Source organism: Camelus ferus, chromosome 10 (assembly GCF_009834535.1).
Source record: "Camelus ferus isolate YT-003-E chromosome 10, BCGSAC_Cfer_1.0, whole genome shotgun sequence".
Classification (NCBI taxonomy): Eukaryota; Metazoa; Chordata; class Mammalia; order Artiodactyla; family Camelidae; genus Camelus; species Camelus ferus.
In genome coordinates, this window is record NC_045705.1 from 3,224,334 (window position 1) to 3,296,422 (window position 72,089).

At 42.0% G+C, this 72,089-nt stretch overlaps 1 protein-coding gene, 1 long non-coding RNA gene and 1 other non-coding gene across 3 annotated transcripts; 2 read left to right on the forward strand and 1 right to left on the reverse strand.

The window, feature by feature from the left end:
* The first annotated feature begins 974 nt into the window (after positions 1-974).
* On the forward strand, positions 975-1,046 carry TRNAV-AAC. The gene has a single exon. It is a non-coding gene; the product is annotated as a tRNA-Val (tRNA).
* Positions 1,047-5,856: 4,810 nt separating this feature from the next.
* MMP20 (matrix metallopeptidase 20) lies at positions 5,857-51,706 on the forward strand. The gene is made up of 10 exons (XM_006186197.2): positions 5,857-5,983; positions 13,071-13,318; positions 17,909-18,057; positions 20,199-20,324; positions 21,119-21,280; positions 23,484-23,625; positions 34,821-34,957; positions 36,124-36,280; positions 49,077-49,180; positions 50,183-51,706. The coding sequence occupies exons 1-10, from the start codon at positions 5,858-5,860 to the stop codon at positions 50,281-50,283; spliced, it is 1,452 nt and encodes a 483-aa protein (XP_006186259.1). The 5' UTR covers position 5,857; the 3' UTR covers positions 50,284-51,706.
* LOC116666291 lies at positions 38,562-49,536 on the reverse strand. Its single transcript, XR_004323053.1, has 3 exons — positions 49,458-49,536; positions 47,465-47,536; positions 38,562-38,867 (listed from the first exon to the last, which is right to left on the reverse strand). It is a non-coding gene; the product is annotated as an uncharacterized LOC116666291 (long non-coding RNA).
* Positions 51,707-72,089: the final 20,383 nt, after the last annotated feature.

Genomic DNA, 72,089 nt, shown 5'->3' on the forward strand with positions numbered 1-72,089 from the left:
ATAATATGTCCAAAAAAGTAGGAACCCTTTTATGGTTCTGTGGTATGTAGTGCTTTGTAGAAGGATTCTACCAGTTTGCAATGTAAAGGCACTTTTTTTTTTTTATCACAAAGATTCAGTCCATTTCTAACTAAGATCTTACTCCAAGTTCTCAGTCTTGCTACAGGAGTAAATTTGGAGCTCCTGGCATGTAAATATAATGTCTCATATCTTTGTACTTTCAGTGCCTAACAAGTAATTGATGCTCAATGAATATTTATTGAGTGTATGAATGAGTGATGTAAGTGTATATGAGCACCTACCTCGTTCATTCACATATTCAATAAATATATATATACACATATATGCCTTCCCTTTCCCTTCCTCTCCTCTCCTCTCTTTTCCTGTTCTTGGTAAAGAGAAGCAAGTCAGCGTCTGGACAGGACCTTGCAGGTCCTCTCTGAGCATCTTCTTCTCACAAGTGATGTCAGATCATTCGCTCACTTTCTGAATAGGTTTCTGAGGGTTGTCTTTGGTTTCAAATACACTTTTTCTTTTTCCTATTTTTATTCTAGCTGATTCTAAAATATTTGTGTACCTAGAAATTCAGAATATCAGTTAATGTGATTCTCTATTCTTAATAAAAACTTCTAAACTTAAAATATATATATATATATATATATCATTGCAAAATAGAGTATGATATGATTTAAGACTTAAAGGAAAGAACATTTTCACAAATCAAGCATTCTAAGTGGAGTATATTTACTGGAGAAGTCTGAAAGGAAGACTGTGGTAAGGCGGGCTGTGGTCTGGAAGGCTCCTTAGTGGCTGGCTGCTAAGGGCCTGCCTCTCTGGTAAGCATCCTTCCAGACTGTGGCTGAACTCCTGGGAAATCCAGAAATTCACTCATTTATGAAAAGTAAATTCATTAGAGACGAGATGTAGAAATGAAAGTAACAGTTGAATCGTTTGCAGTGAGAAATGTCATGGAGGTGGGTATAGCTCAGTGGTAGAGTGCCTGCTTAACATGCACGAGGTCCTGGGTTCAATCCCCAGTGCCTCCGTTAAAATTAAAGAAATAAACAAACCTAATTACTTATGTCGCCCAAAAGATCCTCAATCAGGGCATTGGGGCAGCTTGGTTGGCCCATGTCCTGTGTAGGCAAGACTGGCAGGTGTGCTGGGGAGCTGCCTGGCTGCCGACTCAGCCAAGTGGTCTGCCCACCAGCCCACTCCGGGTCCAGCGTTCCCAGGGCACTGCTTGGCAGAGGCGCCAATGCATGCATGCTTCCTGTAACTGTCAGGAACAGATCTTGAGCGCTAACAGATTTGTGTTAAAATTGTGGAGCCATCACTATCTATCTGCACGTCAACGAATGATTTAACATCCCTAATCCCAAGTCTCTTCATTTGAAAAACAGGGTGTTCTACACTTTTGTGGAAAATGTACATAAGGTGCTTGGCTCAACGTCTGGTATCTAATAAGGATTTAGTAAAAGTTTCAATACTTCAGGGCAATGCTACACACCTTTCATCACATGGGCTAATTAAAAATGTGACCCTCTAGGACAGTCTTGTTCTCCTTGTTCCTGGCTTTAGTCATTCAGTTACTCATTACTCATTCATGCATTCATCTATTCAACAACTGTTTATCGAATACCTGTTTTATGCCAGGCACTGTTTTCTGTACTAGGGATATTACTGCAGACGAAATACGGAGCCCGTATCCTTATGGAGCTTAGTTTCTAGTAATGAAGATAGATCAAAAAAAATAAAATAAACAAACCACTGAGACAATATATGGCATTGCGATATACACATTTAATAGTGTCATGCTCTTTTCCCCCACAACTGTTATTTTAATCAAGGTCATTTCAATCAACAATGGTATCTTAGGAGTAAAATAAATGCCATATATTCATTTTTCATTAACCCACCGGAATATTTCTGGGGAATTTTTGCAAATCACGGCAAAAAACGCAATTCTGAAGTCTCCTATTTGTGAACTGGACTGAGCACTGAGCATCCATAAGCCATTTCAGTCCTCTCAACATCCCACTGAGATAGATGTTAACCACCCCTACCCCAACTCCCGGCCATTTCACAGCACAGTAGATAGTTTAGGAGATTTTGCAGATTGTGGTTGACATTCTCTGGGTTTGGTTTTGACTTGTTCTTTGGCTGCCCAGCACCGATTTCCTCTCTGCGGGACAGTCCCATTTTATACACACACACACACACACACACACACACACACACACACACACATTATTGATGGTCTCTGGGGAAGGTGTTCTGCCTCTTAGGGTGGAGGCCAAGCTAAGAAGATCCTCCTGCTTCTTGCTTCTGGTCGGCAGAGTGAGGGCTCGTGACCCAGGTCCAGCCAACGGACTCTCCCACTGAAGATCTGAATGCTGAGGGAGTGAGACAAAGGCAGTCAGAGCCCAGCTGCAGTGGCCTTGGCTGTCCAGCTGGAGCACTGTCAGTGGTAAGAGGCAGGGGTCCCAGCAACAGATCACTCCTTGGCTTCCGTTTCTACTTCCTGTGGTCCTGGTGCTCCAGCCTTCCTGGCAATTCTCTGAGCTGCCGGATATCCTTTAAAAAAGAGAAGTCTTCTCTTAAATTATCCGGAACTGGTTTTCATAGCTTGAAACTTAATAACACTGACTGGTAATACACCTAGAAAGTGACCGAGCCAATATTTAATTCTAGGTCTGCCTAAATACAAGACCCTTTATTTAAGTCAGTCAACTGGGCAATCAGTAACTTATTCAACAATTATTCATCACTCATTCATTATACATGCACAGCAGGAGCCATCTCAGAAACCTAAAATGTTGAGGACTTACTAAAACCTCTACAGAACTGAATTCAGCTAGGATCTAATAAGAAGGAGTTCTGTGCAGTGAATTTGGTTCTATAATTTAACACCCTTTCCCCTTATATTAGTGGCACATGGAAACTTGGCTTCTGTTTAAAGTTTCTGCGAAGTCTACGGGATCCCCAAAACATCAAACCTGCCCAGAGGTTACCAACCTCCTGTTTCACGTACAGTTATTTTTATCATCCAATTTTTCTACAGATATTATGCTTTCCATGTTTCTCTGTGATATGGTCTCTCATTTCATACCCTTCTGGTCACTGACTTGCTTTGATATGATCTTTTTAGGTTGGAATGATTTGGGCTTAATGTAGATTTGATACAAGAATGATAGACAGAAATTGCCCCCCTGTGACAAGAGAAAATCAGAACAAGAAAACTGCAAGTGAGAAATTACCAGCTTGCGATTGTCATTCTCTTGGGAAGGGTCAAGGGTGTTGCTTAGCACTGCTCGATGTAATATTTATTCACACTCATGTGTAAATGACTTATCAGAACATAAATTGCTACTCCTCCTCCATTTTGGCACTTAACAACCGAAGTGTCAGATTTGGGGATACCAGGATTGATTGCGTTCATTCATTGGAAGAGTGGATGCTGGAATCTAGAAATTTCTAGATCATACTTCATAGGTAGTTATTCCCTCAATCTGCTTCCAAACAAATGGAATTTAGCATACTCTTTAGGATTCTAGAGGTAAGAATATTTTCTCTCTATTGGCCGCAGAACTTCTCGCTGTCTCTCCTCCACTCCAACATTGCCCTCTCTGTCTACACTGGGGCCATCGCAATGAGTTGAAACAGTGGTTTGGGGAGAAAACAAGGGAATTAGATGATCAAATGGAGGCAAGTTTCAAGGACTCCTTTCTTGTTCTTCAAGTTTGGCAGCTGCTAAGACGTGTGGTAGCAGCCCCGCAGAGGGCAGGAGAACAGACAACCGCACATTTGGGAAAATAACTGTAATAGTCCTTTCCTTTCTCAGACCAAAAACTGATCATGAGTATACGTTTGTACCTTCATTCATTCATTTATAAAACAAACTTAAGTGACGCTTGTTATCATTCAGTCTTCAAGGAATGTATAATTTAGTTCGTTGAATTAGTCCACTCGGTCGAAGGTTTTCCTTCTTTTTTCTTCCAAAGACCATATTTTATGTGTCTCACAGCTTATGACAGAAATGTTGTTCACATGTGGGACAAACTCTCATCGAACACCTGGAGTTATTCACCTCATCCATGGCCTGTCACTCCATTTTTTCTCTTCCAGGTGGGAAAGTGTATCACATTGCAAGGGGCGGGGGGGGGGGAAGGAAGAGAGAGAGAGAGAGAGATCCTATAGGAATAACCTTGGATCTAATCTAAGTGTGAAAGTAAGACATTCTCATATTTTTAATATAATAAATACTAATATTAATTTATTTGTAACAGACTCCACAAATGACTATAAAAAGCAGGAGTGTCACCACTGAAACACACTGCTATGGAGAGCAAGGGCGGTGCAGAACGCTTTCTGTGCCTGGGATGGTCTTGTCACTTTGTATACAGTTTTTTTTTCCATTCCATCCCATACTTCATAATCCTGTTTGCTCAACTACTGCAGTGAATTTCCACCTTTAGCATGTGCATCAGAAACACCTGGGGGGCTTGTTAACCTCAGTCCTCTGGGCCCCATTCCCACAGTTTCTGAGTCAGTAGGTCTGGGTGGGGCTTGAGAATCTGCATTTCCAATAAGTTCGCCAGTAATAGTAACGCTGCTGGTCCGGGAATCACATTTTGAGGATCACTGATTGAGTCATCCTCTCATCCATTTATAAAAAAATTAATTAAAAGCCTCCCTGGTGCCTGGTACCAAAGTAAAAAGATAAATTGAACATGATTTGGTAAGAGGTAAGAGCTAACATCTCCTGAGCGCTCTTCTGAGGGCTTGGTTATGACCTGATTTACTCCTTTAAGACAATTCTTCAAAGTGGGTCTTTTTCCCCCTATTTTACAGACAAGAATACAACAGCTAAACGAGAGTGGGTAATATGCTCAAAATTATACGACAAGGGTCAGAACCAGGACTTGAACTCTCAGGTCTGCTGGACACAAGTGACACCTGCAGACGCCATGCGAGTTACCTCTGTGACACACAGTGTCACTGTCAGTCTTTTGCAGATGAAAAGAACCTAACATTCAGAGAGGTTAAATAACTTGCCCAAGGTCACACAGCTAGGAAGTATCTTAAACAGACTTTAATCTCAGTTTGTCTGATGCCAAAGTGCTTTTGCAGCATTTCTCCCCGTTATCTCTACATCAGGAGCCATGGCGCCACTCAGCCGGACCGCACAGAGAACGGGGCGTTCTGTGCGATGCTTTGCTTAACCGAGAACATCTCTCTTGTGTTGACTTCAAAAGCTTTCTAACAGTTCTCAGTGCACTTTCCACCCTAAGTCAGCACGGAATAATGGAATGTTTCCTTGATGATTCAGGATCTTACGTGTCCCAGAACCATCATTATAAGCAGCATTCGTTTCTGAGAAATGTCGAAGTGGCTGCAGAAGATACAGGTGATGGGACTGAATGTGTGAGGAGCCCAGAATGACGGGGGACAAATTCAATGGTCTTCCACTCATTTACCTTTTCTGCAAGCGGAATGGAAGAGGCCCCGAACTGAGACCAATCAAACGCTTCCGCTGAGTTGGGTCCAAAGGAATCAAGTTCACTCCAATTTGTGTAAGTCGCCGACCCATGGCATTAAAAGTGACCCTGTTTTTAGTTCTTCTGCGACTGGGGAAATCGCAAAGGATGAAGCTTTCCCTGACTCCTGCGTACCGTTGCGTTACCCCGTCATCAGGGGAGAAGGGAGCTGTATAATTAGCTTTTGAGACATGATTCATCCTTGCTCTGAGGGCCCAGACCTGCTCAACTCTATAAAAGCAGCTCAAGGTCGAAGTGCCAACCTGCACGGTCTGTCGTCCCCCAGGCTGATATAATTACCAAGCTACCCTGAGGAGATGAAGGTGCTCCCTGCATCTGGTCTCGCTGTCCTCCTCGTCACGGCTCTGAAGTTTTCCTCTGCAGCCCCCTCCCTATTTGCAGCCACCCCCAGGACCTCAAGGAACAACTACCATCTCGCACAGGTTTGTGAATCTTTGCACAATTCCCTCTTCCCTCCTCCTACCCCCCAAGAAACCTAAAGGGGATCATGAGAAAATAAGGAAAATCTGTTAAGGTTTTGAAATCATCTTCTAAGTCCACTGAAGTCTAATGGATACCGTCTCCTGTGCAGCTAAGGCTGGTGTCTGGGGCCGGCTGGGCACCAGTGCTGCGTGATTGCATAAATCAATGAAGAAGGATCTATCCAGGTATCTCACTGCACACAGAATTTGAGGTGGCTTGCAAAAAATACATGCATAACAAAAAGACAGATTTGCACAGTAGAGATGGCTGGGAAATTTAGGGCTAAGCTTCCCAACAATCACAACAGAAAAATTTCCTGTATTCATTTATTTGAAAAATGGTTCTGTACTCAGGACAAACTTTATTAAAATTCGGAGCGAACCAAGTTTTTCCTGGGTGCCTACCTACTTCTCACGTGAGGGTCCTTCCTCTCTAAAGCATATGGCCCAAGTACCTAATTTACTTACACTTTCTGTATGTTCCTCTTTTCAAATCTCTCCCGGTTGACTGCTGGAGAGGTTCTGATACAAAGAATTCATACTAGAATTTCTGCAAAAATGAAGTGTGACTCAAAGTGATTCAAAGTATATTTGCTTACAAGTGTTTTTCTGGCACTTAAAGGAAGGTGGCGATCTTAAACCTGAAGAAACGAGTCTCCAGTGATGGCGTTTCCAACATTCATGACAGGCGTGTAGATAAGATATTTTTTACAGGAGGGTCTCTTTTTTAAGTGTCAATCAAAACCATAGCATGTCGGCGGTTGCCTCAGGGTTGCTTTCCGCCTGCCAGGCTTCACCTGTGTGGAGAGCAGTGTAGAGCTGATTTTGTCCCAACCACACCGGGGTGCCCCTCCTGACTGTTCACACAATTTGTCCACTCTAAATTGGCCAGTCCCCCTGCCTCCCCAGTTGTTAAACAGTTTGAGTATCAGCCCTGCATATAAGCAGCATAGTGGCTGCCAAGTACAGACCTGTTAAATTGAACTTCCTTTGATGGGAGCCTGCTTTCAGATGAACTAAATTCCAAATAGCGTATCTCAGGACACGGTGTGGTGGGGGGTGGGGGCCTATTTCAAACTGTATTTTCCTGGTGCCACCAAGCTTTGCACCCCTTCTCCCCAGATATAATTTGTGACCTCCAGAAGGAGAGCCATGCTGGGGCCAGAACTGATCAGGGCTGGCTGAAGACTGGGATTTTGTCCAGGCTCAGGTCACCTATGGTCATCAGACCCAAACTGGCCTCACTTGTTCATTTACATATCATCTGTTACCGCTTTTGTACCATAAGGGCGGAAACCACATAATGAAACCAAAAATATTAACTATCGACCTTTAGAGAAAACAATTAGCTGACCACCACCCGCCCTCCGCCACCCCCAGTGGTCTCTGCAGGAATAAGGCCAGCTAGTCCTGGGAAAAGCCATCCTTGCTCTGGGTATTTGGAAAGAATTAAGTGTTCTTAAAATGTTGGGGGTCTTTAATGACCACTTACATCTTCCTCTCCAAAACAAGTCAGCCCACCTCAGTTTCCCTTATGACACACTCTCTGCAAGACCTTCGACCAAGCAGCAAGGAAGCTTGTCAACACCTTCCACCTGCAGACAGACCTTCTCCTGCCTGCAGTGGCCCCAGGCATCAGCCCTGGGCAGGAGCAAGTATCGCGCCACAGCAGGCTGGAGTGAGCTGGGCAAATCTCCAAAGTGGATCCCAGAGACTAGAAAGGAACCTTAGCGTTTATGGAAGTATCCAACTGAGGCAGGCTTACAATACAGCAAATGGAACGACACGAAGATAGATTTAGTTCACAAAATAGCTTAAGTTCATTCATGCAGCAGCTATGGACTGAACGCTTACTGCATGCTCTGGGCCAGGGTCGGTTCTAAGCACTGGAGAAATCTCAGTGAACAAAACAAGCCAAGTCCCTGCCCTTTCAGCATGTACATCGGGATGATGGAGGAGGCGGGAAGATGCTGGGAAGAGATAAACAAGTCAATAACAAGGGCCCAAGATTATTTCAGAAAGTGCTAAGTGATAGTGGAAAATAAATTAACCAGGATAATAGAGAGTTATTGGGACCAGGGAGCAGGGGGTGGGTGACGGGAGGCCTTTTCACCTGAGTAGTCCAGGAAGGCTTCTCGGAGGAAGTGACACTTGAGATGACCCTGAATGTCACAGTCATGTGAAGGTCTGGAGACAGAGCAGTCCAGGCAGAGGAAAGAGCCAGTGCAGCAGCCCGGGAGGCGCAGGGGCTTGTGCTGATGTTGGGCTAGCGCGGCAAGAGGGTGCTGGCTGAGTCCCAGCGTCCCAGCGTCAGGCCAGGCCTGGGAGCCCAGGGCAGGCTAAGCACCCCCTGCACTGCACTGCACTGCTTTCTTCTTTCTAGATCGCTCGCTGTGAGAGAACAGTTTCTTGTGCCTGGAAACTCCAGGCAGGCAACGTTTCCAAATACTACAATGCTTCTTCCTGAACCCATGAACACGATAAGATAATCTATGCTTAAAAAGATAAACAGGTTTTTAGCTGATTTATTTAATGCCCCCTGAATCCTTTAAATTTCGACTTGGTTAGTTAGCATAAAGTCTTCAAAAATGATGCAGTGATGAAATGCTTTGTCCCATAATCCAAGGTTTTATTCTTTTTTGTTTGCTTTTTAAAAAAATTAGTAATATCAATACAACATTAAAACAGGCTGTTAAATTGTCCTTAAAAATAATACAAATTTTCATTATTACATTATTATGAACTCATAATTTTAAGAGAATAAAAATGAAAATAAGGGGGAAGGTATAGCTCAGTGATAGAGTGTGTGCTTAGCATGTATGAGGTCCTGGGTTCAATCCCCAGGACCTCCACTTAAACAAATAAATAAATGCTAATAAATAAATAAATAAACCTAAATTCCCCTTAAGTATAAATATAAATAAAAATTTTTAAATAATAATAATAATAAAATAAAACCTTCCAAATACAAACTGTTAAATCCAGGTGCTTTAACTACCATTTTACTTTCTGTGCATAAAGATATTTTTCAATTATTATATTCAAAATTTGGTTCTTACCTTTCTGATCATTATGTCATAGCAAAATTTTGATTTTTATACATTTTTAATAAATATCATTTTAAAGAGTTACAAATATTCCAGAATATAAGTGAGTTATAATTCATTTAACCATGTCTTTTGTTGGACACATAGATTATTTCCAAATGAATAATGTTTCTATGAACATCTTTGTACAGACTAATTTAAAGGATTTTTTTTCAAGATGGATTTCCAGAAGTGGAATTAATGAGTAAAAGGGTATATGCACTTTAAATATATCAAAATACATTTAAAAGCATCTTCACACTGGTTCCTCCCACTGGGGTGGTCAGTAAGGAAGATACCAGTCCCACTTTTTAGATAAGAAAGTTGATACCAAAAGAAATGAAAGGAATTGCCCAAGCTTGTTAGAACCTAAGGTTTATCACACAGCAAAAAAATTCTCACTACTCCATTTCTGTGACTTAGCCCAAACTGAAAGAAATGTTGAAGAAACCATATCCTGAACTTCACCTCATCCTTGCACACTTAAATCTGAGAGTTAAGCTCTTAACTCAGGAAGAACGCTAGGAAAGTGCCCTGAAAGAGATTTGCAGACACTGACTGGTGCATATAAAATAGATAAACAAGTTTATACTGTATAGCACCAGAGAAATATATTCAATATCTTGCAGTAGCTCACGGTGAAAAAGAATATGCAAATGAATATATCTATGTTCACGTATGAATGAAGAATTGTGCTGTATGCCAGAAATTGACACAGCATTGTAAACTGACTATACCTCAATTAAAAAAAAAAAAAAAAAAAAGAGGAGTTGGAGGGAGACCGGGGCCCCTGGCTTCTGGGACTGACCCTCTCGGCCTCTGGTATTCCTGTCTATCAACCACTGGTAGAGAAGTGAAGGAGGACCACCGCGATTGCCAACCCCAGACTCCTGTGCTTTTACCGATGGAGGAGTGTGGAAGGCAGGCAGCTGAAATGATTCTTGGGGGTCCTGAAATCTTTGACCCAGGCCCATAATCAGGTCTGTGCACATCCGTGTGGCTAACTGAACATTTGGACTCTGAAAAGTACACTAAAATCTTGTCAGTAACTTTGGCAAGAAAGTGCCCAGAATAATTTGGGTTCTCAGCACCTCAGAAGATCAGATAATTCTTCAAAGAAACATATTTTCATATTTGGTCTAATGAATAAGTTCTTGAATAGTGACTGAACACCTACTATGCGCCGAGAACGGTGTCAGGCCAGGGTCTGTATCTGTGAAGGAGTCACGATGCCCAGCAGGAAGGAGCTTGAGCCCCGGCAGGTGAGTGTGACGCCACGGCAGTGGATGATGGCACCACGTGACAGGTGCAAGTACCACATCCCGTGGGCACACCCGGTAGGGGCAGCTCACCAGTATCACCGCCGTAACCAATCCTTGTTCTCCTTTTAGGTAGAAATGGTTTCTCATTTTACCTTCATTTCACTAAGGGTAGTTTTAGTCCTAACTAACTGGCCTCAAACCTTTTGAACCGCAGGTCAACTATCTTATGCATATTCTCATGAAAAAAAAATTTTATTGTAAAAATTATTTATGTTCACAGCCAAAAAAAACTATTAAACATATAGAACTAAAAAAAGCATTATTCTCAGTTCCATCACTAAAATACAAGCACTGTTAATCCTTTAGTGTACATTTCTCAAAATGCTTTCTATAACTCAGGCTGGGACTAGGGCAAGGGAGTGACACTGGCTTGGACTCTTTATTTAAAATTTTGATATTTTGCCCATCATAGATTTTCTGCATTAATTTTAATTTTTTTCCAAAAATATCACATTAAATATTTTTCTTGATAATTGAGCTTTTGGCAGCCCCTCCCACTTCCTCCCCCAGTCCAAGTTTATCACTGTATTTACCTATATCTGTACCCATATGACACACTTTTATTTACAAACATGGCTTAGACTATAATCATAGTTGTAAACCCCTTTTCCCTTAATATACCATAGGCATCTTCTTATGTGACCATATTTTGTGAAATCAAAATTAGAATTTAGAGTGTCAGTGTAACTCATAAGCTAACAAGGCAACAAAATATTTGAAATCAAAATGGTCTCAGAAAACACGGAGCATCTGGTCTTCTGCACAGAGCTTACCTCTGAAGAGTGTGATTCAGACCGACCATAAGGGTCGCATTCCCCCAGCATCACCTTGAGCAAGCAGAATGGCTCAGAGAATCAACATCTTGCCAAAAAGATCAGAAACATAAAATGCTTACTTAAGTAAGACGGCCTAACCCAGAGTTGGAAATGGAAGAGCAGATAGTCACACCTTCCGTTCAGGGCCCCTCCTCTGGGCTTCAGGTGCCTCGACCTTTTCCTCCTCTCGGGATCTCATCTCACTAAGATTTTTACAAGAAACGACTGCCAGGGAGTGAAGTCATCTCACAAGCAGGGCAAGGAGTAAGGCTCGGCTGCCCCACAGGACGGACACAGAGCATCTCGTCTAAAGAAGGGAGCGAGTCTCACTCCTTTTCCTTTTTTCCCCTAACAGTTGCAGTCCAGGTTCATAGCAGAAAACTTTGGGGTAAAGGAAAGGAGAAAGAATGAGTTGTCACCCATAATTTTACAACCCTGAGGCAAACAAGATTAATCTTCAGACATAGTTCCTTCCATTACTTATGTTAATTCATGTTCATTATAAATTATATATATTAATTATCGATATCTTGATTAATGCCTTAATTTTAAATGTTAATATACATGTTATCATTATTATATTAATATACAGATATAATGAACATAAGCATAATATGTATATATTATATGGTTTGTTTTATTAATGAAATTATGATTATAATCTGTATAAAGATTTCAGTTCTGCTTTTCTCAGTATATTGTCATTATACTGAGTGCATTATTTCATGCCATTAAATAGTTTTCAAAAACATGATATTAGTAGAGGCCTAGAATTACTTCACAGTGATATTAATAATATATATAACAAATTTCTTACTGTTAGATGTTAAGGTTGCTTCCACTGTTTTATTATTTATATGTGTAAATATACATATAAAACATATAAATGAATAATATGCATAATTTATATAGAATATAATAAAATATATAACATGAATATGAAGTTAATAGGATAGATAAATAATATATTTATTTACAATAAACACATACCTTTAGTAATATAAAAATATAAGAGTTTATATTTAATAAAATAGAGATATAAATCTTTAACTGCTTTTTGTTTTCCTGAAACAAGCTGGCAAAATTCCTGGGCCAACAGCAGGCTGCGACGCTGAATTTATTTACATGACCCTGTCTCACTCACTTCACCCGAGAAGTCATAGAAAGTGTTTTGAGTGATATATTAGGGGTTTTAAGCCTTTCGGTGCAAATGAAAGCTTTTTAATTTGTGGTTAATCTTATCTGAGCCTAGCCAGCCCTAGGAAACCTGCCCTTTGAAAATAAGTTGCACCCCACATTTTGAACACATCGGAATGCATTAAAAGCCTCAGCTGGGAAACAGATTGACCCTGCGCCTTTGTAGAGGATGAGAGGCTTCAATAAAAGGCCTTGGAGAGTTAAAGACACGCGGACTTTGCATAATGTGTAATGAACGTATGACACCAGAAGTGGGATACTCTTCATTATGCAAAGTGGTAAAGACTTCACTGACAACTAAATGGTCTGTGAGGGAAATGTTCATACTATTTTCCTCCCATGATTCTTCCCTCTTAAAATAACTATTCATTGTAGGAAAAAAAAAAAAAAGACAAAATGCACACAAATTAAAAAAAAAATCTAAGATCTCCCCACCCAAAGATAATCATCATTAATAATTTGGCATCTACCTATTTAAGCTTTATCTATGCAAATCTATCTAGTTTTTTCGAACATGGGGCTACGCCCTGCACACTGCCTTCAGCACATCCAGAAGCACATCCACTCACCCCAGCGCGGCGTTGCCCAGAGCTCATGCTGCGGGTGTCAGCCTGCCTCTCCGTTCCAGGCCTACCTCGACAAGTATTACACGAAGAAAGGAGGGCACCCGCTTGGCGAGATGGCTGCGAGAGGCGGCAACTCCATGGTGAAGAAGATTAAGGAGCTGCAGCAGTTCTTTGGCCTCCGAGTCACGGGCAAGTTGGACCGGGCCACGATGGATGTGATTAAGAGGCCTCGCTGCGGAGTTCCCGACGTGGCTAACTACCGCCTCTTCCCAGGTGAACCCAAATGGAAAAAAAATACTTTAACCTACAGGTAATGAGATCGAGTCTTTCCAAATTCGGAGAGAAACAGCCTCTCTCTCACTCCCTCTCTTTTCTTTTCTTCTATCTTCCTTGTGATCTGTATAAAAATCACGATTCAGCCCCACTTCCTTTTTTCCTCTAAAAACGTGTTTTTCCGCCCTTGCTGGGTGGGGCCTTGCACGGGGCTCACTCAGGTTGCAGACCCCGAGTTGCAATTCTCTGCTGATCCTGAATAAACTCATTTTTGCTGGAGGAAAACAAAAATCATGATTCATCACAATCATGAGAAAGAATAAGAACTATTTAGGTCAAATCTCTAGACAACAATAATGGAGAATTCGCTAGAAAATGTGACCTCATAATCGCTGGCCATTTTAGGCATTACAAACAATTATAGCAACTAGCGACAACACATTTATCTTTAAAGAAAAACTATCTAGTCTAGAATTAATAAACTGACAGTACCAACCCGTTCTCTTAAAACAGTATCCCAAATCAAAGTCATCAAACTCACCTACTAATAAATTAAAATTTTTTTATTAATTCTAAAAATAATTTATTGGCCATTTATTAAATGTCTACCGTAGGCATTCAGTTTCGGAGATAGAAATGTGAGTAGCTCACTTTCCCTGACCTCAGGGAACTCACCGTCCTTTGGGGGAGGAGACACATGAAACACAGGCACAGTACGTGTGAAACTGCAGGTCTAAGCAGAGAACGGTGGCAGCACGTGGAGGGAGCTGCCAAGTCGCCCAGGCACCAGCCAGTGACAAGCCTGACTTGAAGGCCAAGAAGGAGCTAGTCATCCCCCAGCCCCAGGCTACCCCGTCTCCCACCTTAACTTCCCGCCGCCTCCACACCTGAGCGTGGCCCCCGCCTGGCCATCCTCTGGCCCCCTCCTGCCCCCGGCAATGAAGGATTCTCCGTGGTCCAAGGGGACACAGCCAACCAGAATCTACACCCTCTCTGTGCTCTGGGTACTCAGGCCAGAATTCTGGCCCAGAGGCCCGCATCCATTTGTGGGGCCAGCACAGGCCTCCTCCCCAGACCTCCTTCCCCGGTGCCCGCCCGCCCGTCCGCCTGCAGGTGGGGCTGGAGGCGGGCGGATGCTGCCCGCACCTGTGGGCCTTGCGCCTGCCTGGGAGAGGATGCTTAGGGAAAGGGGCGGGGTGGGCGGGTGCTCCGTTTGTATTTTTCGCTCCCTAACGTTAGAGGTTTTCCCAGTAGAAAAGGAGACCAGGCAAACGGGGCTTGGTGTGCAGGGCGAGGCGCAGTGCCGCGGCCAGAGCACAGGGTGCGGGAAGAGGGTGTGCGGAGTGAGACCCGAGCACCCGAGGCCCTCTAGAAGGAGGCTCCGCGGTTTGGACTTTATTCTGAGGCAGTGGAGAGCCTGGCCGGGTCAGGATCGCATTGCGTTTGCAGGCTGAGCACATCTGGTTGGTATCTGGAGAGACGGAAAGACTAAACTATTAAAAGAATCCCCGCGGTGGGGTGTTGGAGCTGGCCCCTCACAGCTGAGAGGAGCCAATCCTTAAATTGTCGGGCATTTTGCAGCCAGTTAAGTTTCCCAGAATTTTGGGAGCCGGTGGCTAAGCACAGCCAGTATTAAAAGCTAAATTATATAAACTTACCATTAAAGTATATAGATATCATATTGTATATTAAAATCTGTATAAGTTATATACAACGAAAAAGCAAAGGTAAAGAAAACGTTGATTTTTAACTATTAAGCTACATCTTGCTACGATCTATGTTCATGACATCTCTCATCTGTATGATGGAAATGATGGGTTCATCTCCCAACTTTACGTTCACTGATGGCAAGTTAGTAGCCTGAAATTAGCCCTAGATGACTGTATTTACAATACAGAAATCAGCAGACCCCACAAATGAGAGGTTTTGGTCATAGAACCGCTTGTTAAACTGAACCAGGACACCAGTGAGTCCCTGTGATCCAAGAAGACAGGGGAGAGGAGTCCCACAGCCCACTTGTTAGTTGCTATGAGCCTCTAAGTCCATAAGGTGGCGCTCTGAACACAATTATCAGTCGGCTTAAGCGCAAGCTTTCCACAAAAATTAAAGCATTTGGGAAAGAAACATCCATTAAGGAATGGAACACACAAGACATTCTGAGATGATTAAGGGTAAGACAGGAAAATTTTCTGTAAACTCGGGAAGTCTTTCCCATCATTTCTTAAACTGTGTCATAGAATTTTAGTCTGATTATGTAAAGGGGATAGAGCGAGCTAATTTGGGACTTAGAGAAGTGCAGTATGCTTGTGATCACACCTTTGTGGGGTGGGCAGCCCTCACACCCCCTCAGCACACTCACCCTGCCATCCACTTGCTCCTGAACAACCCTCCTTCTCCCTGAAAGAACAAAACCAAAAACAAAAGCCCACTAGAGACTATCTTAATACCCTGTATAGCTGTTTGATCTCAGGATAACTCCTTCTAACACAGCCCAGGAGATTTAAAAAAGACAAAATATAACACAGTGCTTATGTGCAGAAGCTTTGGAGCAGTAAGGAACGGGGCTTGAGTCCCAGCTAGCTGTGACACACAGATCGTTACTATTACCTCTGAAGGTTGTTGCGATGGATGGACCTGGAGAATATCATTCTAAGTGAAGTCAGCAAGAAAGAGAAAGAAAAATACCACATGATATCACTTATATGTGGAATCTTAAAAAAAAAAAAAGATAAATGAACTTATTTAGAAAACAAAAACAGACTCAGACATAGAAAACAAACTTACAGTTACCAGGGGTGGAAGGGGGTGCGAAGGGATAAATTGGAAGTTCGAGATTTGCAGATACTAACTACTATATATAAAATAGGTAAACATGAAGTTCATACTGTAGAGCACAGGGAACCATATTCAATATCTTGTAGTAACTTATGGTGAAAAAGAATATGAAAACGAATATATGTATGTTCCTATATGACTGAAGCATTGTGCTGCACACCAGAAATTGACACAACATTGTAAACTGACTAGATTTTAATAAAAATATATTTTTTTTAAAAAGGAAAAACAGTGCTGAGAACGGCGTCTAGCACTTAGTGTGTGCTCACAGGACATCAGCTGTTACCACCACTGCTTTAGGAGCCTCCGGTCCCTGGGTCAGGGCTTCTCACCACGTGCCCTTCCTTTCTGCTTCGCTCCTTCTCCATCTCTGTCTTCTTCAGCCCAACACACACAGTCAGCTCTGTGCGTCTGGGTAACTCAGCTAACATGTGAGAGATGTTCGAGATACTAACTCTATAGAGTCATGAAAAATCACAGATTCATTCTATGCAGTGGGCTTGGCATATTGTGAAAGCATGAGATAGTTCCTTTAAGGGTTCTTGCTGGTTCCCCCTTGGACACTGAAACTCCCTCCTCTAGACCCTAATCCCTGGAGTTAAATATCTCCTTATTCCTCCCCATTCTGTTGCTGGGGTTTAGCTACTTACCACCCCCTCCTGGGACCTGGTCCCCTCCTGTGGGGCCCCCAGGGTTACCACTGTTGGTTTCTAGCTGAGATGGCACCACCTGCATCAGAATGACCTCTGACGCTTGTTAAAAATGCAGATTCCCGATCACGCCTGTGTGTTTAACAGGCTTCCTAAGTAGTTTCACAGGTCCTGAGTTCTGAGAACCACTGAGAAGGCCGAGAAAAACACTAGCTTTTATTCATTCGTTCTTCCATTTAGCAAGTGTTTGCTAAAAGCTCCTAGTACCTGCAAGGGCCTGGACTGAGAGCTGGAGAGAGAGAAAGTGGGCGAGGTGTCTGCTGTCAAGGTGGGCTCTCACAGAACGGACTTCTAACTCTTCATCCGTTACTCCCCCCGAGCCCAGATCCCAGGTGGAAGCTCCCTTCTTGCGCCCTTCCTTTACCTGCTGCCGAGAACCCCCAGCCCCCGGGCCCCAGAGCAGCACGTCCGAGAGAAACCCCAGCTGTCTCCACCCGCTTTTGGCCTGAAAAGCTCTGTACTTTTCCGCCTTCAGGTGTCATTATTACACCAGGACTTGATGAGAAAGACTCAAGCCTTTTTCAGTCCAAGTGAGCATCCTGGTGACGAGTGAACACTTCCTCTTTAAGAACTACATTATTTTAAGAAAAAGACAATCCCCCACGGCCCTGGGGAAACCCTGATGGCCTTTGAATAAGAATTTGCAAAACCTCAAAACTCTTACTTTTTTATTTTTCACAAATGAAAATTTTTCAGTCCCTTTGGGGGAAAAAGAGATCCCTTCTCAATTACAACCACTTTAGGGAAAACGGACTTTTTAGCTACTCATAAATTTACCCATGGTGTTATTCTTTAAAATGAGTGATTTATAGATATATGTAAAACAAGGAAAGCCAGACTCTTCCAGCACCAGATTATCTCAACTCGTTCATTTCTCCTCTTCATTTTGCTAATTGTTTACCGTGCTTCAGTAATGTAACAAATATGAAAGCAAAATAAAAATGATTATTTTGGGGAAAAAGAAATCTGACTTGTAGATTTATGCTCAATATTTTTATTTTTAATACAGCCTTGACGTAATTCTTTCTTTCTTCACGTAGGCGTTCTTACGAAGGGAGAGCATGTTCCTTCTGTTTTCGCAGGATATCCAAGTACACGCCGTCCATGACGCCTGCGGAAGTGGACAGAGCCGTGCAGATGGCCCTGCAGGCCTGGAGCAGTGCCGTCCCCCTGAGCTTTGTGAGAGTAAACGCAGGAGAAGCGGATATTATGATCTCTTTTGAAACTGGAGGTACTGTGGTGCTTCTGGGATTTTTGTTTACTAATCCAGAGGAGAAACGTTTCAATGCTTTTCCTTCTACAATATTCAACCCATGAGATCAGCCCAACCCTCCCCCACACAGTGGCGTGATGGGCAGAGGCCAAGACCATGGCAGGGTCACCAGTCTTTGTGTGGCCAGAAAGCAGAACCAGAGGGGTTGTCAACCTCCCTTGTCATCATGAGCCTGAGCTGTGGAAGGGACTCGGCATAACCCGCTTTCATCGTGGCATTGCCCCATTAGGGACAAAGTCTGTCAGATCTGGCTTTCCCCTTGGCTAGGAGGCCATCTGACCTCAGCCCATTCCCACGATGACGTCCATCGCCAGATACCTCCTTCCACATGAGCCAGGCATCTCCCACCTTGAATCCTTTAATTCCGTGGCGGCCTTGACAGCTTCCCCGTGCAGCACTGGTTAGGAGAGTGGCATTGCCGTCCTACCCACCCTTGCAGACCACCTTTTGGAGTTGCCAGACCTGCCTCCAACCTGCCTCCTTCTTCTCTGTCCCCCACACCCCTTGGTGAGGAGTGGAGCCCTTGTCATTCCTTTCCCTTCTCAGCGTCCTCAGAGCTGGTGTCAGTGAGAATCACTGCCACTTCCCCTTCGCAGAGAAGATTTCCAAGTGTCCCTGTTATTTCAAGTCTTGATCTTAATTTTAATCTGATGTCAGTGGGGAAACATGCTTAGAAGCTGGGAGAGAGCAGATCAAGCAAGTCCTGAGTATGGCCCTTTAGAGGTGGCCCTGGGGGTGTGACCTGGCCCATGGTGGGTCTTGTTCCTCCAGGAGGGCCAAGGCCACCCCCAGTGAAGTGGCAGGGCAGCGTGGCTCAGGGCAGCTTTGGGGTGATGGAGTTATGTGGCTCGACCTCTGTTTTTTAATTGAACTATAGTCAGTTACAGTGTCAGTTTCTGGTGCACAATGTAATGTCCCAGTCATGCATATATACATACATATATTCATTTTCATATTCTTTTTCATCAAGGGTTATTACAATATATTGAATATAGTTCCATGTGCTAATCAGAAGAAATTTGGGTTCTTTTCATCTATTTTTATATCTAGTAGCTAACAGTTACAAATCTCAGAGTCCCAAATTTATCCCTTCCCACTCCCTTCCCCCTGGTAACCATAAGATTGTTTACTGTGTCTGTGAGTCTGTTTCTGTTTTGTAGATGAGTTCAATCGTATCCTCCTTTTCCTTTTTCTTTCTTTTTTTTTTTTTTTTTTTTTTAGATTCCACATATGAATGATATTGATCTTTCAAATGTGTGTTCTGTCCCCTAACACACACGTTGACCAGGACTAAACAGCCCTGCACCAAAACCTGGGCAGTGGCACCAGAACTTCATTTTGGTTGTTTTTTTTTTTTTTTAATAAAACAAGGTATCCTCACCAAAATCCTGGAGAACTGTGAAAAGTAGCTTCTACAACATCCCTCATTTTGTTCTTCTTCCTTTTCTATTACATTTGTAATGAGCTTTTTATTAAATATGGGTAAGAAAACAAAAACACATTAAGCTTTAAAAGTTGTAATTTTATAAACACCTTGATTGCTTTCTTGAGTTTTACGCATGAAAACATATCAAAATTACACAGAAATTTTCTCCTTTTTTTGGCACTTCCTTAAATTGTACTGTATTGTGCTGTAGAAACAGAAAGCACACACTTGTTCGATTTACTGTAATTGTCTTAGTCAAATCATATGTTAAAGGCACTGTGCCAGTACGTTCCCATTCCAGTCAGTGGACGAGGTTGCTACAAAATGTCCATCTGTTCTTTCTCCTTTTGTAATCTGCGGCATGGTCACAGTCTACGGTATGCCTTGTGCCAATTAACAGACATTGCAATAAAAACAACCACAAAAGAACTTTTTTAATTTTTAATGCTTACCATCTTTAAAATGCAAAACATCCCTTTTAATTTTTTAATGGACAGATTACTCATTGGCATGTGAGCTGCTTCTTATAAAAAATAAACATTAGAGAGTCAATCTCTTTGCACGAGAAGGGTCAATGCTATTCAAAAAGTTGTTCATTTCCTGCGATGTTATGAACCCCTGAAAAATTGCCAGAAGGACTAAGACCTGTTGGCGTTTCTCCCCGCTTGTTTAGATCACGGGGATTCCTACCCATTCGATGGGCCTCGAGGGACTCTCGCCCATGCATTTGCACCTGGAGAAGGCCTGGGAGGAGATACACATTTCGACAATGCTGAGAAGTGGACTATGGGAACGAATGGTATATATATGCACATTCATCATAACCTGGAAAATATTGTACCTTCTTCTGGGCCTCCATCATGAAACCCTGAGGTTCAACGTCCCAAGCCACCCTTTAACTAGGGGGGCTGGCTAGGAAAAACAAGTAAGCCAAAAATCCAAAAGGGCACACATAAGGGAAAAGACCCACCCTCAGTCGTGCTGTACGCTTGTCTGGTCTCTGGCTCTTAGCGCGTAATCTCAAGAAGCGGCCACCCCCTCCTCAACGCACAACTCTCTTTTCCTTCAACTATTTAGATTTTTTGTTTCTTACTTGTACTTGGAAATAGGCTTGAAATGGCCTGAGGGAATCGGTCGTTTCCTGAGACGTGCGATGGGGATGGGTATAAAAGTTCCATGATATTCTGCATGTCATCCGGAAACCTTCAGTGTGGACCGTGTGTGGATAAAAGGGAGTAGGCTACAATAGCAGGGCGCCAGTAAAGCATCTGTGGCCTACATCTAGGTGTCACTGCCCCCGTCAGCTCTAAGGCCCTTCTTTACCAACCTAGTGAGCACCATGGACAGTGAGCGAAGCGGACGGATTTACGTTTCCCCCCTCCTCCACCCCAAACCCCTCCTAGCCAAGGGGGGAAGAACCAGACTAAAGCCAGCAAAGCTAGCTGCCAGAACAACCCACTGACCTTGAGTAACCCAGTTCCGAACAGAAAAGGAATAAACTGTGATTTGAGCATAAACTCTCCTGTGAAGGCAGGGGATAGTGGAAGTAAAACCCTGGGTTGATGCTGTCTTTCTCTCTCTCATGTTGTCTAGGTTTCAATTTATTCACCGTGGCTGCTCATGAATTTGGCCACGCCCTGGGCCTGGCCCATTCCACGGACCCATCAGCACTGATGTACCCAACTTACAAGTACAAGCATCCCTACGGATTCCACCTCCCCAAGGACGACGTGAAAGGCATCCAGGCGCTGTACGGTACAGTCGCGACACTTCCTTGACCCCAAACTCTGCAAGTGACAGGCATTCGGTCTCCAACTTAAAGAAAGTATACTTTTCCAGGAGTGACCTGCATATGTAAAGATTAGGCTGGAGACCACTGCTCCAACTGTGCCCTCTTACAAAGAGCTTTTTTACCAGATATGAGTAGGTTTTTTTCTAAGATGTACAATTAAATTTTACAGCTTTCCTTCAGAGCATATTGGTCCCTTGACGGCCATAGAAAATACACTCATTTGTGTGTCTTTTGAGTGGAGGTCGGGAGTTAGACACGGGGAGAGGATGGATGTTTTTATGGTTCGCATATATGGTGCTTATCCATTTGTAGATAAATGACCTTATCTTCCTAAAAACAGGAATCATGATGGTTTCAAAGGTAATAAAGGATTACTAGGAAATCTACATCCAATTTTCTTTAACGAAAAGACAAATCCATTAATCCATGGGAAGGAGTCCTGAAGCATCATTAGATCTCAAGATTTTTTGTTTAATGGATAAAAAGCTGAAGAGTCTAGGAAACTGACTTTCCCTTAAGCCTCAGAGCCTAATTATTCACCCTTTACCTGTCGGAGCCTCTCCCCATCTTCTCAGCCTAGAAAAGGGCGTAGACCCAGCTGCCCCCTCCCATGCCTTCCTGTGTGCTGGCCGGCTCTCTGCTGTCTAGCAATGGGCACACACATCTGCGGTCAGAGTCTGCAGGGAACTGGGGCAGAAGAGATCAGTTCCATCCCAGGAAGTGTCTGGCCAGCTCTGTCCCTTCAGAGAGAGGGTGTATGTCGGTCCCGCTCCGCCCTTGGGTGTGAATGTCTCCGTTTTACAAACTTGGCCCCAGGACTCCAAGGTGAAGCAGTTCCCCTGGCCACCGAGAAGGACCCAGTCTGAATCCTTGCCTGCCCCTCATGGGTCCTTGTGAACTGGAGACACCACCATGCTGATGGCCACTGCTACTCAGCCAGGAGCTGAAGCTTCTGTTTTGACAAGGTCACTTTGACACAGGTGAACAAAACACAGAAACCTGGGTTTCCATCACCAGGAAGCACACACATCAACCACCCCGGCCTTTGGTAAAGTATGTGGCATGTAGTCAATGTTTAAGAAATGGTAGCCCATTTCTGTCTGACCAATTTCCAGGTTCTGATCTTTCCCCAAAGGCTCAGCCCCGCTCCGATCTTCACCCCATTGCTGATCCTTCTCCACGCCAATCTCACCCAGCCCTCGCCCTTCATGGACCCTCGGCTGTGCCTCACTCCTTCCCTGACCCTCAGTTCTGGTCACAACAACACTCGGTCAAGCACAGGGACCATCCCTCCCCTGTAGCTGCCGGACAGTCCCAGGAACAGGGTGGGACATGAAAACTCACCAGCAGCTCTCCCAAGGGGCGGGTCCCGCGTTCCCAGAGGATCCACCAGAAGACGCTTTTCAATAGCCAACACCTCCAGTGTTCTTCAGTGCCACAAGAATTCGCCCAGTCTTTCCTGGGTGCCTAAGAAAAGAGCTTATAAACAGCAAGTTTTTACTGTATAGCACAGGGAACTATATTCAATATCTTGTAGTAACCTATAATAGAAAAGAATATATGTATGTATATGTATGACTGAAACATTGTGCTGTGCACCAGAAATTGACACAACATTGTAAACTAGCTATAATTCATTAAAAAAAAAAAAAAGGCTTATGCACAGGGCAGGACACCAAGAAGTTGTATGAAAATAACACGAAAATACACAAGTTATAATCGTATTAAGAACAAAAGTACTCAGTTACAAAAAAAAAATCAGAGGCAATTTTAAAAAGTATATTTCTAATTTGGAATACCTGTAGCTATCAAAGAAGTTTTGCATAATAATAAAAATAGCCACCACTTTTTGAACTTTTATTATGTGCCAAGCACTCCACCAACTGTGTCTCAGGCATTACTTAATTCTCACAAACGCCTTGGGAGGTAGGTACCATTATTGCCCTCTCCCATTTTACTGTGAGGAAACTGCGGCTTAGGGAGGTTAAATTATTTGCCTGTATCAGGAAAGAGAACTAGTGAAGCCGGGATTCCAGCCCAGGTCTGCCCGTCGTTGACAGCCGTGCTCTGCCACCTTGTCACATGCCGTGATAGAGGGTCTCGGGAGCAGAAGCACAGGGACTCTAGATCTTGGCACCATTTTGACCAAGTCACTTTGAATCCTAGGACCTCGGAAAACATTCCCAGGGAAGCCCACGGTGCCCCACGCCTCCCCTCATAATCCATCCATCCCCGACCTCTGCGACTCTGGCTCGTCCTTCGATGCCGTGACAATGCTGGGGAAGGAGCTCTTGTTCTTCCGGGACCGGTAAGTCTAAGATGTGCCACCAGCTCTTGCCAGGGCTCAGTTCCAAATCCAGGCGCGGGTCGCGCTGGAGGTCCTTGTTGCTGCCAAGTGTGAAGAGATGGTGCAGAAAGGCTGTCCTGTGTGGCTGTAAGACGGGAGGCAGGAATCACCGGGGAGACATGCAACTGCCAAAGCTACCCCTTGGGGAGCACCTGCTATGCTCTTGGCACTGGCTGAGTGTTTTTTTTCATGTAAGTACAGTCTTTCTTCTAACCTGTTTCACTGTGGAGCAGAAGTCAGAACCCAAATTTACAGGTGAGGAAAGGCCCTCAAGAGAACACGTAAGTTTCACAAGGAAACACCGTTTTATTAAGTGGCTGAGTTATGACACCAACCCAGATTTATCCGATGTCTGTTTTGTTCACCACTGTGTCCCTAGTGACCGCACATAATATGTTCTCAATAAATATTTGTTAATGAGAGTTGGAGAGATGGAAAGATGGACAGAAGGGTTGCTGCCTGGATGGATGGATGGATGGATGGATGGATGGATGGATGACTGGATGGATGGATGATCAGATGGACAGACAGACAGGTGGATGATTCTAAAGTCAGTATTCTTCCTAAACCCCTCTTTCTCAAGGCCTCCTGGCTTTTCGATGGTCAGTTCGCTGTCAGAAGGCACAGAGAAAGAGGGGATGTCGGTAGGTTCTTGTTAATTACAGTTACAGCTACTAAGAAATACCCTGAAATGTGAGTTTCTGTTATTGCTGTTTCAGGAATGTTTCCTTGGGGCTCATTAATAGAAGTTTCAGTAAGTCTGTGAGTTGTAAAGAATGATGAGCTGGAGATGGCATTTAACTTTAATGGCATGGGAGAGTGAGTAAGTTATGATACTAGAGATGCTGGATTTTTAATGAAGATACTATAGGAGTAGCTGCAATTATACAGCAATGGAGGCTGCAGGAGTGACCATGATTAGCGGTGGTAGCTGGTTGACCCTCATTTGTCAGTATTTTTATTGTTACAGAGCTATTTTTCAGATGTCTTTTTCATTCAGTTATGAGTCATAGACCCAGAGCATATAAATAATATGGATTTTAAAAATGTATGCGGGCAGATGTGAAGGAATGCTAAGTGTGGTTGGTTAATGCCACAGTAGCCATTATCAGGCGCAGCTAGCTTGGAGCAGAGACCGCGACCATTCTGTTGAGCGTCATTTTGGGCGAGAGAGCGGGTTGCTATGAGTAGTGCTGTAATCGCGCCCAGACCGCGTGTTACTTGTTTTCTATCAGTGGTCACAGCAGATTAATAAAAAGACACCTGCTGCCACAATTGTGCTTGAAGGAAGCTGAGACTAGCGTTGGGCCTTCTGTGACAGAGGGAAGTCGTGGGTAAAGGCCACGCTGGGCGGGTTTCCCCGCGGCAGCTGCAAGTCCAGTTAGTAGGAGATCGTGACTGCGGTGAAGCATGAAGATTTGTTGGAAATCTCATGAGTTTAAGTTAAATTAGTCCTTTTTTTCCCTCACACTGTGGCTTCTCAGGGAGCGTGGCTGCAGTTACTGCAATTCCTTTCCCTTTGGACCAGGACACCAACACCCACCCCGGCTCCCCGCTTCCCGGGGGCCAGAACTCGCCGCCCCGGAAGAGGCAGAGTGCGCTCACGCATGCGCACGCGTGACGTTCTGTTTCATTCTCTTTCCTTTATTGGAAAAAGGTTTGTTGAGCTCATGCAGGGTGCTGAACACTGATGCGGTGACCAGAGCTATAAAGACAGCTCAGTAGTCCCCTGTCTTTGCACACCTCACGGTTAGATGAGGGGGAGACGTTCAGAAAGCACTGCCCTCGTGCTGCGTGCTCAGGTGACCTCTGTTGTGGGCATTTAGACCAAGAGAGAGAAACGCTGTGGCGTCTCTTTTTAGGAGGGCACCAAGCCCATCAGCCCCATCCTCATGACCTCATCAAACCCGAATCACCTCCCACTGGTCCTGTCCAAATGCCAGCACATCCAGGGGACACAAGCGTCCAGCCCATAACACAGAGCCATCACAGTGTGAAATTCGTCCTTCCAGGCTTCTTCTCCAGATAGAGATTTATTGTAGAGACAGGAGTGGGAACAGGGTGGCCCCAGAAAGGGGATTTCGCAAGATGTGATTTGTCAATTTCTTCCCTCAGCCATCTCTCATTTTTCCATGTCAATGAATGTTAATTTTTATCTTATTTTCTATATGTATATTATCCCAATATATAGTTAAATCATAACTTATTTAACCAATCCTAAGCTAATGAGCATCTGGATGGCTTCTGATTTTTAAAAATTAGAAATAGCTGCACTAAATCTTCAGCAAAGGATGGGTATCCACTGCTCAAAGGCAAATTGGAGGAAAGCTCAGGAGCCCAGGCTTTAGCCTTAGGCTAAGTTGTTTTAAATCCTGGCCGTGTTTCTTACTGATGAGGTGCCTCTGGGTAAGTTATGTGCCAGGTGCATAGTGAGTGCTCAATAAAAGGCAGTTACTATATTTACGAGTGAGAATCAAAAATTATGCGCAACAGAGGGGTGGGGTATAGCTCAGCAGTCGGCACATGGTTAGCATGAACGAGGGCCTGGGTTCAATCCCCAGTACCTCCATTTAAAAAAAAATTAAATAAATGAAATAAATGTATTCAAGTGAAAAAAAGTTTCCACTTAAGATAAAAAAAGAAAAGGAAAAAAAAATGTGTACAACAGATTAAAGCATAGAAACAACCAACCTGGGGTATCTTTTGTTATTATCTATTTGTTGATTGTTTTTTATTAAGACTTGACTTCATTGATTATTTACTTTATTTTGATTGCTTGCTACCAAAAAGTAAACCAAAACAGAACTGGTAGGCATTGACCCTGGAGTGACAGGCAAGGTGCCAAGCAGGAGGAGCCTGGACACCGTGCAGGGTAGCAGCAGCTTCATCTGAGAGGTAACCTTGTCAGACTCTACATTGTCCAGAGGAGTGCGTGTCACACCTGTGCCCCAGGGCAGCACGTGGCTCGTTCTTTTTGTAATATCAGTGGCTCCAATAGAGACAAAGGAGACAGTACAGTCAAAGATAGTATGTCTTTGCAGGCAATGATAATCGTTTTCTTAAAAAAGCAAAAAAAATTTTTTAACCTTCTGTTTATCAAACTATAAGCATTCAATAATTGCTAATGACTAATTGATGAGATTACATCTTTTGACAAAATCTTGACTCTAAATACTGAGGGTGTAACGGAACAGAAAGGGAGGCATAGAGGTATGGGACATTTAGAAAGGAGCGGTCAGGGACAGGATTAAGGAAGGGAAGATGGCTGGCTGACTTGTATCTGCTCAGCCCTCACCTCCTCGTCTTCTCCCATTTCGGATCTGATGAGCTATTACGGTGGGGCAGGTGATTCCAAAGAACTAGGAAGACCAACAGGGTGGAGGGGGAGTCAGGAGATGTACCCTTCAGCACTGGAGTTGCCATTAACCCCCCATGGACTTTGCACCTCTCTTCCTTCTCTTTAAAATGAGGTGCTGTCTGATACTCATAGCTACTTCGATGTGCTCAGTACCTACTGTGCTAAGCGCTTTGGTATCAACTCCTTACAACAGCCCCGTGAGGCATGAATTGTTTCTCCCTTTACAAAGAAAAGATACACAACTTGTTCAAGCTCACATAGCCAGTGAGGGATGGAGCTGGGACCCACACCCAACTGGTATGCATGTGTATTATCCCAGTATATAGATAAATTGTAACTTATCTAACCAACCCTAAACTAATGAGCGTCTGGCTCTGTGGGCTGGAACCCACATCCTAAGCCAGAGCCCGTGCTCCTAACGGCCCTGGCGTACCTCCAACGGTGCCATTGAGAGCTGGAATCCCATGACTCTGATCCCCTACCGGCTGTCACCAAAAGTCCCCAAGTGCTTGCTAAACCTGGACAAAGAACAAAGAATTCTTTTAAGCCACAGCCATCACAGCAACCAGGGGGCCATTATGAAAGGGTTCCCAGTCTTCCCCCCCCCCTAAACACCAGCCTGGAATTCCCCACCACTAACAATAATCTGTTGATGAGACATTTCAGGCTGTGGATGTAATAACCACACGGTTTGTTTCCAAAGCAGGATGGAATGCAGTGCCTTTTCAAGTAACCGTGAGATGTTTACCCAGTCTCCTCAGTGGATAAAGGCAACTTGGCACCTTCAAATATTCTGTTTGAAGAGAAATAAACTGCAGCTATCATAAGTTGAAAGTCATAAGCATATCTGCCATTCACACGCATATAAATATATATGTATATATTTAATTCCCATAGATTTACCCTTTATAAGACATGACAAAATAGAAAGACCATCCCAGACTTCCTCAAAATGACTAGAACTGCAATCATGTCTGAATGCTATTTGCCTCTCTCAGATTATTCTGGGTTTTCCATGATACAATTTTAACAATAAAATCAAGACTTTCACAGTCAGCTACAGACCTCAGAAGAATAATAGCACTTTACCTAGGGAATAAATGTAAAGGTTGATCACGTCCAAATCCTTTGGAGATAAGAAAGCCAGGTCCAGGTCTCAGAGCCCAGCAGACACGCCACTGCAGCCGGGTCTGCCCTCTCCCAGTGTCAGGTGCATCCTAGCCCTGGCCCAGGAACCTTCTGCTTGAGCAATGGGACTCCAAAGAGAATGCTGAGTTTGTACTTGAATGAACGAATGCCTTGACTGGAATGCACTTCGGGGTCGGTCCCTCGGCTCCCGGGCCTTTGGCCTGCAGGTCGGATGGAGAGCCACAAGGAGGAGGGGGCTCTGGACTCTCCAGGTTTCTCAAAAATGTTGGGTAGGCTTGTCCACATTCTGTTTTATTCTCACTATTAGATGCTTTCTTTTAAGACATCTGTCAATCCCTTAATTGTCACATTTTGGAAGAGGTTATGTATCGTAGATTAGAATGCAAAGAATAACAGGTTAAGGGTCATGCAAGTAGGAACTGGAGAGAAGGGTGTGTGTGAGAGGCCTCCTGAAACAGGTCTTAGCTGCTAATTTGGTGAGAATGGTGGAAAAGGAGGAGTCAAAGGTAGCAGCATCGCTCACATAGATAACAAAATCAAAAATGTTTGTTGGACACATGAAGCAAAACTCAATTGTGGATGTGTCGGGTTTAAGGTGATAACAATTCTAGTGGGGTTTTATAGAAATAAGCTAGTCCTCAGGGGGAGGTCACAGTCTATAACCTATAAGCTTTATACTTTATAGACTCTCCCACACGGACGAGGCAAAGATTGGAAAATAAACTCTAATAATCAGAATAACAAGAGCTAGCATTTCACGATCACTTGCAATGTGCTCTGGGTTATGCTAAGCATATTACAGGCACTTGATTATTTAATTCAGTTCTTTCCCCTGGCTAGAACTTTAACCTATGTCTACCTGACATCAGAGACAGACTGTAATGGAGCCCAAGACAAATCAGAGAAAAGAGGGTTATCTTTTTTTTTTTTTTTTTTTAACTGATCGACAGTGGAAAATGTCTCTGAGGTCAACAGATTGAGAACTAAAGGGAAGGGACTGACTGGCCAGGGTAACAAAGGAAAGTAGTTTTAGAGAGAGAGCGAGGAAGGCATCCAGATCATGACGAGTGAAAACGCAAACGGCAGGGAGCAAATGCTGATGGTAAAGGTAGACCATTCACTTGAGAATCTTGTTAATAACGAAGAGTCAAGACAGTACCTGGGAAGAGGCAGCAGGGTCCAATGAGGATGTTTCAAGAGGAGAAATACCAGGGCACATTTGAAGACATGAGTGAGAAGGAAGCCACTGAAGGAAAAAAGGAAAAAGGAGTGCAAATCACTATGGGGCAAAGGGACCATAAAGTCAGGTGCCACAGCTAGGAGATGGCACTGTTGGCAGCTTCCATCTCCTGGGACCCCGGGGGCTCAAGGAAAGTCTGCACAACAGAAGAGAAAGTCTTCTCCTTCATTCTCCCCGGGGATATTTCTTTACTGGCTCTAAAGTCGCTTCATTGAAAGTCAACAAATGGCATTGTATTTCCTTAGACTGGTTCTCTGTTACGTATTACAAATCAGACAAAGAGGCGGAAGGTGTGCTAAGATCCCTGACTCATTGTAATTTCTTCTGAACTCCCTCCTTCTCACTAAGGACAAGATTCTTTACATCTTCACAGGTGATGGCTTATAAATATGGATCCCCATTGACTCCTCAGATGGGTATAAACACTTAAGGACACTGTGCACAGCTTTGACTATTTTTAAACACTGTCTACATGTGGGTTTTTAATTTTAAAAGCTGTGTTTTAATTTTTCTTGGGCTTAATGAGATGGATGATGCATGGTTGATTTCTTGGCCTCTAAAACATTCTGATAAAAACAGCCCTGGTTAGTGAGCTTGCCCCCAGATGAATGGCTTCTTGATCAGTGATGTCATTATTTGTACTTCAAAGTTTCCGGCGACAAAATTTTATATCAGTGAGACAAATTTAGAAGGAAACTTAGCTCTGTTGATAAACTGTAAGTTTAAGTTTTACACCATTAATCAATTTGTAGAGTGAAAACATGTCTTTTTAAAGTATCTACAAATAATTGGTTGAGTAGTCTGTTGCAGGAAAACATGTTTCAGCTCAGTGTTATAGCTCGGTGTTACAGCTCAGTTGTGACAGCAACCTGGATCCAGGCGAGAGACCAGGCAGTACTCGGAGAGTTGGAGGACTCAGGTTTATTACACCAGCTGGCCCAGAGGAGTTAACACTCCAAGCTCTGGACCCCGTCTGTAGGTTTACACAGGCTTTTATAGGCTGCCAGTTTACACTTTGCAACATCATATGCAAATAAGGTATAACAAAAGTTGACTAATTAGGAACGGGCTTTGTAGAAATGGACAAATCAGGATGGAGAGAAATAACGAATCAGGAGTGAGCTTCATGCAAATGAAGTACTACAAATGGACCAATCAGGAGGGAAAGAAAGAACCAATCAGGAGTGAGCTCAGGGAACCAATAGAATTTTAGGGGTAAGTTCCACTTTCCTAGAAGTAAGCCATTTCAGAGGCAAAAATTGAAATAGAGCCTCTGGGCCAGGGAACCAGATGGTGCTGGCAGGAGAGTAGTGGCCCTGCCTGGGGGGTCTTGCTGGTCTTTTTTTATGGGGCTTCCCACCTCAGTCCATAGTTTATAAACTGTTTTCATATGCATTATCTCAATTGATCCTTTGAAGTATTAGCATGGATATTATCATTATTATTATTTGACAGAAGGAAGTTGAGTCTCAGAAAAATTAAGTAACTCTTACAAGGTCACCCATCCAATAATAAAACCAGGTCTCAAGCACCCCTTGGTTCTCTCCCTGCACCTCAGTGCCCAGCCTCAGGGGAGAGAAGCAGCAATTCAACTGAGAGCATCAAAAGACAGAAAGACACCTCTTGCCCCTGAAACTAGGGCACAGGGAGACAGAGAAGAAGACAGTCAAGGAAATTTAGGGGTAAAGACAGTGGAAAAGGAAAGCACCCATCAGCTCCTGCTGGGTTACCTTGACAGTCAGCAAACAGTAGGTGAAGCTTCTCCTGAAATTGAAAGGCTGATGGGATCAGTTTACTCAGGTGGGGAGTGGGGACAGAGGGGTGTACCAAAAACGAACCAAAGTTCGACACACATGGATCAAGTCCCTAGATGTGCCAGACACTTGCTAAACCCAAGAATACAAAGATGAATAATATATGACCTGGACTGGGACATGGTGCTGTGTGCCAGAAATTGACACAGTGTAACTGACTATACTTCAGTTAAATAATAATAATAATAACAACAATAATAATAATAATAATACAGGGCCTGGCCCCAAGGAGCTCACAGGATTGGCAAAGAGCTGTAAGAGGCCAGGTGAATGTTACCAGTTACCTAATCACAAACTTGATGAATTCATTGTGGTTTTTTAGTAAAGGGGAATGAATATGAGATTATGAAAATCAATGATCAGATAATTTCCACTCAACCCTCTGACACTCATTTATTTAGCCAATAAGTATTTACTGAGCCCTGATTACGTGGCAGGCACACCGTTGGCTCCTGGCTACACAAAGGTCATCAGTGCAGCTAAATATCTACCAACAGGTCTGTAATATCAGTGAGCTCCATTGTTTTGCCCTCCTTATCAAAGATCAGATTTCAGGCCATTGATACGAAGTTTCTTTTCTTTTTCAGTTCCAGTATATCCTGCAGTTGTTCTTTTCCAAGTCCATAGATTTTTTTTATTTGCTTCTAAGTCCATTTACAGAGGCATTAGAAGGTTACTTGCTAGATCTTTTTTTTTTTTTTTTTGGTCAATTTTAATTTATTTATTATTGTAATCTATAGCTCTCAGTTTTTAATCCTCTCAGTGTGTGTTCTATTGCTTTATTACACACCAGATGCAATTTTTCTTCATTAGTGGACTGGAAATTCTCATGATTCCAGATTCTTTTGGAATTTGTGATGCTTTACCGAAGTATCACGTAGAGGCAGTGTTTATTCCGACCTTAGGCATATAGTGTATACATTATAATATGCCATGACAGTGTTTAAACTAAGTTTTCTTAGCTTCGGCAATACTGATATTTTGAGCCAGGCAAGTCTCTGTCATGTTGGGCTGTTCTGTGCATTGAGGGTCTTTAGTCTCTACTCACCAGACTCCAGGAGCTTTGCCCATTCCTGGTTGTGACAGCCAAAACTGTCACCAGACATTTCCAAATGTGCCCCAGGGCACAAATTCACTCTTGGCTTAGAATGACTAGTTTACTTGAGTTTAGTCTTCACAATACCCACGTCATCCTAAATCAAGGTGTATTGGGTCAGGAATGTAGGATTCTACTACCAGGAAAAAATCCCAAAAGTACCTTTCTGGTTTGCCAACTTAATCACTTCACTTTACGGTCTCTCATGTTCAGTTGTTTAGGACATCAGTGTCCTGTAACTTCAAATGAAAAATCGGGTTTAATTTTGCCTAAAGTCACTTGTTGATTTTTCAGTGAGAAATGAGAGAAAATACTTCCCAGCTTTCGGGTACCCAAGGGAAAGCAGCTGGAAGTCAGCTGTACCTCAGCAGAGACGTAATTCAGGGGGAGCCTGGTTAATGGAGGAAATGTCTGCCCCTCCTCCTACCCGCTCTTCTCACTTCCTCATCCCCATCATTACCGTCGCCTGAAGGGCACACTTTGTGACTTCGTGAGCATCTAGCACAGTGCCTTTAACAGAGTCCACCTTTCAGAATTATATATTGAATTGAATTAATTGAAAAACACATGCTTCTGGGTTCTTCACCAGGTTCCCAATTAGTCCATTATTTTGCCCTCCTTATCAAAGATGTGATTACAGACTGTTGACATGACCTGTTTATCTACTCTTACTGCCTGAGTCTTCTGGGTACCCAAACCTGTGCTCATTTCGTGGTGGCAAAGAGAAAGGAGAGGGAGAAAGCAGTCTCTCTTACCTTCATTAAGGGCGAAGTCTGATCGGGCAAGAGGTGAAGTTATTAACAAAGAAAAACACAAGGCTGAGACGAAGCAAGTAGATGAAATAGGACATGTGATGGAAATCAGGACAGCTAGGGTCCAGTTGGTTCTGTCTACCCCTAACCACCCACTGACTTTTGGGGCCATCCGCCTTTCTGGGTCTCTCTTTTTCAGCTGTTAATACAGATGATCTAGGTAAGGCTGGGATGTGGAGAGCCTGGGGCCAGGAAGTGTACCTTCAATGGACCCCTGCCACACTGAGTATTGTCCATGGTGGGTGCCCAGATAATAATTTTTTATTTAAATGGCAATATCTCCCAGGTGGCACTTTACAGTTTGTGAAGTACTTTCATAGGCATCATCTCTTTTGAGCCCCATCATGATCTCATGCGCTAGACTAGGCGTTGTTATTTGCATTTAAGAGATTATGAAACAGACTTGGAGAGACTGGTCAGTAGTGTCATTGGAACTCCTGCCTCTAATCTTCTAAAACACCATGTGCTTTTCCTTCTGCATCAGGATGCTGCTAGTAATGAAGAAACATTTCTCTAAACATAGCTCTCGTTTAGATTTCGTCATCAGCTTGAAGTGCCTCACCTGCATGGCTTCACCAGACCCCTAAATGCATCAGCACATCCCCGCTGTGGGGAGACTGTTCCCAGAGCGTCGTGAACTTAACTCTTTGCTGCACAGATTGCTCTAAATTATAATTGCTCAGTCATTTCTCTGTCTCTGCTATTAGATTACAAGCTTCTTGAGAGCAGGGCCTGGGTCTTGTTCAGTGTTTCATCTTTGATGTCTACCTTGGTGCCTGCTGATAGGTGCGCCATAAACATTTGTGAAATTAACTAAAACTCAACATAAGATTTGAGGCGTTCCAAAACTAACTACACGGAAAGTGAAATGTCAAAACTTTATTACAATTTCCACAAATCATTTTATGTATTGATTCCAATTCCCCTGTCCACAAATCATTTTATGTATTGATTCCAGCTCCTGTGGAATCAAGTAAGCTATTCGTATTTTATAAGAATGATTTTCACATCTGAAATTCAAAAGGGACCACATTTACCTTGAAAGTTTCAGCCCAGTAACCGCAAGCATACTCCCACAATTTTATGGAAATAATATTGAATAAGTGGATGGTTGAGTTGCTAACCCTCAAGATAATGTGTGTGTATACCTGGCCATCGAGTCCAAAAATATAAACACTTTCGCTGGATAAGTACACGGGCAACATAATTTATAATTGTTAATGTCTTTGCTGTTTTTACTGGAAATAATTAGCATCTCCCAACTACAAAGTCTTGGCTCATTTATATAATATTCATAAAGTGTACCTGGATGGTCTTTATGAGATTCTAATTTTTAAAAGGCCAGAAGAGGAAAGGGAAATTTGTAGCAAATGATACTTGGAACGGGAAGATGTGTAGCTTAAGTGTATAAATCATTGATGTTACTTCCTTGCTATATCCTTCCATGTTTTGAACATCCTTAAATAAATGAAGGAAAAGGGGTTGCAGAGATGCTAAATGAAGGAAAAAGGAGAAGGAACTGTTTACTAGAATCCAAAACCTGATGCTCCCTTAAAAACCAGGCAAGGGCAAGAGGCATTTAGAAATGGCCTCTGAAGTGTGGTTTGTGGTACGTTTCAGCCCAAGTTCGACTTAAGATCTAAATCAACCCTTGACCTTGATTTCTTCTGATTGATTTGCCCAACAGGATTTTCTGGCGTCGGCAGGTTAACTTGATGTCGGGGATCCGGCCCAGCACCATCACCAGCTCCTTCCCCCAGCTCATGTCCAATGTGGATGCAGCTTACGAAGTGGCTGACAGGGGCACAGCTTACTTCTTCAAAGGTACCCCAAAGGTCCCGCACAGGAAGAGATGGCAGGGGACAGTGCCCGGTGTGTTTGGAACATCTGAAATTGTCAGCATACATTAGTGATCACAGAGGGTGCTCCAGACACTCCTTCCCCTCAGATTGGGTGTGAAATACCCCTCTCCTGTCTTGTAATGATGACAGAATGATAGTGACTATGGACGATGACAGAAATGACAATGACTATAGAACTCTTTTCCGAGCCAAACAGCTATCCTAGTGAGGCTCTGTGATAAGTGACAGCGTCCAGGGAGCTAGAAGGCTGGTCCCTGCCCCCAAGACTCTGCCCTGAGTGACGAGGTATAAGAGCCTTCGAGTTAACAAAGCATGGCGCCCTCAGGACAACAATACCCTTGCTGTTGGGCCCTGCTCAGAAGTAGCTGGGCAGTGAAGACGCTGGTGACTTCAGGAGGTGGACACACAAGAAACCAATCTCTGGCTCCAGCCCTTTGTTGTTTTGTTTTGTTTTGGTTTGTTTTTGTGGGGGGAGGGTAATTCAGATTATTTATTTGTTATTTTTTTAAATGGAGTTACTGGGGATTGAACCCAGGACCTCATGCTGAGCACGCGCTCTACCACTGAGCTGTACCCACCACCCCTTCCAAGCTCTTTAACATCTGAGTGCCTTTAGGAAGTTATCTAACTGCTCTGAGTCTTTGTTTCTTCCTGCGCAAAAGATTATAGTAACATCAACCTTGAAGACGTGACAATGGCTAGCCAATGGAAGTTATCCCATAAGTGGTAACTATCAGTTTTAACTTGTCTTCTGGTTGCTAAGATACAGGGATAGAAAGCTAGTTTCAATTTAAGAATCACAGCATTTGTGTGTCACTTGCCCCTTCTCTCGCATGTACATATGAGACTAAAAAGAGATTATACAGATGAAAATCATCTTGAAAAAAAGTGTTAAATTTAAGACATAATTGATATCAATATGGTTGCTTAAGGCATCTCTAGGGATTTTTGCCTCCAGGGCAAGTTTTAAGTCTTTTACTGAATTGAACAGAGGCTTCTATCTCTCCTATTGCGTTGACAAATATCCCGTAAACTAGCCCCCTTTGTGATCCTGCAGACAAATCCTCCTGCGTGAGGAGCATCACTAAGTGGTACAGAGTTTTTGTCAACATTAATTTCTGTTTCCAGGACCCCACTACTGGGTAACAAGAGGCTTCCAGATGCAGGGTCCTCCCCGGACTATTTATGACTATGGGTTCCCAAGGAACGTGCAGCGGATAGATGCTGCGGTCTACCTCAAGGATGCACAGAAGACCCTTTTCTTTGTGGGAGATGAATACTACAGGTATGGCTTTCCTCCTTTGACTTGTCCAGGCGTAGTCAATGAGAAGGAAAAATCCTTTTGCTGAAAAGAATGCAAGGCACATTTTTAATAGGTCCATTGACTCTTCTTGGCCACTGGGGTTTCATTTAGCTGTCTCCAAGCGACAGAACCATCCAAATAAGTGAACCATTCATTCCATAATCCCATCGTTTGCTCTCCAGCCCATGAAACATCCTAAGCTTTCAAAGTATTCATTAACTGGACCCCCAGTGGCCTAAGAGAGTGAATGTAATGCCTCCAGCACAGAAGTACCCACTGGGAATGCCTGGGGGGAGAACTGATCCCTCTTCTGTGAGTATCAGTGCGTTCCGGAATACTCTGTGATTTTGTGCAAAATGAATGTGGTCATGACTGTGGGGCTCTTTGAAGGAAAGTTTTGCTGAAAGAAAGAGGCCTTATTGCTAAGTTCTTTTATCTAACCCAGAACATGACGGTTCTTCTTGTCCAAAGTGGATCATAGACAATTTCCATACCTGTCTTGCAGGAAGTTCATATAAATAGATCTGAATAAGGTGCCATCAGTCATCCCATCACTGTGCACAGGGCCTCACCACATCTCTCCTGTCATCTCACTGTCTTATTTGATTTCTGCTGAAGAACTGGGAGCCACTCAGTCAGGCTCTGCCTCTGCACCTTCTCTATCCCTAGTTCTCACTTTAGCTTTACTTGTTTTTCTGAACTTCAGGAGAGAAGTGAAAACAGATGCTAAATGGTTGACTGTGCTCAACACTTTTGGTCCCAGTTAGGATCAGGCAAGGACCCATCTTTGGTCCAAGGGTTTTCATTTTATTCTATATTATTTATTTTGAAATGACCATTTCTGTGGCATAATATAAATTTATAAATAAATCCCTGTCATCTTCTTCCATTTGACTATCTTCCTCAGTCTGGGGCTGAGAAAGTAATACAACTTGAGCACAGATACATTTCATGAAAAGGGAAATTTTTTTCATAAAAATGAATGTCCAACAAGCGTGGACCCTGCCGGCTCTTCTGGGCATTCAGAGCCCTGGTAGCATTGCTCATAGTGTCACAGGCTCTCATGACTTGACACTTCCAGTCTAGGGCTTCAACCACTAAGCCAGCTACTTTTCTGTTGGAACTTTCGGTATGAAATAGTGACAGTAACTCACTTATTAAGTCCCTAACACCTGCTGGGTATATTCTCCGAGAGCTCTTTTTAAGACAAGGTGGTTGTCATCACCGTGCTGGCACACAGGAGGATGGGTGTGGAGAAACCCAGTTCTCACTGTGGAGTTTTAGAGAATGACACCCCAAGATGCACGTACGGGCATGCGTGTGAGAGTGCGAGTTGTGACGATTCACTTAATTCGTCAAAGCCTGTTCACAGCCTGGTTCTCGTTGTGGGGATTCGCGGCTTTCATTATCTCTGTTTATTGCCTCAGTCTTTGGACTAATCTACCACACACCAGCAGCCGCAGTGAAGCATGTACCTCCGATCAGGCAGGACTGAGGCTTAATAGCTCACACAAGAAGCTTGGTGAGAGGTTTTTCATTCTCTGTAAATTTAAGGAAGGGGAAGGAGAGAGTCTTTGGTTTTAACGATGCCTGATCCCCGCTGAGGAAATAGTATTGAACCTTTCCAGCTCAACCTCTGTGAGTGTCTATTAAGGAGAAGTTTTTAGCAATCTACATAAAAGAGATTCATTAAGAAGTCGGCCTTGGGCACTTAACTCAAATGTTAAAGAACTCACCTTGCTGGTAAGGAAAAGAGACCACAGCAGGCACTTTTGATATTAACCTCCCCAGGTTATTGAAAGTAATAAGTGGTACAATGTATGTAGATACACAGCACACTGCCTGACACATAGTAGGTGTGCAAAAAGAGTCACTGCTCAGGAATAGTAGGAACTTCCATGGTCATCAACAAAGGATGGCTTAAAAAGTTGTGATAATTAACAAATGATGACTTCAACCTCAATATTCCTCAGAAAAGCAATCCAGCCAAAGAGCTGGTCAAAGGGAATTTCCTTTCTAAAAACTGAAGGGCCCTGACATTGTCTTGAAATCTCTACCTTTGGCAAAGCGTAGACAATCCTTTCAGCGATAGGTATCTCCTACTTCATACTCGCCGACACACACTGGTTTACACGCTAAGGAATAGGACAAATAACCTTGACCTACAAAAGTTCAGGAAAAGCTATTGGGTCATCATTATTAAAAAATCCCCTTTATTGATGGATATTTTCCATACATTTTGTTCAGCAGGGTCTCACGTGGGTGACATCTTATTGTCTTGTGAAGCCCTGTATTTGTTAGCAATTACATTCAACTGCTAGTAAGAAAGATCCAGAAGTAATTGTGGCTTAAACATAGAAAGGTCTTTTTTCTCATAAATGTAAAATGTCTGGAGTTTAACAGATTTAGAGCTGGTAAGGTGGGTCCATGGTCATTAGGGACCCAAGTGCCTTCTGATTCTTTGCTCCAGTGGTAAAAGGTAGCTTCTGCTCTCGTGGTTGCCATGGGATTCAAGGAGGCCAGTGGAGCCCCGGCCATTACATACTGATCTACACAGGAAGCAGGAGGGCTGGAAGGAAAAGCAAAGGAGATAAATGAAGTTCTCTAGGTAAAGCACATGAATGCACTCAAAAATACAGACGGCCACAGCCTCAAGTTATAGACCAAGAATTTTACTGTACTGACACCCATTGACAGTGTGTTAGGATTTACTTCCCTTAGTCATCCCTCAGATTCTTCTCTGGTCCTCATGCTAGTTCAGTCTGTGATGCAAATAATGTGCCAAGGGAAGAAAAGTCTCTGGCTATGCTGGTTGTCAGGGAAACTCTCCATGAACCTCTAGGGTTGGGGACCAGTTTTAATTAATGACTGTCATGAGAAAAGCACCGAAGAACTTCCCCTACTGAGGACTGAGGGTTGGCTTGGGGCCAGGTTGATTCAGGCTCTGAGAGTGAGAACCCACATGTCAGTGTAATAGTAACAGGGGCAGGGGGAGGGGGGTGGAACTACATAGCAAAATCCAAAAAGGGGCTCTACCTTGCCAACACCATCACGTGCCACATCACCAAATGACATACCAGTGAGATTTTACTAACAAGTGTTACTTCTCCATACATCTGTTTGCTTTGATTCCTTCCTTTCCTTTTTCTAGAAAGCGCCAGTGATCCAACCAGTTTTTTTTTTTTTTCTTTACATTACTTTCACCACTGATGACTAATTTCTCCCTATAGAGGTTCTCCCTCGCTTACTAATAGCAGGGCAGTGATTACACCAAGGAGTCTCTGAGGACTCGGGGGATGCCATCAACTCCATCATTCTTTGAGATGGGCAGTCTTTTCTAATTTTGTGTAAAGCAACTTGAAAATCTACATGTCCCAGCCCTTTTACACTCCTAAGTCACTCTTTCTGTACAGATAGACTGGAGGCGTCACTGATCCAAAGTGGGATACAGTCTTCCAAATTCTCTCCTTCCTAGATGCCCCAAGAATCCTGGAAATGGATCTGTTTATTTAAGGATTTTATTGTTAGTCACCATAGAGAAGTAATAATAAGTAATAAAAATAGGAAAGACAGGTAGAGTTCAAAATCTTGTTTTTTTAACTCTTAAAAAAATTTTTTAATATGTTGACAAACTACCACATTCAGCCTACATATATTGGACATGATTATGTGCCAGGCTCTGTACTAGGATCTTGACACTCGTGAGAAGGCACAAAGTTGGCTGTTACAGAGTGTGGACGGGAGTAAGAGAGTGTTCATTAATCTCAACTCTAACAGCAATTATCTGGCAGCCTGATCGCCCCTCTGTTTTAGTTTAACCATCTTCAAAATTGAGGCAGAAATAGTATCTACTTCACAGCCTTGTGGAAATGAATGAGAAAAATGTGAAATGTCTGTCGCATAATAATTATTCAATTCATGCTGAGTGTTATTAATATCCTCAACAAGTCTTAGAGTAAACGTATATATAAATAAATTAAAAGCAAGCCAAGTGCCACAAGGGGCCTCATAGAAGACTGCACAGGGGTCAGTGGGGCAAAACAAAGAGGAAATGGCCAACTCTAGCAGAGGTTGTTAAGAGAGAATTCTTAGAGGAAGCAATGACTGAGCTTCATCTTGAGACTTGAGTAGGAGTTTCCCAGATGAGAGGGGCAGGACGTCTTCCAGGCACAGAGAGCGGTTGAAGCAAAGGCACTGAGGCATGACAACTAGCCTGGGGCGGGGGGGACCTCAAGCAGTTCAGTATGATTGGAACATGGGCTGGAGTGAGAGACGTGGCCCAAGCATGTAGATCACGGAGGGCCTATGCCTTTCCAGGGAGATCAGTGTTAATTTATAGAAAAGAGGGATATCTTTAAATGTCTTAAATAAGAAAGTAACCCAATACGATTTTTGTTATAAGAATATCATTCTAACACAACTTGTAAATGACTATAACTCAGTAAAAAAATGTTTAAAAAAAGAATGTCATCTGGCAGCCATGTGACTGGATTACAGAAGGACAAGACTGGAAGTCAGCTCAGCCAGTTAGGCCAGGAAGCAGTGGGAACCACCTTCACAGTGCTTAAAGAAAAACCCTCAACCAAGAATCCTGTAGTCAACAAAGTTTACGTTTCAAAAATGAAGGCAAAATAAAGACATTCCCAGATCAACAAAATGGAGAATTTGTTGCTAGCATCTTCCTCATGAGAATTACTAAAGAAAGTTCAGGCTAAAAGCAGGTAACCCCAGTCAGTAATATGAATCCACATTAAAAAAAAAAAAAAGAGCACCAGTAACTGTAATTATATAATTGTAAAAGACAGATAAATGTATGTTTCTTTTCTTAACTGGTTTTTAAATTAGCTGTACAAACCTATATATATATTTGTATCATTGGGCCTATAACATATAGAAAGATAATGTCAATAACATTTGTCAATAACAGCACAAAGGAAGTGGGTGGAAGCAGAATTGTATTAGGTTAAGGAAATGACACCAGATAGTAACTCAGATTCACAGGAACAAAAGGAGAGAGCTGGAAGTGGTAAATAGGAAGGTTAATGTATCAAAAACTGTAAATGTATATATATTTCTCCTTTAGTCTCTCATCCTCTTTAGAAAACACTAAACTGTATGAAACGGTAATTACCACAACGTATTTCGGGGATTTGTAACAGATACAGATGTATCGTGTATAACAATAATACCACAAAAGGGAGGGGGTGGTAAGAACTAGAACTTCACAGGAATGTTTCTGTATCTCATTGGAAGTAAGTCAGTGTAAGTCTGAAGCAGATTATGGTAAGTTAAAACATATACGTAACACAACATTGTAAACTGACTATACTTCAATAAAAAACAAACAAACAAAAATATATGGTATGCTCCATAGCAACCACGAAGGAAATAACTTTTTTAAATGGAGTGAAAAAAACCATGAAAGAAATTTAAATGGCATGTTGGAATTTTTTTACTCATGCAAAAGAAAGCATTAAGGAGGGAAAAAGGAACCAAAAAGACATGAGCTGTGTAGAAAACACAAAGTAAAATGGCAGATATAAATCTAATTGTATCAATATTAAATGTGACTAGATGAAGCAATCTAATCAATTGCAAAGACTGTCAGACTGGATAAAAAAGAAGATGCAATTGTATGCTATCTACAGGGGACACACTCTATTCAAAGGTACAAATAGGATAAAAGTAAAAGGATGAAAAAATACATATGCAAATTATATAAGCAACCTAAGAAAGCCAGGGTGGCTATGCTAATATCAGGCAAAATGGACTTTAATATAAAAAATATCACTAAGGATAGAGACATCTTACAGTGATAAAAGGATCACTCTACCAGGAATATAGGACAGCCTAACAGCAGAGCCCCAAATGCATGAAGCAAAACAAAACAAAACAAAGAAGCAGAGAGAAGACAACAACTGAAATAATCAGAGACTTCACTGCTTCACCTTCAATAACAGGCAGAACAACCAGACAATAAGATCCATTAGGAAGAGAAGACTTTTACAGGCTGTCAACCAACCAGACCTAACAGACGTCTGTGGAACACTTCACTCAGCAAAAGCAGACTACACGTTCTTCTCAAGTGCATGTGTGGCGCATTGTTCAGGATGGACCACATGTTAGGCCCCAGCACAAGCCTCAATAGACTTAAAATCATCGAAATCATATAAAATATCTTCTCTGATCACAATGGAGAAAAGCTAGAAATCAATGCCAGAAGGAAAAAGGGGGTAATTTACCAACATGTGGACATTATACATCACGGTCTCCAACAACCAGTGGGGCAAAGAAGAAATCACAAGAGAAATTAGAAAATACTTAAGGATGAGTGAAAATGAAAACACAACAGATGAGGACTTACTGATGCAGTTAAGGCAGTGCTCAAAGGGAAGTTTATAGCTGTAAACGCTCAAGTTAAAAAAGAAGAAAGAACTGAAATCAGTAACTTAAGACACTGGGGAAAAGAACAGATTAAACCTTAAGCAAGCAGGGAAAAGGAAATAATGAAGATGACAGTGGAAATGAATGAAGTAGAGAATATTTCAGCAATTTGAGAAAATCAGCAAAACTAAATTTGGTTCTTTGAAGAGATCGAGAAAATTGACAAACTTCTCGCTAAACTGATTTAGTAAAAAAGAGAAGACTCAAGTTACTAAAATCAGAAATGAAAGAGGGAACATTACTACCAACCTTACAGAAATAAAATGGATTATAGAGGAATGAACTATTGTATGCCAATAAATTAGAAAACTTAGAGGAAATGAACAAATCCCTGGAAAGATGCAAAGTGATGAAACTGAGTCAAGAAGAAACAGACAACCTGAACAGAGCTGCAGCAAATGAAGAGGTTTAATTCACAATTAAAAAGTGATCAATTAAAAAGTGATCCACAAAGAACAGCCCAGGCCTGCATGGTTCACTGGTGAATTCTACCAAAACTTTTAAAAAAGAATACTCAATTTTTCAAAAACTCTTCCCAAAAAATAGAAGAGGAAGGAACACTTCCCAACTTATTGTATGAGGCCAGCATTAACCTTATACGAAAGTCAGAGAAAAGCATCAGAAGAAAATAAAACTTCGGACCAATATCTTTTGTGAATATGGATGGAAAAATCCTCCAAAAAATAAAAAACCTAGCAAACTAAATCCAGCAACATGTAAAAATAATTACACACCAATACCAAGTGGGAATTTTTTTTCCCAGGAATGCAAAGTTAGTTTATCATCTGAAAATCAGTTAATGTAATACACCATATCAACAGACTGAAAAAAATTTTTAAATGTATAACCATCTCAATAGATTCAGAAAAAGCATGTGACAAAATTCAACACTGTTGCATGATTAAAAAGCACTCAACAAATTAGGAATAACGGAAACTTTTTCAATCTAATAAAAGGCATCTGTGAAAGCCCACAGCTGGTATCATACTGAGTGATGAAAGATTGGATGCTTTCCCCCCTAAATCAGAAACAAGACAAAAATTTCCATTCTCACCATTCCTGGCCACCATTTTACTGGAGGTTCTAGCCAGGACAGTTAAGCAGGACCGAATGATATAAAAGGCATCCAGATTGGAAAGAAAGTAAAACTGTCTTTCTTTGTATGTCATATTATCATTTATATAGAAAACCTAAGGAATACTCAAGAGAAAAAAACTGTTAGAACTAATAAATGGGTCCATCAAGTTTGCAAAGTGTGAGTTGAATATGAAAAAATCTATTGTATTTCTATACACTTCAAGTGAACAATGCAAAAAAATGAAACTAAGAAAACAGTTCCACTTATAATAGCATCATGAAGAAAAACATACTTAGAAATAAATTTTAACAGAAGAAGTGGGGAACTTATAGTCTGAAAACTATAAAACATTTTTGAAAGAAATTAAACAAGATCTAAACAGAAAGATATCTCATGTTCATGGATCAGAAGCCTTAATACTTTTGTTCCCCAAAGTGATCTACAGACCCATCAGAATACCACTGGTTTCCTTGTAGAAATTGTCAAGCTGATCTTAAAATTGATATGGAAGCTCATAAGACCAGAAGAGCCAAAATATGTTGAAAGGAAGAACAAAGTTGGAGAACTCAGATTTCCCAATTTCAAAACTTACTAGAAAGCAATAATCAAGACAGTGTCATACTAACATGAGGATAGACATTTAGATCAATGAAATAAAACTGACAGTCCAAAACTAAACCCATAGATCTATGCTCAGTTGATTTTTGACCAGGCTGCTAAGGCCATTGAATGGGGAAAGAATAAAATTAAGGAAGTAAAACAAAATTAAAGGAGTAGACAGGAGTTCCAGTTTGTACGTGCATAGTTTGACATGCTGATGGGGCCATAGGATGGAAATGTCTAGAAGAGAGTTGGACATACAGATCTTGAACTCAGAGAATTCAGGCTGGAGAAATAAATTTGCATTTCATCACACAATCAGGTGGCAATTGAGATCATCAGTATTTTTCAACATTGTTAGAAATTCTTTGTTCCAGAATTTTCTCAGAGTCACTTTCCCATGGGTCCTGGTTCCTGACCCCTATCTCGGATGGTACACAGCAGCTTCTGCCTCTTCTCCCTTCTCTTCATTCCTGACCACTCTCCTCCTGCCCTCTCCGGTGTAGATCACAAAGGCTCCTTCCTCCATGAAGGCCATGTGATTCCTGGCTAGAAGTGGGTTATTAACTTCAGAGGGGATTCCATTTCGCTAGAAGGGTCTCCTTGAAGAAACTTCCTGAAACTTATATCTTAGATATTTATCATTAAATCCCCCTTTCTGCCACCCTTTCTCACGTTTTCTTTAAGCAACTTTTAGCAGATTCAACTCTCCACTCAGTACTTCAAAGAAGGCAGAATGGAGTCAGCTTTGCCATTGACATATGTTAAAAATCATCACAATTGAAACACCAGAAATTCCTAACAAATCTAAGTTCTGAACATAAAATTAAACAACATGCAGGCACCTTACCTAAACAGTCCCCAAGTCCTGAGCTTACAAAGGTGGAGACTAAGATAATATATATGAAAAACCGCATCAGGTATCTAAGGTAAGAGACAGCTATCTATATTGCTAGTAAAACTTAACTGTTAGCAATGATTTATTTAATGTCTATACCCACTCATCAATAGTAAATGATGAAACAAATGCCTGTAAAGGAAATAGACACAGTTACAGGTCAGTCGTATTTTGTTGGTGTTTAGGTTTCACAAACAAGACCTCAGTGATGAGAAAATATATACAATGATTTTAGCAGGTACCTAATATACATAGTATATATATTATAAGTCATTACGCCAACATTCTCTAGCCCTTCGATCTCCTCCTTTTCTCAACCTTGCTTCCTGCTGCAAAATGTTATCCTAATGAAGTATGTTTAAAGATTAAGTAAAGACTAAACTCCTCGATGACGTAGGGTCCCGGGTCAGATCTCTCAGCCTCATAACTAGCCAGTCAGTTAATTGTTCTTGGAGCCAAAATAAACCACAAACTCTTATAGCTTGGGCCAGCCCTTGATGTCTGCATGTGCCAGGCGTGTGTGTGCGCGTGTGTGAATTTCTCTCATCCTCAGAACTGCTATTTGCCAGATAAGGAAACCAGGGCTCAGAGCTCAGATCACTTTCCCTGATCACAGCGCCAACAGGTAACAGAGTCAGAGCTCAAACCCAGAGCCTTCTGACCACACAGGTTGTGCTCTTTGCTCTGGGACAGAAATGTTCAAGTATCTGTCCAAAACTCAAGGGCTAGATCATCACAGAGTTTTCATCAGTCCACAGAAAAGTAAGAATAGCACAATATTATAAACAGAGGAGGACATGGTCTGGGTCAGTTTTATTGGCAAGAACCATCTTGTATTCTGAGATTATTTCCTTTCTGCCTTTTTTGGAGTTAAAGTTTCTTTTGTTTGTGAAATGATCACGAAAATAGGTGGTAATTTATATTTTGATGGTTTGATGGTACTGTTGTTGCTTGGTAAAATGAAAAGTAGGATAACTCTATGTTAATTATATAGGCCCAATTTACATAGTGTCTACATAAGTGGTCCAAACGGAATACATGTTTTCATCTAACCTTACAATGCTGATTTATGTGCCAGCCTGATACTTTGCAATAGGTTTTATTGAGAGTTATACTCTTTGGAAAGCAGTTATAGGTTAGGAGGCAAGAGGGCAGAGAGGGGTCATGTCAGAAAGACAGAGGGACTATTAATTACATAAACAGGAGAGGGGATGGAGGAAACAAACTATGACTTCACAAGTTTTACGGAAATTTCTGTATAGGCTTTTATAAATGTGATTGAAAAGTTAAAATTCTCAACTGGACATTGCTTCTTTAAAATTTCTTCTGAAATTTTCTTCCTATATAATCTTACTACCTTCAGCATACTCTGAACAGATATATAAGATTTTAGATGGCATCTCCATCCACCTCAGCAAACTAAGCAGACAGATAAAAAGGGAAAGAGCTCTTTTTCAGATCTTTCTATTGGATTAATAGTCATCATTCCCCCCAACCTCTTTTTTTAATTGAAGTATAGTCAGTTACAATGTGTCAGTTTCTGGTGCACAGCACAGTGCCCCAGCCACACATACGCACATATATTTGTGTTCATATTCTTTTTCATTAAAGGTCCTTACCATCATTTTCTCTTTAAAATGTATTCCTGTATTATTTTGTTTTTCTGTTCTCAGAAGAGCTCCTTCCTCTCTCCTTTCATACTTTCCAGAGAATCCCCATCCAATTTAAACACACAAGCAGATCCCACCTTGTAATAGGCTTCTCTGTGGACAGTCTTTAGTCACTTGTTTGGAACTGAGAACACGCTTTTCCATAAAACAACAGAAGTGGTGATTAAGTTCCCAAAATCACTCAGAAATGCCTGTTTAACATATACAAAGGTACAGCAGAACTCTAATTACAATAGCTCAGCTTTGAATCCTCTCTTCAGAGCAGACAAAAGAGGATAAAGACATGAGAGGCACCTCCCATTTTCCCTGAGCATACGGGTTACCATTAGGCAAAGAATTCAAAGTCAGTCATGCCCTGCAGCATCCACCACCACGTGTCCCTCTAGATCTTGATACAGACAAGCCAAATGCCCCATTGATCACTTTGTGCTTCCTTTTGCAACCCACTCCTCCAATATTTTAAGCTTGAGAATTACCTTCCTCACTTCCTCTAGTCCAAGCTTCCACTTCTTCAATACAACTGTCTCAGGGAAGTGAGAGAAGAAAACCTAGGGAACAAAGATTAATATGTGAGCAACTCATACATATTTATTATGAAGGACCTAAATTTCAGACACTGGAACAAAGTGAACAAAAGAAATCTAAGCCATGGGGGAGCCAATATGCCTGGCTGTCCTTTCTTCTTTCCCTCCAGTCCTTTCCTAACTCCAGTCCTGGCACCACTCCTACCAGCCCTTCTAAAAGCATACAGGTGCCCTGTCCCCACACTCAGTATTGGCACTTCTGATGATGACAAAATACAGTAAACGGCTTCCATTTTTATCTGTGCTTCCAGTAGCTGATACAGCTCAGTTTTTCCCTTGGCCTCCTGGAAGGTCCTAATGGCTCTCCTGGAAAGGGAGTTTGGACTTCCACTTCCAGGAGTTAGCTTCCGCTCTTGTCCTCAACGCTCCGTAAAGCAGCTCAACCCACTAGTCAATCTCAGCCTGCATTCTTCCTTCCCGGTGTTTGATCCTCCTCAGTGTTGTAGGAGATCTGTACCCTGGCCTGTGCACTCATTGCCCCATGAGAGGCATATTTCAGGAGAAGGTGGGTGTGATCTGCCCCCACAGGAAACTTCCCCAGTGGCCTGGGCACCAGGAGAAATTGTCTGACCTTTTGGTGGGAAAGGAGTGGGGAGTCCACCCTGGGAATGTCCCCACTGGGAGCTCTGTGCTGAGGGAAAAGGGACTTTCTCACAGTTTAATGAAGTCTTCTGGAAGGGGTGAGAGTCAGCCCTGCCTACATGCTGAACTCGTACAAGTCATGCTGATTCAGACAAGTCCCAGCCTTTTTCACAAGGGGTAACTTAGACCACAAAGAGCTGTATTAACTAGTCTTTCGAGTTATCATTGCCTGGTAGATGTGGATTCAGAAAAAGAAGCCTAAACTGCTATCCAGTCAGTTGTATGATCTTTCCGGGAAACAAAAGCAATTTAATTCAATGACAGTGATTCAGAAGGCAAAGGCTCAAGCTTTTCTTGCTTCTCATTTATCTGTTGGCCATTCACACAGTTGTTCATTCATTCACGGTGCACTGTTTGCTCAGTCCTCCTACACGGGGACATAGCAAGAAGCTCATTGGTAAAAGCCCCTGTGATGGGCTTGCAGCTGTTCAGTGAGCCCAGAGACTCATACATGGAAAAGTGAGAAAGAGAGAAATGACAGCAGTAAATAAAGCACTGAAAATGTATGGAGAGCTCCCTTTGAAAGGCAATCATGTTTAAGTTATAGAAATTTGATGCTATAATATATGAATAACTAATTCTAAACAATCTATCTGGAAATTTTTTAGAGAATGTCAACAAGCAAATGACTCCCAAACTAGTGGTCCCAGGAATCTTTGCAACCTGGGAGCGTAATGATAGAGTTTGTATGTGTGTGTAAGTGTGTGTGAGTGTGTGTATGTGTGTATGTGAGAAAGAGAGACAGAGAGACAGGGGAACAGAGAGAGATCCAAAAGTAAGCCATCTGTCAGCCTGGCTAAATATGCCTGACCAGCACAGTGTCCCCTTGCTGATATTACTTATGAAATAATCCTTCTTCCAGCTACGATGAACGAAAAAGGAAAATGGAAAAAGACTATCCAAAGAACACTGAAGAAGAATTTTCAGGAGTTAATGGCCAAATAGATGCTGCAGTAGAATTAAATGGTGAGTTTTTCCACTGAAACCTTTTTTTGTGGAAATTGTAACAAGAAAGCTGGGCTTTGCTTTAAACATCGCAGAAAATAGGTTTCCAAACTGGAAGTCCTTGGTTCTTACTCTTTTTCAGTCCTGAGTCCCTGATAAATTTAGCTAACCAGATGAACCACTAGGAAGGGTACAAAAGGTCTGCCTTTGTGGTTCTTCCTTTACAAATGGAAAGTTTTTAAGGTATGGCTCAGTCCTTTAGTCAGCTATGTCATAAAGTCCACCCACTCAAAATTACCTTTTCATCTTTAGAATGCACATGCTCTCAGCCTTCCAGTTCCTTTCTCCACTCCATCACCCAGCTCCTGAAATCTACCACACAACTGGGAACACTGAATTGAATTGAACGAGGTTGAATAAATTTAATGGAATCATTTGAATCAGTCAGTCAACACATTCTTCTCGAGTCTGTTGCACAGAACTGGGCATGGTTCAGAAATGCAAAGACAGTTTCAGATATGGTCTCTGCTCTTGTGGAATGGTTACTAACTTTGGGAAATGCCCCTCCATCCAACACAGATGAAATAACTGGGAAACAAACAGTCTATAATTTAGTATTGAGTTATGTGGTAGTCGTCATCATGATTGCAAGAGGTCATCTGAAAAAGAAAAAATATCGAAGAGGCATGGGTACTTGTAGACTTCACGGTAAGACTTCAGCTGTGGTTTAAGGAACAGTTAAAGGTTTGTCGAGGGAGGGGACTTCCTGGAGGGGAACAGCCTGAACAGAAGCACCGAACACCCCAGGCAGGAACAGGGAGAGAGATGAGAGATGATTGACAAGTTAAGGGTGTCAGGTTCTTAGAGCTAAGTGAGGACCGTGCACAGGACTAGCTAACCGCCTCCTGCCACGTTCCCCACTCCCCTCGGTGCCACCTCAAGAAAGTTACAGTCACAAGCCCTCCCTGTTGGAAGCTTGCAGGTCGTTTTCAGTAACCGCAATGTCAACTTTGTCTCTTTCAGGCAACATTTACTTCTTTTCAGGACCAAAAGCGTACAAGTATGACACAGAGAAGGAAGACGTGGTTAGTGTGCTGAGAGCTGGTTCCTGGGTCGGTTGCTGAATGGAAAAGCCTAGTCTTTCCTAAGGAATGAAGGTGACTGAGAACAGCTGGCAACTGGATCTTAAGGACTAAAGCAGAATGCAGGTTAGGGATCCTTCCCGTGGTCTTTAATTCTAAGGGTAATTTAGAGTTCATTGAAAATGATGATGCTTCTAGACTGTTTCATAGTTACTGGATTCAGAATTTTAATCCAAATGAAAAACTCCTATATGGTCAACTTTACACAAAATCAAAATCAACACAATGCACTTTTCAGTGAGACACCCGTTGTGTTTTATTCTTAGCTAATATACTGAAGCAAATTGATTAAGTCTGGTTTTTATTTCCAGGAAGAAGCCTACTTGTGGATTCTCTGACATGTATTATAATTCTTTTAATAGGATATGTCATTACCATACAAATTATAATTATTCTTTACAAGTCGTGGCCTTTTTGGCCGTAACATTTGTTATGATGAATATAAATGTATCCGTCTTTACTTTTACCACATCGCAAACAACACGCTGTAGACGTTTTGTGTCTCGTTACTTGTTTGTTTGTTCGACTCTACGTGCACTCGCTGGTCTTTGAAGTACGTTGAAGGGGGCAAACCTACTCAAATGGATTTTCATCCTAGGTAAGAGATGCGCACTTTGCAGCAGGAAAACTTTTAACAAAAGCCAATAAAAATGTTGTATAAGAACAGTTCCTCATTTCTTTTTAGTTAATCTTTACTAGCTTCTATCACGCTTTGGCAACAAATCCTGTGTCCCTCTGGAAAACGCAGACCTTGAGATAGTATTGTGAGTATGCAGACCCAGAAGAAAGAACAATAATTCACTCTATTTCCTGTTTCCTGTTAATAAAATACTGTCAATGAAACTGTCTTTAACCCATCCAAGCTGAGTCTCTTCTGAATAGCTTTCCATTTAGGGAAGTTTGCCTTTTCTTTTAGTTTTTCCTCCTTCAAGCTAAACCTTTTTTTTTTCTCTCCTACCTAGTCATCAGTACAGATAAAATACAGCTGTCTGTCATTTTTTATATATATTTTTAAATCTTACCTTCTAGAATGTAAGGATTCGAAACCATTTGAGTAGGTCTAAAATTAGATGATGAAATACGTTTAGCACACTTCATAGGCTGCCTGGAACGTCTATAGTATTCAGCTGTTGTTAGCCATGATTATTACCATCATTTATTAAATTTGTTTCATACACTCACAAAAAAAGATTTAGTATTAAGAAGGGATGAGGCGGTTACTTAAGGTTACTCAAGCTTTCCATTTGGTTTAAAGTAGCTGTTCACAGCCAATCAGATGCTGAAGCTTTGACTGTTGAAGACAGAATCTAGTACCCCTGCTACCCAATATCCACTGACTCTGCAGAGTAAGAAAAATCACTTTTGCAAAGACAAATACCCACACAAAACGTGCACACTGATGTTCACAGCAACGTTATTCATAACAGCCAAAAAATCGAGACATGTCTATCAAAGGATGAATGGAGCCTTAAAATCTGGTAAATTCATACACTGGGGTGTGATTTGGCAACTTAAAAAAAGGACTAATACATGCAACCACGTGGATGAACCTCGCAGACACCACACCAAGTGAAAAAAGCCAAACACAGAAGGCCACGTGTTGAATGATTCTATTTATATGAAATGTTCAGAACAGGAAAACCCAGAGACACAAAAAGCTGACTACTGCTGGTCCAGGGCTGCAGGAGGGGGAACGGGATGTGACTGCTGATGGGTATGTTATGCAGAAGGTGAGAGTTGCACGAATCTGTGAATATACTGAAAGCCATTAAGTTGTACACTTTAAATGGATGAATTGTATGGTGTGTGAATTCTATCTCAATAAACCTGTTATATTTTTGAAATAACAAGCCAGGCGATCAAGGTGGTGTGATGATCTGTGCAGGCCACGTGGCAGGGACCACACGGCAATGACGCATCGGCCTGAGGATATCTGGTGTTGAGCACAACCAGCCGGATGTCCTTCGTGTGTCCGGGGCTGACCCAGGCCCATGTCCATTGGAGACACTTTACTAAACAAATGAGTGTTACTGGATGCAAAAAAAAATGCATGTCCTCTAAGGCCGACCTGACTGAAATCAAACCCCAGATCTGCTATTTTTAGCTATGTGATGTTGGTCAGGTTCCCTAATTTTTGTCTTCGTTTCCCGCTTTGTAAAATTACAATAAGAATAATTCTTACCTCCCAAGGCTATTTAGAGGCTTAAATATATAAGTAAGAATATACAGAATTCTATGTATAGTCCCTGGTACCTTTTAGGGGCTCTATAATTGTTGTTTTTGAAGCAATTAGAATTCAGTTTGGTTTGAAATCTTTTGGAGAATTTGTATATATCCCTTGAGATAGCGGAGCTATCTCACACAAGGATTGATAATCGGTGACCTGACATTTTTCTTTTTGAAATCCCCAATTAAATCAACAATCAAATAATATACTGACGGCAGTTAACCCTCATACCCCAGAAGTAACTCTTACAAATCCTTATTCCTTTGTTGAGCAAGAGAACTGGCTTCCAGAGATCGCTGTATATATTTTGAAAAGTTACAGTGTCTCTAAAGCACAAGAAATAGTGATTTTCGTTTGCGTCAGAACCCAATCAGAACATCGGTATGCTCATCTGAAGCAGGAATTTTGCGTGGAAAGAATTTGTAACACACGCTCCTCGCTTGGCTTCCAAATATCAGTGCAAAAATACTTGGCTAACTAATGGTTTTGAACAAAGTGTATTTCAACTGCTTCTTTTGAGAGCAGGAGGAAGCAGAACAGAGTTTTGTTCCCTGATGACCTCTGGGTACTGTCCTGTTAACCTCACTGATGACTATTTCTGAGTGGCCTTGGAGAGTACGGGAAAGGCTACTAACGGACAGATGGATTCACCTGGGTAGGGAGCGAACCTAATGGCTCCACATTAAATTCCTGGTGGCTGGAACCCAGCGCTCTAACAGTTAGCCTGGTGTGCAATGGCACAGCCAACTCCGTTAGGGCCTCTGTTCTTTTTCAAATGTTTATTTGGAAACACCTGAGACTTCCATTTCACACAGTAGATGACAAACGAACGATGTAGTTTTTTATTTGAAATTATGTGTGATATGTTTAAAACTTATCACAGGGTCTTCACGTGCTCTCATGTATATATCATCTGGGTGTTTCCTCTTTATTCCTGCTTTTAGTCATTTCCTTCTATATACAATTATAGTGAAGGGTTTTTTGTGGTTTTTTAGTGAATATTTATAGCTAAAATTACCCAGTGCAGTGCCATTTGAGAGGAAATGCATAATGCTTGGCAACAGGCTGGAATCTTAGACTCCCATAATGGATCATAGACAAGTCTAGGCCAAAAGACTCTGTGTTTCTCTCCAATAGGCCTGAATGGGTCTGACCAGCATCCTCTGATTATCTTCCAGCCCCTGAGCCTGTCTTTAGTCTCATTCTCATCCCCAAGTGCTTCGTCAACATGGTGAGACTAAAGGACATCCCGTTGTACCCAAAATGCCACAATCCCTGCCTTCGTCTCACCACCTAGACTCTTTTTTTTTAAATTTTTTTTTTTTTTAATTGAGTTAGAGTCAGTTTACAATGTTGTGTCAGTTTTAACCACCTAGACTCTTGGAAGTGAAATAGAGCAGAATCGGGAAGCCTGCTAGTGAATAAATTAGAACAGGAAGTGAGTGAGCGACTTTGAGGTCCAAAAGAAGACTCTCCTAATGCACGTATCCTCATTTTAGTCTCGTCTTCCCGCATCCTAACCCAACATACCTTCCTTTAATTCAGTATATCGTTTTAAAATTAAGCTTCTGTTGTACAATGCAGCATGTCATTCCCACAAGGGTGGGGGGAAGAGATCCGAAAAGAAAAGGATGGAAGGATGAAAAATCAGTTGCAAAAGACCAACTGAGAAATGTAACATTTTAAATCCATTTTAGATCCTCTGCTGTGGGGGCAGAAAAAAGCACGTCTGTATAAATAGTTAGCAATTTGTTTATTCTTTGAAAATCCCAAGCCTGTAATGCAGTGTAAATAATGTGAGCTTTTTTTAAACATTTGTTTAATTTTTAGAGAAGTGTTATACAGATTTCAGCAAATAAAATGTTTCAATGCTTTAAAAAAAATAATGTGAGCTTCTGAGGGTGGGGAGTAAGTGTGTTCACAGGTACTTCTATGGAGGTTGGAATGTCAAAAGTCCTGTTAGGGCACATTCCACAGGAATCGTGGGCTGCCCAATGACCGTATTGTGTCACTGTACTAAACTTTAGGCATATTTCCGTATATGAACTGGCAATTTCTGGAAGTTAATAATTTTTCGACAGTTTACCTTGAAAGACTTCATTCTTTCCCTAAAATAGTTTTCTCTACACAAATAATTTAGCTTCTTTGAAGACTCTAGCCATCCCACCAACATTGTCAGTATTCATTCTTTTTTTTTTAATAAGTCTTTTATTTTAGAATAGTTTTATATTTACAAAAAATTGCACAGATAGTATGGAGAGCTTTCATTTACTTCACACCTGGTTTCTTCTATTTTTTTTTTAATTTAGCCCTTCTCACCCCCTTTCCTCCCTAGTAACCGTTAAGTTTGTTCTCTATGTCTCTGAGTTTGTTTCTGTTTTGTTAATAAGTTCATTTGTGTCTTTTTTTTTTTTTAGATTCCAGATAGAGATAGAAATCTGGGAATCAGAGAGAGCCTTCAAATGATTATCTACAACCCTTTGAGCCCCCACCCCGACAGATTACCATGAAACTTGGGGGAAATGGATTATAAAAGAGTAAGGGGGGAGATAAAAATAATCTCAAGTTTTTAATCACCATCCAGTGCTCAGTCTACTAGTCCATTCTTCTTCCCCTCTTCAAGAACATGGTTTAATTTTCAATAAGAGTTTTTGAGATTTTGCAGGGCTTTTCCTTCAGTTTTTCCATTTCTAGGTACAAAAATCCTAAAGAATAAATCACAAAAGATAACGCAAAATCTTAAGGATTGCTCTTCTGGAAGAAAGTTGTTAGTAGTCTAGGAATTTGTTAAAAAGGGTAGAAGAACTTTCAAGATTTAAAAAAAAAAAAAATTGTGTTTTCTAAAGGGAAGAAATTAACTACTTGATGATCGAGAGCACGTGGCCCCCAGACCGTCTGACCCCTAGGGGTTGATGGTGTTGATCGCCCTGTTACCTCCACATCCACCAATCAGCCTCCTCCCTTACCTGATCTTTTAACATCCTTTAATGAAGCCCTTCAGTGAGTTTGGGGTTTTGTTGGGCATGAGCCACCCCATCCTTGGTCAGCACTGAAATAAACCTTTCTCTGCTCAGAAAAAAAAAATTTAATTTTTAAAATGTATTTTGTTCTTGTAGTGAAAACACTTCTATCTGCAATCTTACCAACCTTTACAGAGAAAGTGACTAGCAAGTTCTCTACTGCATTCTTCTGTCTTTGCCTGAAAATGAGTCACTGTGTCTCTACCTCAGTCAAGACCTTCCCCAGTACCCACATCAGCCTTCAAGGCAACAATTACGCTGTGAACCTCAAACCAGCCACCAGTGGAGCTCGCATCAGAAGGGCCAGTCTCGCTCTCCGGGGGGTAGGATGAATCCCAGAGTTGTACGTTCTCTCCCTCCTGACCCTGTGTGTGCAGCCAAGCCCCTGTCTCAGGGTTCTTTCCCAGCACAAGGGCTCCTAACCCTACTTTGAACCCCAGATCACTTGGCTGGTATCCTGGAATTATATTCAGCACAATGGTTTTTCAAACATCATTGTGAGGGAGGTGATTACACAGGCTTGCTGACCCCGGCTGACTAACAGCAAGGGAAAGAAAGGGCCAGGCTGTTGAAAACCAGGCTGTTTCTCTTATCTGGTGGCGGCTCCTTGGTTCCAAGGACATAGCCATACAACAAGACATTTTATGTTCCACAACTGCTGCATCGATCCCAAGGACACACCCCAGTATGTCTTTCTTTGTTCTCTTTTTCCTCCTGAAGTTTCTGTTTTAGGGCTAAGCTCTGCGGGAGGAAAGAGCCAGCAACAGAAGATGATTGGAACCACCGGCATGGAGATAACACTGGCAAAGCCATCCAGTAAAAGACCCCGTGGCCGGATCTGGGCTTGGAGCTGTCTCGACCAGCTTTCTGGCTGATGGCTCCCCGCTTCATGTCTTCTTTTTTGCTTTCTTCCCCTTCTCTCTTTGATTAATAAAGCAGCTCTTTTTTTTTTTTTTCTTCTTCACTTTGTCCCTCTGCCTCTACTGAGAATTATTTCTCAGTCAGCTGGGAAGGACCCACACATTTGGCAGGAGCTTGCCCTGTTTGGTGGGCTATGCAATTCGGGAGTCTCTATCCAGTAACAATTGTGCACCTCATCTGCTTTGAGACTCACGGTTAAACTGAGAGAGATTGCTTCCTCTGTCACACAGGTGGGACCAGTACAGATGGTAAAACCAATGCTAGCTAATTGCTAAGTGAGTAGCATGAGCCACGCATGCTACAGGAGCCCAAATCAGAAAAACGTGGCAAGAAGGAACAAGGAAAGGAGTCTTGGATTTTCCCCCCTACAAGTGAACTTGAAGTTCAATTCTGTTATTGTCATAACGTTAATACTCTAAGTTGGTTAAGTTTAACTTTCAAGATGGCCACCTTTCCATAAACACAACCACATAATCAGTCTCTCTCAGTACATCTCTCTCTCTCTCTCTCTCGCTTTCTCCCTCCTTCTTCCAATTCTTCCTCTCTTTTTACTAATTACAGGTTAGTCACAAAAATTTCTGGATAAGTTTCAGTGAGATGAAATTTAGTTTGAAAGCCTGGAACCTAAATAGGTTGTGTGCATATGAACGCAAGTTTCACTATATTGGAAGCAGGCTTCAAACTACTACAGAAGGTAAAGTCTGTTCTGGGAAGCATATCTATCAGATGAAAAACTCTAGCAGTCTGATTCTGGGATCTTTCAATATTTCTGTATGTCCTCAACATCAGCCCAAGGCTCTGTCTCCATCAATATGGAAAGTGGGGATGATTTATTAATTACTTCATTCACTCATTCAGGATGTTTATCTATTCACTTATAAGAAAAAAAGGAGACCCATAATTATAGTCTATCCAGAAACAACAGATACTGGCTCCCCAGAAGGGGAAAGTCCTTGGTTCTTGTCTAGCCCAAAAGAGAAGAATTCAGATGGGAGGCAAAAGCACTGTGTAGTTGAGGATTTTATTAGCAAAGTGAAAGTACACCTCCAAGAACAAAAGGTGGGCTGATCCAAGAGAGGATGGCAGCCCCAGTCTTTCTTTGTCCCTTCTGTCTTACACCCTTGCTTAGGGACAGTGTCTTGATTGATTGACAGCTCCTGCCCCTGGAGTGCGTAGTCATGCCCATCCCCCTTTACACCCGTCCTTACCCAAGATGCACACAGAAAAGCCCATGGTGAGGGGGAGGGCTGTAAACCACAGTGCTAATTATATTACAGTGAGCATTGGGTCCTGTTAGGTAAGGCTCTTGTTGCCACCATGTGGTCTCAGCTGTCTGATTCTAACTGGTTTCTTACTGGTGCTCGTTCGGGGGAGTGAAGCCCATTTACCCTGAAGGTGGGTGTACCACCATCTTCTGGACCGCTCTCGCCTTCTCTCCTCCACGTTATCTGCCAGCTGCCCCCCACTTATCTAACTTCCTACCATCTCTAGGATACTTGTGCTTTCTAGGGAAGTCAGTCTAGCTCTGCGGCCTTTGCTCACATAAACTGTGTTTCCTGTGTCCCACCACCATGGGGAGGAGTGACCCCTCTTCTCACAGGGAAATCCAGCCTCGTTCACATGCCTCTCAACTAGTTCTGGGAATCCTTAGAGGGTGTCCCATGTATGCGCATGGATTATTGGTCTCAGGTGATTTCATCTAGTGATTTCTGGAGGTACCTCCTATTGTTGTCAACACTGATGACAAAGCCACTGCCGCGTGCTGTTCTTCCCCGTTCCAGATCCCACGGGCCACTCATGCCTTGACTCCACTCCATCCTACAAGGGGACTCCTGATGGCAAGCGGCCTCCAGCTTCCTTAATTTCTCCCAGTAATGTTGCAAAGCTGTCAGTGTTCAGATCTTGTCCATATTCTGTTAGATTTATCAAAAACTATTTCATATATTTGATCCTACTGCAAATGGTATTCTTTATTATTCCAGTTTCCAATTCTTCATCGCTGGCAAATAGAAATATAGCTGATTTTTGTATATTAAACTTGGATTCTGTGACATTGCTAAATTTACTTATTACTTCTGGTAGAAATTTTGTAAATTTCTTAAGATTAATATTTTTGCTATTGACTTCTGACTTCATTGTATTGTAGTCTGCGAATGCAATCTGAATGATACAAATTATTTGAAAATTTGTTGAGACTTAACTTCAGCTTGTCTTTTGGTTTAATACAAGATCAAATTTTAGTAAATCCTGTCTGTTCAGATGTTACCAACCCAGGTTCTTGGACTCTTTAATCAATAGAATCTGATTAGAGGCCAACTTAAATTCTTAAGATGTTTCTGAATTAACAGTATCTATAAAAAAAAGGATTTTTTAAAAATTAATATATTTACTATATTAAAACTTCACTTTTCTATTTTTCTGTGAATTTGGGACATAGTGAGATAATGTAAGTGCTTATTTACCTCTCTGAAAAACCATAATAGTGCTCCTTTGAGACATTATAATCTAATTTATTAATACCCTCCAGTGTCAATACCTTCCAGAAGTTGGAAAGCATTTCCCCCCTTTCATAATTAAAGGATAGAACCTTTTTCAGTTACAGACACTAACACACACACAGACACTCAAGCACATAGAGAGCTTATGGCTTCAGTCCCACACTTCAGCTGAATCAAAAATAAACACAGAAATACTAACTAGTCCAGATCTTAAAGAGCTATGGTCCTTCCCAGTGGGCCCCCAATTCTGAAATGATTTGAGCTCACAAATAGATCAACAGCAAACCAAACAAAAAGACTAACCAATCAGATTCTCCTTTGTCTCTCAACCAATAGAGAATTTATCCTCCTCATCTAGGAAGATCACCAACCAGTTATAAACCCAAATTTCCAATCATTGATGCAACCAGCTGAGAATATGTTATTGACTACTGGCAAATCAGAACAAAAAATGAAACCCAGAGTCAGTAGAGAGAGAGGAAAAACTAGAGGAACAGAGAGTAAGCAGAGCTAAACTTTTACTGTTCCTTGGAACTCACTCTGGAGGCCAAGAAGGGATGTGTCCAGGTTAAGTAAACATTAGTGAACTTATCCAAAACCTAGTTTACTTGATTCTTTGCCAAGAGAGCCCATTCATGCTTCTCAGTGGAACCTCCAAACTGGTAAATTATAATTTTCCAAAAGGTAAATTATGGCTCTCAAACAAACATAAAATAAACACATATCAAAGAATTTATTCAATTACTTCATCAGTGTACTAGTAAACGATTTTGGAGAATGTCTATGTGCAATTAGGAATGCTAATAAATGCAAAACTGGTTAAAATCCTACTGGTCAATAAAATATACATTTTACATTTAAAATTATATCTCTGTGGGACAATATGCCATTGCATTTCTTTTTTTTTTTTTCTTTTTTTTTAATTGAAGTATAGTTGACATACAATATTATATTAGTTTCAGGTGTACAACATAATGATGTGACATTTATATACATTATGAATTGATCACTATGATCAGCTGGTAACCATCTGTCACCATACAAAGTTATTAAAATATTATAGGCGATTTTCCCTATGCTGTACATTACATCTCCATGAAATATTTATTTTCTAACTGGAACTTCATGTCTCTTAATCCTCTTCACTTATTTTGTCCAACCTCCCACTTCCCTCCCCTTTGGCAAGTGACAGTTTGTTCCTGTTTCTACCAGTCTGTTTCTGCTTTGCTCGCTCATTTGTTTTGTCTTTCAGAGCCGTTTCATTTCTGTGGACAAGGCTGCTCGCATCACTGCGGACAGGAAAAACTTACATTGTTATCAGCTTTCTGCAACTTAGTTTCTATCCCTACGGAGCTATAAAATCGACTGGTCAATCAGACAGTCAAATAATCAAACACAGTCAGATAATCGCTCGAGGCTCAGCAGGACGACACTCCCGGCCACAACACTCCAGGCCACGACACTGAAAGAACACTCAGTGCTCTCCTTTTTACCCATTTCCAAGTCTCATCATTTTTCTTGAAATTTAAAATAAATAACAAACAAAAATAACACTGCTGGCGTCAATTTATTCAGGCCTATATGATTAATTCTTTGTTCAGCTGGATCTTGAGCCAGCAGTCTGCTTTCGTATATCCATCCAGGCTAAGGAAAACTGCACTGGTACATTACAAACCTTCCCTGAGAGCCATTATTTGAAAGTCAATTCTAATATTAGGTCCTTGTATTATGGTGGGATTTTTATTTTTCTTACTTCTTTTTGAAGTAATTTTTACAAATAAAATCAACATACTTAAAGTCAAAATGAAATAAAAGACAGTCTTCTAAATCAAAACACTGCTTTTCTCCTTCCATTTTGCCAGACGCTATTGTTCAAACATTGGTTACTGGGTAGAGCTACTGAGAGACAAAACATTTGAGAAAGAACACTTTTTGGAGCCGGGATGTTTTTGCTTTCCTTTTTCAGTTTTATTAGGTAGAATTATTACAGTCTGCACATACACATTGCACTGCGTGTAAATACATATATACAGTACACTGCACATTTTTAAGTTTACATATATGTACTAATTATTGTTTCTAAGAACAGATTAGATCTTTAACTTTTTAAACTTACATAGTTATCAAAGGAATAAAGCCAACTACAAAATGAGAATCAACAGAATGCAGTAATCTGATCATAAACTGGAGCCGGGACTTTTGAGGACAGCTGATGTGGCCTCGGGAAGTTCATTGAGCACCTGAAGGCGGTGCTTGGCATCCGCTAGCTGTTGCTCCTTCAGAGCTTGAAAAATGCAAGCAAGTCCACGGCCTCCAGGCAAAGACTAGCAGTTACTCCCTTGTCTGTATTTACCCAGAAATCAGCCTTCAAGCCCACACCTGACAGGTAATTGGAGAATGTCTATTTTTGACACCTGACAGGTAATTGGAGAATGTCTATTTTTGACACAATACCATGCCAGAATAATTGGCTAAATAAAAATTTTTCCATCAAGTATTTTGGGGGTACAACCAGTTTTATCAAAAGCATAAGAAACCCTTGGTGCTTGAAGTTTTAAACGTTGACGTTTCAGCTGTTTGCAAGCACAGAATGCCCAAACACACGGGCTCGCCATTTTGCTGAAGGACAAACATGGGGCGCTTGCCTTGTGAGCATGGTGTGCGAGAGAGAAGTACTTGAACAGTAGATCCTGCCAGCCCTCAGCCATCCGCATTATAGCATGGCTTACCAATGCGCTTCACCAGCGTCAAGGTTCTGCTGGATTTTTAAACTACCTATCATATGCTCTAAACTCCAGGGAGCAGAAAAATACAAGTCACATGTGAACTCTCCTTGCCATCAGATAATATTTATTTTCATTAGCTAGACAAGGAGGCATTAATACAATGATCAACAACACTCAAGGTAACACAGCTAAGAGCTGAAGGAGTTCTATAAGAAGATACCAAAAAGTCAAGAAGAGTTGTGAGTGATCATAGAGAAGTGAGGTTATGAATCCCATCCTGGGGAAAAAAAAAAAAAAAATATATATATATATATATATATATACACACACACACACACATACACACATAGGCAGATGGGAAAGGAAAGGAAGGCATTCCAGAAAAAAAAAAGGGGGAAATTGGAATAGAAAGATATTAACAGGAAAAGGAACTAGTTTAGAATATGTATGGTGTACCACACAGAAAAGAACGCCTTTGGTGGCAGAATTAGTTTGAATAAAAACAAAGTTTTTTCATAGGCAAAAAGAACTTACTCATTAAGTGAGTTCATATTATCCCAGGCATTTTTATATCATTATTTCATATAATCTTTTTTTAAAAAAAAAATCTTTATGAAGAAAAAGTCACTATCAACCCCATTGTACAGATGGGACACAAATGGGACTCAAGGAGTAAAGTGACTTGACCAACTGGGATTTACACCCAAGTCTTGACTCTCAACTTCTGACAACAGTCAGTCCTTTTTCTAATTGCGCCTCATGGAGAGGGCAAGACTTGAGCTAGTCCCCCCATGAAAAGAGGTAAATATTTGAAGAAACACTGGTTATTAAGCTCCTGAGTGGCAGGAACTCATTGCCCAGCATCTAGTAGGTGCTAAATAAATATTCATAAGATGAGTGAATAAATGAATAAATACATATGCAGAGAAAACATTCTGGGAAGAGAAATGGGTTAAATGGACAATAAGGAGAAACTATATAACTTTTCCCAAGAATTACGAGAAGTTTGGACTGTTCTATTGGGCTTACATCGTGAAAGATCCTGAAGATCAAGCTGAGGAACTGGACTTTATTCAACAAAATATGCAGGTTGCAATAAGGAATTTTGTTTAATGAAGCTACAACATAAAGGGAGTATTTTAAATAATGGTCATTGACTGACAGCCTCGGGACTTCCCTGGGTGAAACTGGAAACTGGCTCCCATACACGGAAAGCAAGGAGAGACTGAAGGAAGGCAGATCACTCCAGATCGGTAGGTGGCAGATTTACTAAGCAAAGGAACTTACATACAAATCTGCTCTTGGGTGGCCACAAGACGGGTAGACCTCTTTGCACCTGCCGGCCAGATTCTTGTTCATACAGGGGTCTTAAATGGGTTCATCACAGTCACATGATTCAGTCCAGGTGATCTCAGCAACACATGTGCTCTCGAGGCTGCGTCCTTGAAAATGGCTCCAGATGCAGAAACGGTGGACACAGCGTACATTCCAGGGGCCAGGGAGGAGTGAGGAGCCTCCAACTGCCCAATTGCCCAGGTCCAGCTCACGGATGAACCGGCTGTCCTGTCTTCTCCATGACCTCCTCCAACAACTATTTAAACCAAGTTGCTATGACACTGACTGATAAGAACAATTGTTTATGTACCTTATGTCAATATCATGGATTTTTATGTCTAGAGGAAGAGAAGGACCAGGAGGGCAAGAAGAAGAGGAATGAGGAGGAGAAGAAACAGTGTGTGATAAACCACTTGCTTCTCTTTGGAAGACATTATTACAAACATACTCGACAGACTTAAAATTATTCTGAGAAATTGCTTATCAAGGTTTATAAATGCTTACTCTCAAGTTCTGTAGGTAGGTCAACAGACTGGTAGCAAGCAGATCACAGATGGGTATTGTCCTATGCCCTGGGCCATAGGACACAGCCAATCAAAATGATGTGCCTTAAACTCAAACTTTTTATCATATCAACAATATCTTTCTGTAACTGAGCAGGACCCTATGGGGTCTTCCGGGAACAGGCTCCTCCCCCACATCCTCTGCTGTAGCTCCTCTCTAAAGTGCCCAGATGATAGAATCTCATGCATATTTCCTGAGTTTTTCAGGTACTAAAAACCACCACCAAATGGGAGAAATTAACTCCTTGATGACGGTGAGCACGTGGCTCCCAGATCTCCTGGCGCCTGGGGGTTGATAGTGTTGTCTGCCCTGTTACCGCCACATCCACCAGTCAGAGGATTGTGCACGAGCTGATCGTGTACCCTGGGATGCCCCTCCCTCACCTGGCACTTAAAAATGCTTTGCTGAAACCCCTCAAGGAGTTCGGGGTTTTCTTGGGCATGAGCCCCACCCCCATCCTGCACCTTTTCTCTGCTCCATACTCCGACATTTCGGTATTTTTTGGCCTCGCTGTGCATCGGGCACATGAACTTGTGTTTGGAGTTCAGCAAGTTTTCAAACTAAACGTCATCTGGAAAGTATGTCGTACTAATATATATATTTACATTTATGAACTATCTGAAAACAAGTTACAGAGGAGATACAAGGGAAGAAGGGGAAGAGGTAGGAAGAGAGGAAGAAGAAGAACTGGCTGGCAATTTCATAATTGCACCCAACTTTGTTTCAATAAGGCTTTATTCATAAGGCATTACAACTGAGGGAAGACTGGGAGAACGCTGAGGGAAATCTCACCAAGTTAGAGTTTGAGAGTTTCGTTCTTACACCGGTGATAATGTCCTCAGCAGTGAAAACTGTCAAGCATTTCATGTGATGTTTATCCTCCCAAGAAAGCCTGCTAGTGGCCAGGCATTGCAGGACTTACTCTGGTCTATTTGAGGAAATCAGCCAATTCCTGCCCAAGATGTCATTATTATTCGAATAACAGAGCTCCAAATTCCAAAGCATGACCATGTGACTAACCTACCCATGGCGTGCCAAGAGCTTGAAGCCAGGAAGGCTCAGGAATTTTAAGTACCAAAGAGCACCAAACCACAACATTATTAATAAAATATAATACAGATAGTCCTCAAGTTATAATTGGGTTGTCTTTCAAAACTTTGCTGGATGGCTGTTCAGAACACAGAACATATTTCCCGTGATGGTGATCTTTTTTTTTTTTAAGACAGCTGGACAACTTTTTTTTTTTTAACATTTTTTTATTGAGTTATAGTCATTTTACAATGTTGTGTCAAATTCCAGCGTAAAGCATAGTTTTTTAGTTTCACGTGAACATACATATATTCATTGTCACATTTTTTCTGTGATGGTGATCTTATAAACTAACAAAAGACTATACCTCTGGGTAGAATTGTTGGGCCATAATCTACGCCTATGTGCAGCTTTGATTTATGCCACCAAGCTGTCTTCAAGAGGGGTGGTCCTAATGTACACTCCAGCCGGCGGTGTGTGAGTTCCAGTGAATGTCTTTTTGTTGAGCATCTAGTATGTGTCAGACACTGTGTAAGTGCTTTACATATGTTGTTTTATGTAATCTTCGCAACTCAGTGAGGTGGGTATTCCTGTTTCTCTGTTTCCGGGTTAAGTGAACTTTGCCCCAGTCATATAGCTAAAAAGAGGCAGAGTCAGGATTGGAACCCATGTCTGATGCTCTGAGCCATTAAACCTTCCCTGAGAAAGACTTCAGTGCTCCCAGAGGAAACAGTTATGAAAAGTACCCCTCAATACAGCCAAGGAAGAGCTGCATTTAGTCCTGTGCATCAGTCAACCATCAGCTCTGCGTAGGGATGCACCTGAGGGCTGACAGGAACAGACAAGGCTTCCAGATGCAGGTAGCCTGGGAAGATGTTTCGGAGGTTTGGGAAGAGGGGAGCAAGATGGCTTAGGTGGACAACACACAAGTGACGTCAGGAGCCTCGTGACTGGGCTTACCCTGCCCTGTGCACCTGCAGCCTCGTGCATACGTGACGTCCTGAGCTGTGAGCCGTCTGACTTCCTGGAGCTCGCCCCACAAAAGGACAGACCCCCGGGCTCTGAATGAAAGAGTGGTTTTCACACGCACCTCACCTTTCCCAAGAGAGTAAATTTCTGTTTTCTCTTCCAGGAACGCCACCCTTTTGTTCTTTAGTTCTGTTTGTTTTTTCTAAGTGGATTTTTTTTCCCCTCTCTTCCTCATTCCCCTAGTGCTGGCCTATCCTCCCACTCTGATGGGAATTCCTCTTAAAATACCGGCAGTCTCTTTGATGAACTGAGACCCGCAGGCGTAAGGTAAACCCTGGGAAGGGTGCTCCGAGCCTCTGGCTGTCTGACCACCTTCCCACAAGCCACAAGTGAATATGTCTGTGCACAGATCATCGGTTTTCCCCTCTTGAAACTCTTGGACTCGCTTGGGGGAAGGAGAAACCATGGGAGACTCAGTCTGCTTCTTTGAGATCCAAGTTGGCCTGGCCTCACTCTCCGGGTTGTCATTTCCCTGAGCCAGCTTAGACCTCTGTGTTTTCACTCCTTTGAGGTCACACTTTTCTCTACCTAAATGCACACATGAAAGTCCCCTTTCCACACAGTCTCAGGTTATCACCAGTCAGATCCTCTGAGCATTTCCATCCCCTAGGATGCTTGCATTCGCCTTCATCTCTTATTTGCCCCATTGTCCCTCCTCCAAGCTCCTCCTTGGAGCCTCGTCATGGGCCCTTCCTGGACCTGCTGTCCTCTTCCCCATGCCCCAGGTCGTCACAATCACAGTGTGGATGTGAGTAGCAGGTTCACTGCAGGTTTAAGAGGAAGATTAGAGCACAGAAGAGGACACCACTTACAAGTGAACATCAGTGCTCTCTTGTAACTACCCCTGACCATACCAGCCCAGCATCCTTTCCTGGCTCCTTCATTTCTCAGGCCCTCATCTCCCACAGTTGCTGCTTCTCTTCTCTCTCCTTTTGCCTGTATTTCCCCTTCTGCCTCCTCAAATTCAGAAGACCCTGAATACCTCTTGGGATCACCAGGAAAAATAGGAAATTCCTATTACTTTATTACACAGATTGAGTTAGCTTCGTTTGCCTCCATTTTCCATTTCCTGGACCTTGACTTTCATAATCACAATGCCGTAAATGGTATCCTCAGAAGAAAACTGTTTGTTCTAGGCTTCCAGCTTTAGCAGTAGCCAAGATCTCTGGTTTCGTTTTAACAACTTCAAAGTTTCCGGCTCAGGTTTAATTAGTTTTGTGGTGAAAGCACCTTCCTCTCCAGAGTCTGTAGGCAGATGGAGAGCAGTTAACAATCTAGTTGCCCATTTAGTTGGTCAAACATCAGAATCGGGGCTTTCCTCTGTTCTTTTATGGGTAAAAATATTTCTCGAGGACATAGTCTCCTAGAGAGGAATCATGTCTCCAGCACCAGATAAAAACTCTGTTTAAGGAATGGCCACATCAGAGGATGCAAAAACCTCTCTCCAGTCCTCCCACAGGGAACACAAGGCACCTCTGGATAATGGAGCCAACACAAACAGGCAGCAGACGCACGGAGAGTCAAACAAACTCTTGTTACAGACAAAAGAATATTCCAGAGACCTGAAACGCAGTCCCAGCTTCAGGATGCGTGATATTTACAGATGAGGTATTCAGGTCCTACTTTCTGTGGTCCTCTGAACGAATCCTTTCTGTTCCCCTACTCTCAGCCGAAAGGGTGATTCTCAGAATGTCCTCGGAGTTCAGGGTTATTACGCTCACCTAACAAGCCATTTAATCGAGGCCCACAGAGAGTAAGAGTTCTGCCTAGGGGAGAAGGTAGCACGCAGTGGTAGAGCGCATACTTGCATACACACAAGTTCCTGGGTTTGATCCTCAGTACCTCTGTAAATAATAAATAAATAAAAACCTAGTTACCTCCTTTGACAAAAAAAAAAAAAAAAGATTTTTGCTTAATTTTAACACAAATAAGTGCCCAAAGGATGATTAAAATCTTGTTCTTCAAACTCCAAGTCCCTAGCAAGTTGTGTTTCCCCAAATACAGAAGATACCAGATCAAATATCCAAGTGGCCACCTACCTCTTAGCGTTTTCCTCTTACCCTAAGTCCTCCAAAAACTACATCCCATGAGCAGACCTGAGGGGCAATGGGACAGTGAAATATGAAGACAGGTTTCTAAGGCAAGAAAGAAGATGGAAAAAAATGCAGCATTAAATATATCAGCCTCTGCTTATTAAGTCTGTTTGTAGCTTATTAATTGATAAAAGCATTTGATTTATGAATTATTCTTTGGAGAAATCTATCTGTTTACTGCTCTGCCCCTCTAGGGCCAGGAGAACAGATATAAAAAAAGAGATATGTTTGTTAAAAAACATAATCACAAAATGCTGGAAATTATTAACTTCAAGAATCTTATAAAGGAAAGGCAGGGTTTCCAGCCCAGCTGTCAGAGCCTAAGCAAGGAGAATGACAAGTGGAAAATGAGACGTCAGTACACAGGGGACGTAGATTTCTGATTGGTGACTCGGGACAAGGTAGCGTCAAACTCTCCCTGACAACCTGTGAAAGGTCCAGACACAAACAGGATTTTGCAGCGTGAGAGAGCCGCCCGCGTGCTCCCTGGACCTCATTGGAGCTATTATTGTCAACATGCTGTCGTTAGAAGGGGTTCACGCTTCACTGCTGGAAGGGCCCAGGGTGACATCTATCCCACCCTGTCTGGTTATTCGCCAAGCAATGAAGTTTAAATAATATGCCTGCAAACCCACAGGTTGTCAGAGTAGAGACCTGAACTCCAGCCCCACCTACATTCCCAGGATCCTAAAGTGAAAAGGTGAATTGCTGAGTGGGTGGAGGTGGAAGGAATTCGGCAGTGGCTGCAGCAGGAGTCACAGCATTAGGCAGCGCTGTTGATCAAAAATCAAAGCCCTCTCCCACCTTCACCTTTCTGATGACACACATCTCATAAGCCTCAGTTTTCCCATCCGTATAATGGTGATAATGCTTATGGAATTATTGTGATAATTAAATGAGATAATCTAGATAAGACACTTAGCACAATGCCCAGTTCATAATAAGCCATACATTAATAATTGGCATAATATTAAAATCATTAATTATTTTCATATCCCTTTTAAAGTCCGGAGATCATGTTTCATGTTGCAGTGTTCCCTCTCTTGTCCCCCAGTGCTAGAAAACAGAATCTGAGTTCTAGTCACCTGCTAAGGAATTCTGTGTTCTGGGACGACTTGCTTCATCTTTCCAGACTAAATCTCAGTCTCCCTCCATCCTCACCACGTGCCAGCAATTCTAATGAATAGCACTGATTAAATAGTCCTCCTCCCAAAAGCTTGTATTAGTCTATGTTCTAAACCAATGTTGAAGTTACTGTTGAATTTGAATAATGGATATGTAGATTTCGAGTTAGCACATTTTTATCATTTATCTCGAGTAGATAACAGTGTCCCACATAGAAGTTAATTTGGAGAACTTCTAGCTGAACAGTTAGCCATGGACACGTGAGGACTTAGCAACACGCATGCCCTTTCAAAGTGCGTTCCTAACGATTCATGCTCACAGCAGCATGATCTGAGTCTCCAGTTTCTATTGTACCGTACACTTGTGCATTTAAACAGGAGATTCAAGATCATAAGGAACATAAGATTATAAAAATAAGAAAACAGAATTTGAATTCCACTGTCTGTGACCAGGTGGAGTTTTGTTTTTGTTTTTTTTTTTTTAATTTTTTCCACTATAAAGACATATGAAAGACATTGAAATCAATCCGAAAGAAACAGACATGGACGGCACTGTGATTTCTGGAAATTGATGTGAAATGGGATTTTTTAATGATTCTAGCAAACTTACTCCTAAGTTTAAGACTTTTCTTAACTATTTGTGTATTGGTCGCTCCACGTGGAATAAATCTTTAAATTCAATTAGTCAAAAGTGTTCTTCAACTAACTGAGTAAAGACAGACTGATAGATTTTAAAACAAGTGTGCAAAGATGAATGACAATGAAGCTCCGACTCAAAAAACAAAAACTGTAACATTATTCATTACTATGTTCAGGAACTGAAAATTTCACTCTCTGCAATTCCCTTCCAGTCAGTATTCTTATTCATTTCATTTCCTGATTATGACTGAAAAAAATTTGGTCATGCAGAGAAAGGGGGTGTCAAAAATGACTCACTTCATGGTCCATAAACACTAGGTTTTCTCCTGCCTCTGTGAACCAGTGGGAAAGGGGTTGGGCCAGTTTCAGAGTTGGAAACGGGGAGTCCACGGGGAAAATCTAACCTTAAAGCCATATTTTGTTTGAACTGCAGGGTACTGGGACACATAGGAATGTTATTTACCTGTTTGTTTATGTATTTATTTAAATAGTTCAAATAAGTATTATTTTAAGATCAGGATTTTCATGTAGTATTCAAAATTTCTTGCATCTCTGGAAAAATCTGGTAACAATATGCCACCTCTTAACTTGAGGATCAGAGAGGCCAAGTAATTACCCCACATTACAGGAACCAGCATGGCAGATCGCCTGTGTAGAATTCCCAGGCTTTCCCCAGGGTACTACTGACCTATCACGCGCGCGTATGTGTGTGTGTATGTAAGAGAGAGAGAGAATGCATCCTAACCAGTGTCAGTCAACAGGCAGGGGACGTCCAGAAAGGACTCCATTTCAGCATATGGAGAGGAATTTATTTTGAAGAGAATAATTACTGAATCAAGTTCGGGCCATATTCTCTCTCTCCTTCCCCCACCAAGCACGTCTATCGCTGCACCTACTGAGCACCTCTTGTTACCAAGTCCAAACTCCTTCTGCTCCCCGCACGGCAGGCCAATAAATCGGAAGACGAGGTGCTGGGGCAAGAAATAGGGACTTTAATCAGAAAGCCAGCAGACCTGAGAAGATGGCAGACTAATGTCTTGGAGAACCATCTTCCCCAAGTCAGAATTCAGGCTCCTCTTATACTAAAAAGAGGATGGGTGTGTGGTTGGTTGTTGCAAACTTCTTGGTTTCAGGATTCTTCGTTCTTACAGCTGTCCACGTGGGTCAGGTCATGGTGTCCCTGTAAACCTCCAACAAAACAAACATCATTTTCCATTCTGCAACTTATCTGCATATAAGTGCAAAAGTGTTAATACCCTTAAAGGTCAGAGCCTTGAGAACAGGCTCTCCTGTCTATTTCAGGCTAAAGGCAACATTCTTTTACAAAAGGTGCAGAACCAGCAAAACTAAACCTAGAAAACAGGGCGTAGGGTTAGAGCCAAAGGAACAGAGCTAATACAGAGTCAGAGTTGTTCTTTTCTGTTACTGTGACGTGCCAGGCACTGCCCACTGATACTGCGTTCCTCCCTCCCAAACCCCTGCATCTAAGTTCTCTCAAGCCCATGGTTCCCAAACTTCGCACCAACACACCTCAAGCTGCGAGTGGGCTCCTGGGATAGCTTCAACTTTCAGGGGAGATACAGCAATACTCCACGTTTCTTGGAAACAGGACAAGCTGGGAGCTCAAGGTAGTTCACAGTTTCGATGTTAGATCATGCTGCAGTCCTTTAGAGGTCATCAAACTGCAAAACTGGATTTTCTACAGGTTCTGTGATAACAAAGCAAGGGCTGTATGAAAATCAGTGTGGATTGATCTTATCCCCAAAATCGAGACGTTGTGCTCAATGTCCACCAGGTGCCCACATTCCATTAGCAGGAAATTGTGATTATGTAAGAATGAAATTAAAATATTATTTTTCTTTCAATGAATATGGATTCTTTGTTTTCAACTAGCTTCTAAGTTGCTGAGACATAATTATGAAGTGGCCTTGGACCTAACTGCTTAATAAATGGGACTTTTGGGCTAGCGGCACTGCAAAAAAAAAAAAAAAATTACTAAGATCCAGGGGACCAGAAGGCGTAAAGTTTTAGAACTTCATTGTAAAGGTCAGAACACAGGCTCAGAGAAGCTCAGTAACCTGTCTGAGGTGCTAAAAGCGTGATTTGAATCAGTATGTGTCTGATTTCAAAGTTCGTGTGCTTTCTACCGTCAGGTAGTTGCCTCCTGCATGTCGGACAGCAAACCACATTCATCAGTCCAAACACACAGTCAGACTCATCATGGCCTCCTCGAGGGACTCACAGGCGTAGTCAGGTCTGTCATGGGGGCCACGTTAACCTTTCCAGTATCGTGCTATCCACCCCAATTAGTTATAGTCTTTCAGTAACTTCTATTCTGTTTCCCCAACCGATTCTCCCTGTCTGGCTCACAGTGTATGCTGAACTCAAGTCCCTAAGGAAAAAGACTACAAAATAACTCAGCTTGTTACATACAGAGGCATATGTCAATTCAGGCCAGCCTGTGATGAGGGCGAGACGCGGGGTGTGGGAGGTTCAGTGATGAAGAGGGCCCCAGGAAAGGAGAACTTGCGGGGTTTCCTAACAACCAAGGGGAACCTTTATGACAGTACAAATCCTTTGGGA

What these genes read in the sequence shown, in the direction of transcription:
- MMP20 (XM_006186197.2), top strand. Translation starts at nt 5,858, where the DNA reads ATGAAGGTGCTCCCTGCATCTGGTCTCGCTGTCCTCCTCGTCACGGCT. An exon ending in ACAACTACCATCTCGCACAG is followed by an intron (nt 5,984 to 13,070) that starts GTTTGTGAATCT and finishes TCTCCGTTCCAG; the next exon opens with GCCTACCTCGACAAGTATTA. An exon ending in GTGGACTATGGGAACGAATG is followed by an intron (nt 20,325 to 21,118) that starts GTATATATATGC and finishes CATGTTGTCTAG; the next exon opens with GTTTCAATTTATTCACCGTG.